This window comes from Phyllostomus hastatus, unplaced genomic scaffold (assembly GCF_019186645.2).
Source record: "Phyllostomus hastatus isolate PE091 unplaced genomic scaffold, TTU_PhHast_1.1 phas_contig_30, whole genome shotgun sequence".
In the NCBI taxonomy this organism is placed as follows: Eukaryota; Metazoa; Chordata; class Mammalia; order Chiroptera; family Phyllostomidae; genus Phyllostomus; species Phyllostomus hastatus.
In genome coordinates this window covers 9,740,649-9,812,579 of record NW_025333841.1, presented here as the reverse complement: position 1 = coordinate 9,812,579, position 71,931 = coordinate 9,740,649, and the positions used below count along the sequence as shown (strand labels likewise).

The 71,931-nt window shown below is 40.9% G+C and overlaps 3 protein-coding genes, 1 long non-coding RNA gene and 1 other non-coding gene across 6 annotated transcripts in view; 4 read left to right on the top strand and 1 right to left on the bottom strand.

Annotated features, from left to right (window-relative positions):
- LOC123819072 (zinc finger protein 449-like) overlaps window positions 1-57 on the bottom strand; it is an 8,320-nt gene extending 8,263 nt beyond the window's left edge. Inside the window, 1 exon segment of the mRNA XM_045839371.1 lies at window positions 1-57. This exon segment is cut by the window's left edge and continues 297 nt beyond it. Coding sequence (XP_045695327.1) covers window positions 1-57 — 57 coding nt within the window.
- Window positions 58-5,523: 5,466 nt separating this feature from the next.
- On the top strand, window positions 5,524-5,629 carry LOC123819147. The gene has a single exon (XR_006785785.1). It is a non-coding gene; the product is annotated as a U6 spliceosomal RNA (small nuclear RNA).
- Window positions 5,630-30,362: 24,733 nt separating this feature from the next.
- Window positions 30,363-47,501, top strand: ZNF449 (zinc finger protein 449). Of its 2 annotated transcripts, none has more exons than XM_045839459.1 (5): window positions 30,363-30,393; window positions 32,450-32,914; window positions 34,626-34,830; window positions 44,302-44,415; window positions 44,605-47,501. In XM_045839459.1, exons 2-5 carry the CDS (start codon window positions 32,561-32,563, stop codon window positions 45,504-45,506), a joined length of 1,575 nt encoding a protein of 524 aa, XP_045695415.1. In that variant the 5' UTR covers window positions 30,363-30,393; window positions 32,450-32,560; the 3' UTR covers window positions 45,507-47,501. The 2 variants fall into 2 exon arrangements, with proteins under 2 accessions (XP_045695415.1, XP_045695414.1); XM_045839458.1 differs by having other exon boundaries at window positions 30,372-30,897.
- Window positions 47,502-66,409: 18,908 nt separating this feature from the next.
- Window positions 66,410-67,002, top strand: LOC123819090 (small integral membrane protein 10-like protein 2A). Its single transcript, XM_045839393.1, has one exon. The coding sequence runs from the start codon at window positions 66,541-66,543 to the stop codon at window positions 66,775-66,777; it is 237 nt and encodes a 78-aa protein (XP_045695349.1). The 5' UTR covers window positions 66,410-66,540; the 3' UTR covers window positions 66,778-67,002.
- Window positions 67,003-67,025: 23 nt separating this feature from the next.
- LOC123819089 lies at window positions 67,026-70,058 on the top strand. Its single transcript, XR_006785774.1, has 3 exons — window positions 67,026-67,158; window positions 68,050-68,211; window positions 68,863-70,058. It is a non-coding gene; the product is annotated as an uncharacterized LOC123819089 (long non-coding RNA).
- The last annotated feature ends 1,873 nt before the right edge of the window (window positions 70,059-71,931 follow it).

Genomic DNA, 71,931 nt, shown 5'->3' with positions numbered 1-71,931 from the left:
AAGCAGGGAGCCTAGATTCAAGGAGACCTGGACTGCACTATTGAAGGCAGTAGCCATTGCCCTCTTCCAGCAGTGTCCAATTTATCTGGCACCTGAAGTCTCAGATTCAAATTTATTTCTTCATGAATTTCTTCCCAGGAGGCACCTACAGCTGAGAAGAAGGAGAATGAGAAAGGAGAAGCAACAGTGGTTACCAGAGGGCATCCTTATTTCCCTTAATTGCTTGCCTTTCAGCAAAGCCCCAAAGTAGCAGACTATAATCTTTAGGATAGTTTTTAGAAACAGATGAGAATGTTAAAAAGGACTTCTTTAAGAAGAAAAAAAGTGAAAGAGGATCATAGTTATAAAGAAAAGATAGGCCCTGGCTGGCATAGCTCAGTGGATTGAGTACAGGCTGCGAACCAAAGTATTGCAGGTTCGATTCCCAGCCAGGGTGCACGCCTGGGTTGCAGGCCACGGCCCCCAGCAACTGCACATTGATGTTTCTCTCTTTCTCCCCCCTTCTCTCTCTAAAAAAAATATAAATAAATCTTTAAAATTTAAAAAAAGAAAAAATAGCAATAAATGCATATGTATCAATGATCAGTTCAAATGTAAATGGCTTAAATGTTCCAATCAAAAGACATAGGGTAGCTGAATTGATGAGAAAGCAAGACCCATATGCATCCTGTCTACAGGAGACCTACCTCAGACAGAAAAACACACACAGACTGAAAGTAAAGGGATGGAAAAATATTTTATGCAAATAAAAAACAATGGGGAAGCAATACTTATATCTGAGAATATAGAGTTTAAAACAAAGGCTGTAATAAGAAACAAAGAAGGACACTACATAATACTAAAAGGACCAATCCAACAACAGGACACAACCCTTGTAAACATTTACACACTCATCATTGAAGCACCTAAATATATAAAGCAATCTTGATGGATATAAAGGGAGAGATCAACACTAATACTGTCATAGTAGAGGATTTTTACAGCCTATTGATCCCAATGGATACATCTTCCAGACAGAAAATCAACAAGGAAACAGTGGCCATAAAGGACACACTAGACTAGATGGATTTAACTGATATTATCAAGCATTTTATCCCAAAGCAGAAGAATATACATCCTTCTCAAGCGCACATGGAACATATCCTATGATAGGACATGTGTTAGGGAACACAACAAGTCTTAATAAATTAAAGAAGGTGAAAATAATGTGAAGCATCTTCTCTGATCACAATGCTATGAAACCAGAAATCACTTTAAAGAAAAAAACTGAAAACACTCAAACACATGGAAGCTCAATAACATGTCAGCAAACAATGAATGGTTTAACAATGTGATCAAGCAGAAATCAAAAGATTGAGACAAATGGGAACACAACAACCCTAAACCTGTAAGACACACTGAGAGCAGGCCTAAAACAGAAATTTGTAGTTTTATAGGCCTACCTCAAGAAATAAGAAAAATCTCAAACTATCTAATCTTACACCTAAAGGAACTAGAAAAAGAACAACCACCAAAGCCCAAAGAGAGTAGAAGAAAGAAAATAATAAAAATCAAAGTGGAAATAATGAAATAAAGTCTAAAAAAACATACAGAAGACCAATGAAACCAAGAGCTGGGTCTATGAAAAGATAAGCAAGATTAACAAACCAGACTCATTAAGAAACAGAGAGGACCCAAATACATAAAGTCAGAAATGAAAGAGGACAAGTAAAAACTGAAACCACAGAAACACAAAGAAGTATAAAAAATATTATACGCAACTAAATGCCAACAAATTGGACAATCTGGAAGAAATAGATAATTTTCCTGGAAACATACATATCTTCCAAAACCCAGTCAAGAGGAAACAAAATCTGAAGAGACTGATTGCAACTGATGTAATTGAATCACTAATCAGAAAACTTGCAACAAACAAAAGTCCCTGACTGGATAGCTCCACAGGTGTATTTTACCAAGCATTCAAAGAAGAATCCCTTCTCAAACTATTCCAAAAAAATTTCAGGAGGAAGAAAGCCTTCCAAGCTCATTTTATGAGGCCAGCATTATCCTAATTCCAAAACCAGATGAAGGGACTACACAGAAAGAAAATGTGGGCCAATATCCTTGATGAACATAGATCCAAAAGCTCTCAAAAATATTAGCAAACTGAATCCAGCAACATATAAAACAGCTTATATACCATGATCAGTTAGGATTTATTCCTGGAGTGCAAGGCTGGTACAATATCTTTAAATCCCTTAGTGTGATACAACACATAAAAGCGAAGTATAAAACCATATGATCATATGAATAGATACAGATAAGTACAAAAATCCAGCACCCAGTAACAATAAAAAGTCTCAGCAAAGTGGGAATAGAGGGAACATATCTTAACATAATAATGACTATATGTGACAAACCCACAGCTAACATCATACTCAGTGGGAGAAAACGAAAACATTTCTCTTAAGATCAGGAACAAGACAGGGATGTCCATTTTCCCCACTCTTATTCAACATAGTACAGGAAGTCTTAGCCACAGCAACCAGACCAGAAGAAATAAAAAGGCATCCAAATTGGAAATTAAGGAGTAAAACTGTCATTATTTGCAGATGACATGCTACTGTATATAGAGAACCTTAAAAATTTCAACCCCCAAATTACCAGAACTGATAAATGAATTCAATAAAGCAGCAGAATACAAAATAAATGTCCAGAAATCGGTTGCATTTTGTACACCAATAATGAATTATCAGAAAGTGAAACTAAGGAAACAATCCCATTTAAAATTGCATTGAACAGCCCTGACCCATGTGGCTCAGATGGTTGGGCATTACCGGTTTGAGGCCCTGCAGTGGGTGTGCCTGGGTTGTGGGCTTGGTCCCCAGTTGGGGGGGGGGTGTGCAAAAGGCAGCCGATCCATGTTTCTCTCACACAGGAATGTTCCTCTCCCTCCCTCCCCCCTCTCTAAAAAAACAAACAAAAAATATCTTTAACATTGAAGCAAATGACATAAAATATATAGAAATAAATTTCACCAAGGAGGCAAAAGGCCTGTACTCAGAAAATTGTAAGACACTGAAGAAAGAAATTGAAAAGGATATAAATAGTTGGAAATATGCCTGTGCTCATGGAGAAGGGAAACTGATATTGTTACTTTGTCCATACATTCCAAGGCATCTATAGATTCAATGTGATTCCTATTGAAATATCAATGCTGCATTTCACAGAACTACAACAAATAATCCAAAATTTTATATGAAACCACAAGAGACCCCAAATAACCACAGCAATCTGGGGAAAGAAGAACAAAGTAGAGATACCACATTAACTCATGTCAAACTATAATTCCCAGCTATACTGATTAAATAAGTATAGGACTGGCATAAAAATAGACAGATCACTGGAGTAAAATGGAGAGCCCCGAAAGAAACCCACACCTATATGCTCAGTTAATATTTGACAAAGGAGGCAAGAACATACAATGAGGCAAATACAGTCTATTCAATACTTGTGTTTGGAAAATTAGACCTACAGATACATGCAAAAAAGATGAAGCTAGACCACTTTCTTACACCATATACAAAAATGAACTCCAAATGGATTAAAAACTTAAATGTAAGACTCGACACTATAAAATCCCTAAAAGAAAACATCGACAGTAAAATGCCTGACATTTCTCTTAGCAATATTTTTTCTAATATATTTCCTCAGACAGGGGAAACCAAAGAAAAAGTAAACAAATAGGACTACCAAACTAAAAAGTTTTTACATAGCCAAGAAAACCATCAACAAAATGAAAAGACAGCCTTGGCTGTTGTGGCTAATTGGCTGGTATGTTGTCCCATAGACCAGAATGTCACAGGTTTGATTCCTAGTCACGGCACATACCCAGGTTGCAGATTCGATCCCCTATGGGGGCACATATGAGAAGGCAACCAATTTATATTTCTCTCTCTCTCTCTTTCTCTCTCTCTCAATGAGAAAAAATGTCCTCAGGGGAGGATAAAAAATAATAATAAAGCAAAAGACAATCTACTGAATGGGGAAAGATATTCTCCAATGATGCTTTCAATAAGGGGTTAGTATCCAAAATCTATTTAAAAAAAACCTCATACTGCTCAACACCAAAAAACTCCAAATCATCCAATTAAAAAATGTGTGGAAGTCCTGAATAGACACTTCTGCAAAGATGATATAAAGATGGTCAATAGACATATGTAAAGCTGCTTAATATCACTAATCATCAGAGAAACACAAACTGAAATCTCAATAAGATATCACCTCACACATGTCAGAATGGCTATCATCAATAAATCAACAAACAAGAAATGTTGGCAAATATGTGGAGAAAAGTGCACCCTCGTGCACCCTTGGTGCAAACACAGATTGGTGCAGACACTGTAGAAAACAATATGGAGGTTTCTAAAAATTAAATATGGTACTGCCTTATGACCCAGCAATTCCACTTCTGGGTATATATCAGAAGAATCCCAAAACACTAATGTGAAAGACTATATGCACCCTTTGTTCATTGCAGCATTATTTACAATCACCCATATATGGAAGCAACCCAAGTGCCCATCAATAGAAGAGTGGAAAAAAACTGGTGCTACATATATACAACAGAATATTACCTGGCCATAAAAAAAGAATTTAGCTTACCATTTATAACAGCACTGTGGGACCTAAAGGGTACTATGCCAAGTGAAATAAGTCAGAGAAAGACAAATACCATATGACTTCATTTATATGTGGAATCTCAAGAATAATATAAACAAACACAGAAAGTACAAACAGACTCATAGATGCAGAGAACAGACTGATGTTTGCCAGATGGGAGGGGTGTTGTGGGGCTGGGTGAAAAAGGTGAAAGGATTGAGAAGTGCAGATTAGTAACTAGAAAATAATCATGGGGATGTAAAGTACAGCATAAAAAAATACTGTCAATGCCCTGGCTGAGTGGATGAATTGGTTGAAGCATCATCAATCAAACCAAAGGACTGCTGATTTGATTTCTGGTGGGGGCACATGCCTAGGTTGTGAGTTTGACCCTTGATTGTAGCATGTACAGGAGTCAACCAATCGATGTTTGTGAGTGTGTGTGTGTGTCTCTCTTCCTAGCTCCAAAATCAATAAACATGTCCTTAGATGAGAATATAAACAAAAGAAGGACATTCAATAATATTGTAATAACTATATATGGTGCTAGGTGGGCACTGAGAATATAGAGGGAACACTTGATAAAGACTATGATTGTTTAACTGCTATGCTATACACCTGAAAGTAATGCAAAATATTATTGAATGTAAACTGTGAAAAAGAAAGAAAGAAAATGAAGATATGTTCAACATGTAAATCCAAGTAATGTAAATAAAAATGTTGTTGGCAAAAGAAAGGATTTGTTTGGATGTAAACTTTAGACATATTGTTTAAAAATCACTCACATTGCCTAAAATAAACATACTTATATTTAGAAAAAGTTTCACTTGCTGTGAGACATCTTAGAAAATAAAGTAACAACAACATAAAAGAATCTGATGAGTGCTCACTTCAGCAGCACGTACACTAAATTGGAATGATTCAGAGAAGATTAGCATGGCCCCTGGGCAAGGATGACCTGAAAATTCATGAAGCATTCCATATTTTTAATAAATATGTATGGTGTCAGGTGGGTATAAGACTTACTGAGGGTGATCACTTTGTAAGTTATATAAGTGTATGATCACTACATTGTACACCTGAAACTAATATAATATTGTATGTGAACTATAACTATTGAGTAATAAAATATTTTCAACATAAAAAAGAATCTGATGAAAGCAATGGACTCACTTCCTAGAAAAACAGATGTACATTTTCAATTCTGCATCCAAGTTCCAAAAAGTTTATAAAATGTCCAAACCCATCTACCAACCCTGTAAAACTGTGATGTCCAATGTTAGGAACTAGAGGCATGTGGACATTTACATTGAAATGTATTAAGATAAAAATTCAGCTCCTAACTACATTGCAAGTGCTTGACAACCATGAGTGCATAGAGGAGAGCATATAGCTCTCTCTAGAATTTCACTGAGCAAGGTCAAAAATACCTGCCATTAGGAGAACTCTCCATAGGTGTGTAGGCTTGTATCTCCACTCCCAAACTAACAATTTTCTTGTGAGTCTGAATATAAGTAGGCAAGAAATACTATACTAGTGAGTACCCCTGGAAGTTCATCTAGCTCTGAGTAACCCTCAGTCACCTTCAATCACTAGCATCTTAGTGAAAGCTATGCCCTGCAAAGGCAACAGCTCAACAAACCCCCATTCTTCTCCACTCCAAGTATGTGTAGTTCAGCCAACATCTCCAAGATCCTCATCCTGCAATGGCAGTCCAAGTGGCTTTCTCATGACCAAAAACACACTGCACAGGGCAGGCCATCAAGAATCTGGCCTGCATTAATAACGAAGGACAGTTATCATGCTCAGTACTCCACCAGCCAGGTGCTGTTACAGGCCTCCTACATATATTAGTTCATTTGGCCCTCACCCAATCAATGTTAGGAGGGGGTACTAGTATTATGCCCTAACTACAGATGAGGGCACTGAGGCTTGAGGCTTAGGAGGACAGAATAACAGGTCCCATGACCCATAGCAAATGCCAGAGGGAAATGGTGGTGAAGTTAGGAACCAGACTCCTGCTATGCTCATGTCTAAAAACATCCAAATGTTCTTAGTTCAGTCTCTGAGGTCACATAGGCAGTCACATTCATATCTCCACAGGTGTGAAGGCCGGTACCTGCCCGTGTGCTATGGGTCCTCTCTCTCTGCATTTGCCCACACAGCTCACCTACCTAAGTCTTCTTTCCTGGACGGGACCAAGAAAAAAATATACTCAGGACTCTTTTCCTGCCCAGTCATCAAGAAACGACACTCTGTTCCCACTTCACCCCCGGGCTAGTTTCCTAAATGGCACCCACTGCCTCGCTCTGTAACATCCTCTTCATAAAGTTGCCTCTGGCATATCCAATTGCACGGAAAGCGAACGGCAGTGTGCCTGGCACAGAGACAGCTCTGCTACAAGAACTCGTTCCTAGAAAGCGTCTACTCCCCCGTCTAGGCACGTAAGGGTCGTTGGGGGGGGGGCATCCAGGAACCCTGCCGATTTAGGCCGGGGTCCCACCTTCCATGTGCTCCAGCCTCACAGTTGGGCGGCGCTCCCCTGACTGACCCAAACCTTACCTCAGGTCTCCCACGGAACTGATCCTCCGGGGTTCCCTCCACTGGCTTTTCGGGATGAGAACTTCACTTCTCCTCAGGGGTAATTGCTTCTCCCCAGACCCTCCCGAATGAACACGCCCCTCACAGAGCCGGTGGATAAGAGGCATTCGCAAAGAGGCAACCAGGGTCTTGAAAAGAGGCCAGGAAGAGAAATGTGTCCCTAAAGACAAGTCCCTAAATGTCTAAAAGACGATTTAAAATTGGACCCTAGGAGGGAGCGCGAGGCTCCAGTGCGCCCCCTACTGGTGAAGAGGTCCCGCTTCCCAGAGATCCGCTTCCCGGAGGGCTGCTGTCAGCCCCTGGTATCCCCCTCGAAAACCCTGTGAGGTCGCAAGGAGCGGGGGAGGGGACCCAGGCGGGAAAGGGGGCCCATTACCCTTTGTTCCCTACCGGCGCGACCAGTGGAAGGAATTGCGGGATGCGCAGCCTTCGCTCCTAGTCGCTCTGGAACCACGTGGATCAGAGTTGGACGTGAACGGCTACTATGGCTCCTGAGTGGGAAGGAAGCCTGCCGCTCCGTCCATTTTCGTCCCCCTTCAAAGCACGGGGTCTGGTCCCCCGCTCATAATTTACAGTTCCCGTTTAAGGAGGAGGGCAGGGTGCCCGCTGCTCTTTCCATATCACCGGACCATGAAGGGCTGGCATCCCGGTGCCCACAGCCCCTTCATTTCCCGGCTCCCGTTTAGGGTCGGGGGTGTGGTTCCCGCCAATCTTCCATTTTCGCGGAGTGTGAAGGGACTATAACCCTGCGCCCGCTACCCCTTCACATCCCGGCTCGGGGGCGTGGTTCCCGCCTCGCCTTCCATTTTTGCGGAGCATGAAGAGACTGTAACTCTGTGTCTGCCGCTCCTTTATTTCCCCCTCCCGTCAAAAATCTATACCCTCCGTGGCGGGTGAGTTTCATGCTGGAGCTTGCTAAAAACTCTGATTTCTGTGCCACACCTGAAACTCCGAGGTGCTGACCCTTGCGTGGGATCCAATGAGGGCACTTTTAAGAAGTGTTCCTGGGATTTCACTGGTCCCTTGTTATAACGTTTCCGTTTTGACTCATTTGGAGTTCTTGCCTTATGAAACGAAGGAGACCTCAAACTCAACACAAACAACGCACTAAATAGAATTATTATATTATCAAAATAGCTCAAAAATTAGTTACCATATGAACCAGCAATTTCACTCCCTAGTACAGGCACAGGACAACTCAAACCATATGTCCACACAAGCAACTGTACGTGTATTCATAAAAGTCTTCTTTAGAGGAAAAAACACGTACGTCCATCCATTGACTACTGAATAAACGAAGTGGTCTGTCTGTGCAATGGAGGGGTATTTAGCCATATAAAAGTATGAAGTAGTGGTGCCTTCTACACCATGGATAGTTTGTGAAAACATTTTGCTACCCGAAGGAAGCCAGTCACAAAGCTGTATTTGTTGTATGACTCCATGTGTAGGAAAAACACAGATTATGCAAACCCAGAGAACCAAAACTGAGATTGGTGGTTGCCAAGGCTGCTGGTGCTGAGGATAATGATGATGATTGCTGATGGCTATCTCTATTTGGTGGGGGTGGGGGTGGGGGGATGTTGAAAAGTTGCTGGAATTTGTACTGATGTTGTTTGCAGTTGAATATACTTTATGAACATACTAAAAAGCCCTCAAATTTTACATTTGAGAGAGTAATATTCATGGTATATTAGTTTTGTCTCTAAATGAGTGAACACAGTCCCCTTCACCTTAATTGACCTTGATTCAAAAGGTATCGCTGGTATTTCAACATATCCTTTTAATTTTTTCATATCTTTTTAACATAATTTCAACATATCTTTTTAATTTTTTTCAGTTTATTTTTATTTAAGTACAGTCAGTATATAATCTTATTTTGGTTATATTAGTTTTGGGTGCACAGTATAGATATTCAACTTATTTATACCTTGCAATGTGATCACCCCACTAATTCTAGTAATCATCTGCCACTGTGTAATCTTGTCACAGTAGTATTGGCTGTACTACTCTACTCCTTGCAACTATTCCCCCACCCCTACCCTTCCCATTAACCATCCTTTTGGTCTGTGTTTCTACGAGTTTGTTTTTGTTTTTTTTGTTTTAGATTCCACATAAGGTACTGGTCTTTCTCTGCCTGAATTATTTCACTTAGTGTAACACACTCTAGGTCCATCTATGTTGTTGCAAATGGCAAGATTTCATCCTTTTCTATTGATGCATAATATTCCAGTGTGTGTGTGTATGTGTGCCTTCTTTATCCATTTATCTATTGATGAAAACCTACACTGCTTCCATACCATGAGTATTGTAAATAATGCTGCAATGAACATAGATTTTTGAGGAATCTCTGTACTGTTTTCTGTATAGGCTGAACCAGTGTGTGGTTCCACCAACAGTGCACAAGTGGTCCCTTTTCTTCACACCCTCTCCAACAGGTTATTTCTTGACCTTTTGATGATAGCCTTTCTAACGGGTGTGAAGTGGTATCTCATTGTGGTTTTGATTTGCATTTTTGTGATGATTGGTTATGTTGAGCATCTTTAAATACAGAAAAAAATTTTAAATATTTATTTATTTATTTATAGAGAGGGAAGGGAGGGAGAAATAGAGAGAGAGAAACATCAATGTGCAGTTGCTGGGGGTCATGGCCTGCAACCCAGGCATGTACCCTGCCTGGGAATCGAACCTGCGGCACTTTGGTTTGCAGCCCGCACTCAATCCACTGAACCAAGCTAGCCAGGGCTGAGCATCTTTACATATGTCTATTGACCATCTGAGTACCTTCTTTGGAGATAGGTATGTTTGTGCCCTCTGCCCAGTGTTCTATTGGATTGTTCTTTTTTTGTTATTGAATTGTGAGAGTTTCTTATATATTTTGAATATCAATCCTTCATCAGATATGTTGTTAGCAAATATATCCTCCCACTGAGTAAGGTTTTTTTTAAGATTTTATTTATTTATTTTTAGAGAGGGAAGGAAGGGAGAAAGAGAGAGAGAGAGAGAGAGAGAGAAACATCAATGTGCGGTTGCTGGGGGCCATGGCCTGCAACCCAGGTATGTGCCCTGACTGGGAATTGAACTTGCGACACTTTGGTTCGCAGCCTGCGCTCAATCCACTCAGCTATGCCAGCCAGGGCTCAGGTTTTGTTTTTCTTGTTTTTTTTTTCTTTGTCTTGTTGAAGGTTCTCTTCACAGGGCAGAAGCCTCTAAGTTTGACGATGTCCCACTTATTTATGTTTGCTTCTGTTTTTCTTACTGAGGGGACTTATCAAATGAGATATTACTCAGAGTGACCTGACTGGTGTGGCTCTGTGAATTGGGTGTTGTCCGGCAAAGCCAAGGGTTGCTGGTTCGATTCCAGGTCAGGGCACATACCTGCATTTCAAGTTCAATCCCTCTCTCCCTCCCTTACCGTCCTGCTAAAGATAAATAAATAAAATCTTTTTTAAAAAAGTTATTATTCAGAATGATGTCAAAAAGTTACAGAATGATGTTACTTCCTGTAATTTCTTCTGGGAGAACTATATTCTCAGAGTTTACCTTTAAGCCTGTAACTGAATTTGAGTTCATTTTTGCATATGGTGTAAGAGGTTAGTCTATTATCTTTTTTTTTTTTGCATGTAGCTGTCCATTTTTCCCAACACCAGTCATTGAAGAAACTGTCATTGAATTCAGTTTATATTTTTACCTCCTTTGTCATAGATTAGTTGACCAAATAAGCTAGAGTTTATTTCAGGGCCCTCTATTCTGTTCCATTGATCTCTGGGTCTGTTTTTGTGCTATTACCATGTATTTAGATTATTGTAGCTTTGTACTATAGTTTGAGATCAGGGAATGTTATAACTCCCACTGTATTCTTCCTTGTCAAGGGTGCTTTAGCTAGTCAGGGTCTTTTTCTTGGCTCCATACAAATTTTAGGATTATTTGGTTTAGGTCTGAGAAGAATACCATTGGTATTTTGACAGGAATTTCCTTGAATCTGTAAAGTAGTTTGGTAGTACGATCATTTCAACAGTAGTAATCGTTCTAATCCATATCCTTCCATTTTCATGTGCCCTCTTTAATTTCTTTCTTCAGTGTCTTACAGTTTTTAGAGTACAGGTCTTTCGCCTCCTTGGTTAAGTTTATTCCTAGGTATTTTACTCTTTTTGATGCAATTGTCAACATATCCTGCTTTAACTGAAAACTTCCTCTTTCTTCCTGATCATCCAACAGCAACTTATAGGTGCTTTAGACCCTTCTCAGAAGACTTGCCTGACCTGTTAATAGAAAGTCTGCAGCTCCAGCAGCCCGCAGTTTTCTGCATGTAACTTTTGTTTGGCCCCATCATTGCTCCATATATTTGTTCATGTCAGACATCATAGGTTGACTGTAAGTCAGCTACCTTCAGGGTCTTTATAGTGGCTGTGTGCCCTGGTGAGAGCCCAGTACATGTCTTTCTGGTTCCACCTGAGAATTTCACACATCTGCGATTTGTGCATTGATACCCTTAGGGGTTCATCACTTTTCAGGAAATATACTCGGCTGGGTACAATGACCAAAGTCTAGTGAACGCAGAATTGAGGCAATTGGGGAAAAAGAAACAAAAACAAAAAGATCACGTCCTCAGTGAAATCTAAAACACCTGTGCCTACTGAACAGTAGGTACATTTACCCAACCAAAACTCATGGAAATCTTGATTCCTAGCCAGTCACTCATGGGGCTTTTGCCCATCCAGGCATCAGAACTTTGTAACTGACCTGTAAGAGTGGGCAGCATGGCCCATTTTGAGAGTCATATATGAGCACAAAAAATGACATCCACAGTTCATGACTAGTAAAATAGCATTACTCTTCCATAGAGAGAATATGGTCTAAAGGTGATACAAATATGGCTCAGTCCCTGGCTGGTGTGGCTCAGTGGATTGAGGGCTGGCCTGTGACCAAAACGTCACTGGTTAGATTCCCAGTCAGGGCACAGGCCGGGGTTGTAGGCCAGGTCCCTGACTGGGGACATGCAAAAGGCAACCGATTGATGTTTCTCTCCCTCTCTTTGTCCCTCCCTTCCATTCTCTGCCCCAGCTGATGGGGCTCAGTGGATTGAGTGTTGGCCTGTGAACCAAAGGGTCACATGTTCGATTCCCAGTCAGAGCACATGCCTGGGTTGGAGGGTCAGGTCTCCAGTGAGGTTGCATGAGAGGCAACCACAGATTGATGTTTCTCTCCCTCTCTTTCTTCATCTCTTCCCCTTTCTCTAAACATAAATAAATAAAACCTTTTACAAAAAGAAAATGGCTCAGGAACTTGATTAATCTGGGTTTGAATTCTTGCTCTCATCAAGGGACTCAATCTATTAAACTCAAGTTTCTGACTGCAATATGGGCATGATCACCTTTTCTTTATAGGAGAACCACAGAGGTGTTAGGAAGAGAACGTATGCCATGTAAACAGTGTCTGGCATAAGCACTCATGAAATATTTGTTGAAATATAAAAAAATATGTGTAATATTTTCTGTTGTCATGCTGGTTCAGTGATTTGGGGGTGGGAGGAGGGAGACCACAGGTGAGGAGGATTTAAGTGAGGTATGACAGAGTATCGAGGGGTTTTTATGTTCAGGTTAGTTCTGGGTGAAATATCTGGCCCATGCTCTAACTGCAGCAGTGGCAGCCTGTGGGATGCCACCAGTATCCAACCTGTCTACTGGAATCCCTGGTAGTAAAGTGGAATAAAATGCTCAAGGCTCTTCAGCAAAGACCATAGCTACACTGATCTTCAGTTGAAGGAAAGCCCTCCAAAGATCCCACATATAGCCATTAAAGTTGCTTTAATGCTTTTTCCCCTTGACACCTTTATCATAGGCTCCCTTCTGAAGATGAGCAAGGTGGTGGTGATGGAGGTGGCAAATGGGTGGTTTCCTGCCCCTACTTCCAAATTTTACCACCTGGGCATTCCCTACTATACATCAAAGGCAACCAGAGTTACTCCTGATATTCCAGACTTTGATGACTTGCACCCATTTTAGCCCTAAGAGAAAAGTCACACATGGGACCATTCAGCTTTAAGACACTTAGCAGAAACAATGGCTGCTGGCTAAAGAATTTTGCATATAGCCTACATTTAACAAACAACAGGCAGACTGTATGAGTCTCTTCTTAGCTAATTTAAGCTCAGTTAACATTTTCTGAGGGGGCTGAGCTTACAGTTAGGTAAGTAAGATGCTCTATTTTTCACCTTCTAGGAAATGCTACTTCCCGGCCCTGGCAAATGTTCCTGACAGATTTTTCAACTTGAATGTGTGTGTGTGTGTGGGTGTGTGTGGGTGTGTGTGTAGCAATGTTATTCTAAGGGAAAGCCAGAGGGTATGCAGCAGTGGGGAAATGTTGCTGCTACCCCTCTTTTTAGTGTTGGGCATGTCTTTTAAATATTCCTCATTGTCAGTTTGTTCTTGTAGCAAATGGAAGAATGTAATATGTCAAATTTCTTTATTACTAAGTAATTTATATTGAAAATACCTAAGTACCCTATCCCTGCCACCAGTCTCTAACTTTGTGTACTAGTGGAAGACTGGCAAAATCAAATATCAGTGTGAGTGCATCTGCAATGATTTTTACTTGCTTCCTGCTTGATAGTAATCAGGAATTTTTCAATCCATAGACTGAGTTTTTAATATGTATGTAAATTCTCTGTTTTCCTTGTACAACTCTGATTATGTTCACCAATATGTTGGCCAGTATACCATTTGAGTCATTCTGTACTCTGTCAATCAAGATATTCTGTGTACCCTTCCTTTAGGGACTATACTTTTGTGTGTATCTTAAGGAAAAATATTGAAAAGTGTTTATTATTTAGAGAATATAAGCTTGTTATTAGCAACTTGTATTATGAAGCTTGTTATTAGCAACTTGTATTATGATGCCACTATGCTGAAGATGGCAAGTCTCAGCATGCATCTGTAGAGCACTAGACTGTCACTGTGTGATTCTGACAAAAAAAAAGTGATTTCTGTTCAAAAGCACTTAAATGGTCAAAATCTAATCAAACAAATAAAAACTCCCACAACATCCCTAATCTGAATGATTCATGAAAAGTGCAGAAAGTTTAAACCATGATGAGCAAATGATGCCAATTAACAGATGAAGAAAAAGACCTCCTTGAAAACATCACCATTTTAAACCACCCTTACAATAATTTGTTTACAAAAAATGTATTGATGGATGCCCAAATCATTGGGTGAAATATTGTGGAAAAATAAGACATTTACAGTCTCAGACTACTTATTTATTATGAAGAGGAAATTCTCCATTAATTACAGTGGAGAAAACTTGAGGCACTTTAATGTTTAACTTCAGTCTAATAATGAAGAAAATTCAGGCAAATTAAATTAGAGGCATTCTGCTTGTAATGAACTTTTCAAAAACATCACTATTTTGTAAGAAAAAAACTGGAAATGTGTGAATATGTTCTGGATGAAATTAGACTATGGAGACATGACAAGTAAATGTATAATCTTTGATTAGAAACAAGGTACAAAGGATGATCTTGGGACAGTTTGGGGATTTTGTGGACTGACTGTAGAATTATAACTGTAAAAAGTATGTCTATGAGAGAGAGAAAGAATCAGAAAGAAATAGAGACCCAGAATGGGAGAGGATCAAATACAGTAAAGTTGAAACAATTCCTTAATCCAAGTAAATTGTATATGGGTGTTCATTGTACTATTATCTCTACTTTTCTAAAAGTTGGAGGGAAAATCAGGGTATGCAGAAAGCAGGTGTGGGTAACTGAGAAATAAGCACATCCCAAATTTCCTGTTTAGCTTTGGGCCACCTTGGGGCTGTACACTGAGCGGTGAGCTCTGAAGGATGACTTATGCTTTTTTCAAAATATAAACAGTCTCATAGATACAAAGAATAGACCAACAGTTATTAGATGAAAGGGGGGTTGGGGGACTGGATGAGAAAAGTAAAAGGGCTAAACAAAAATAGACAACACAGACTCAAACAATAGGTGATAACCAGAGGGAAGGAGTTGGGGGATGTAGAAGAGGGTAAAGGGGGATAAATGGTGACAGAAAGAGAAGGAGACTCTACACCTGAAACCTATATAACTTTATTAACTAATAAATTCAATAAAATCTTTAAAAAATGGTGTCTCCAGCATCCTGGGACAGTTATCAGAATATATATCTGGTAAATGTGCAAGAAAGGGTATTTTTTTTCCTAGGATATGCTCCCATGGAGCAAATGTAGAGTAAGGGGACAAACAAACAACGTGGTGTTCCCAGGCATCTGTTCCAAGACCTTCAGGTTTCCGGAAGAACCAGATGACTGAAACTACTTTAACATAAATGCCACCGTGGAGCTTGAGTGTGTTTGGCTGAAGATTGTTCCCTGGCAATGCCCTTGAGCCTCACCTGCCTACTTAAGCAAGGAAGAGCAAAGCTTTCAAGGCTGTGTTTGCTGTCCTTCTTTCTCCTGCCATTGGTCCTAGAGGATCCATGAAACCCTATGTTGGCGAGGGACTGATGCTTCTCATGGACCCCTCCAGTAGGGGATTGGATTTTCTGTTTCTACCCCTTACCCTTGATGTGATGGATTACATTACTCACTCTTCAAATGAAGAACAAGACTTGCATACCTGATTGTTCTCGGTAACTATGAAGCAAAAAATTCCTGGAGTTCTTTACCCTATTGTTAGCAACCTTAGATAAGAACTTTTATTGTTGCCATAGGCTGTATCAGATGATTGGGTAATTGGCAATAGCCAAAGAATCTGCAATAATTTCAGATTCAAAAGGCTGTTGACAAGGGCATCCAGTGCTAAGACAACTGCCTGAAATTCAATCAGTTGTACAGATCTTTGAGTTCCATTCTTTTTAGAAACTTCTTTGTCAAGTTGCATCACATATAATGGTGGTGATAAGCTGTACAAATTCCCTTTGTTTCTCAATCAGTTGATCTCAGTGGCCTCCCCAGTAAGTCAAGCATTCCAGGTAATGGATGACTTACTGAGCACAATGGCATGTGGTTAAAAAAAATAAAAGAGTAGAAAAAGCCACTCTCTCCTGCAGGTGGGATATGCCAGAGGTGCCAGGTTTCGCCCTATCATGTAGTGAGGAGATCTTGCTGTCTTTGCTAGTCTTCTGGGCTACTCCTTCCATGACCCAAGGCATATGATAGCTGGGTATGGAAAGTCAGAGGCTTAGGGCCTATTTACAGGGGAGCCCAGTATGTGGCCACCAATTGCCACTCTTACAGCATATTGCATGAGGCCAAGTGTTTCTTCAGAAAATCATGGGTGACTTATGATGATCATAGGTGGTCCAGAGACTGCCAGGGGTAGGAAAGATGGTTTCTAAAGCTTCTATAGTGAAAGGGTCTCTGGGGAGGCATTAGTAAGAGTGTCCATTGTACTGTATTTGGGGGGGGGGCATTCAAGTTGGGCTTATTTGAAAGTATCATTATAAATTGGTTTAAGTACAATTTTTAAATAAGGAACATGTCTCCAGAATCCCCTAAAACATGTTAATTTTTTAATGTTGAGGGTACTGACAGTGTTAGTCAATAGTTGTGTCAGAGTCAGAGGAGGAAATGTGATCACAGAAACAGAGTTTAGAGTGATGGGAACTGGGAGCTGATGAATGTGGGCAGCCTATAAAAGCTGGACAAGGCAAGATAATGGATTCTTCCCTAGAATGCCAAAAGAAATACATCCTGCCAACCAATTTTTGTCTTCAGATTTTTATAACTATGAGATAATACATTTGTGTTATTTTAAGATACTATGCTTGTGGTGATTTGTTACAGCACTAATAGAAAACTAATACAGGGGACTTAATGAGTGGACCTTGACACCAAGATAGAGGAAATCCACCATGAAGGCTCATTTATTGTTTTCCAAGTTTAAGAACAGGCCAAATTAGACTGTTAAATGGAAACACAGTTGGAATGATTACCACTTCTAACAATAGATCATACATACTTAATTTCAATTATTGAAGGGCCTGTTTTAATTTATATTAGACTTCATAAACCATTTTAGAGAGGGCAGAGGGGCTTTTTATGGGGTTCCATCTTTTCAAGATAATCGTAAGTGCCAAAGACTTAATTTTATGTATTTTATTCAGTGGGTCAGAGTGTCCATGCCAATTTAAGATTTTTTAGGGCCATGGGCACTATGACTATGGGAAATTTAGGCAAGGCAAAATCTCAGTGTTTAGGATGAGTTATACTTATATACTCTCTATTTTATGTTTGATGTGTGCCTTCAGAGTGCAAAGGGTATTTTGTTTAAATTTAATGGGATCCCCAGGTACAACTGTACTTTGAGTCCCAGTCCTGAAAAAGGCATGAAGGTTTACCAGTTGGTGCATTTTAGCAGAATGTTAAATTTAATCCCAAAATCAGAGGCATAAAATCCAATCAAAATCCTTTTATCCTTTTGTTGTACTGATGATTCCCAACTTATGATCAGAATTTTTTTACTTTATGATTGTGCAAAAGTGGTACATGTTCAGTAGAAATCATACTTCTAATTTTGAATGTTTATATTTTCCTGGGCTAATGATGTGTGGTACAACACTCTCTTGATGCTGAGCAGTGGCAGTGAACCTCAGTTTCTAATCAGGCACATAATCACATGTGTAAACAACCAATACTCTACAGTATACTGTGTTGCCAGTGTTTTGGGATATTGTGTTTGGGTTTCCCTATCCCATCATGTCTACAAAAAGCCCAGCTGTGTCTCCTGATTCTAGTGAGAAGAAGACAAGGGCAATTAGTAATTGCCCTACTGTAGACTAATATAAGTGTACTGAGCATGTTTAAGGCAGGCTATGCTAAGCTATAATTTTTGGTAGTTTGTGTGTATTAAATGTATTTTCGACTTACCATATTTTAAACTTATGATTGGTTTGTCACAACAGAAGTTACTCCATTTTAAGTCAAGGATCATCTGTATATATTATCCTAGTAAATGTCGGGTTTCCAACTGGGTCGAATTACAGATCTTTTAGTTTTTATTTCTTCTCCTTGTACCCAGGTTTGTTTGTTTGTTTGTTTTGTATGTTTGTTTCTTTGTTTTAGGTGGGTAGTACATAAACTTCAGGGTCCTGTCTACCCTGTTCATATAAATTTTTCTTCAAGAGAGTCTCAAATCACTATCATCAGAGGTAGGGACCTCCCCCATGGCAATGATTTGTTTACTAAGCTTAAGGGTCCTGGGCTCAAGTCAGGTTTGAATTAACCCTTAGTTTTGCCGCAAGGATACAATGTGTGTTTTTCCCTAATAATCCCTAGGATCAAGGACTCTATTGCAACAGAGGCATAGGCAGTTGCAATAGCAAATGCCCTGTAGACAGAGGCTGAAGTTTGGTGTTTCTGTAGGCTATGGAATGTCAAGGTCTTTTATCTACATTGGGGTAATGACTACATGAGTATTTTATTTTATTTTTAGAGAGAAGGAAAGGGAGGGGGAAAGAGAGGGAGAAAAACATCCATTGGCCACCTCTCGTATGAGCCCCAACAAGGAACAAAACCTGCAACCCAGCCATGTGCCCTGAACAGGAGTCAAACTAGTGACCCCTTGTTTTGAGGGACAATGCCCATCCAACTGAACCACTCTGGTCAGGGCTGGGTCTTCTTGATCAGGCTGAATGCAGTGAGTGAGAAGTGCTGGAATAGACAGAAGATATTACCTTTGTTTGGGTACCATCTGCCTATCTGTTCCCTAGACACTCAGCTATCTTGGCCTCAAACTTTTTCTTTGGATTGAATAAAATCTCTCCACTTAAAAATCCTGTGGGAGGAATTACCAAAATGTCCTAAGAGAGTTCATTATGTTTCAAAAATTCCACTGGGCAGTGATCAGCAACTCTGGCTTCAAGATCAAATCGCACAGAGAAAATCACAAAGGAACTCAGTCCCAGGCAGGATTTTCTACTCTTTCTCAATCTCTAGATTCAACCTTGGCCATGAATCTTAAATCACTGCTTTTTTTAAAAATGCCAATTAACATAAATGTCATTTATGTTGTAGAAAATATGCATGTGAGCAATCATACTTCTCATGTCATATTACTTAGCACTATATATAGTTAACATTAAAATGTTATCCATGTGGCTATTGTGTAGAAGTAGGACATGGATTTTTACAGGATGTGACAGGACTAATGGTTAGGAAAGGGCTTTGTGGCTTTTATAGTGCTGTTCTCCGAGGAAGTGAAACATCTATTATGAGATATGACTTGCTCCCACACTCTCTGCCCCACTCAGTCTCACATAACAACTGAGGAAACTGAGTCACAGATACTTGTAAGAGGGACCCAGACCACACATTACCTTTTCTTGAGTGGCAGGGAGGGTTCAGACATCCAGGTTTCTTTCTATCCCATATAGAAGTGTGTAAAACCAGAACAAACAGAAGGTCAAGAATGGTTTCTTTTCTTCCCACAAGGATCAAGAGGAGGAATCCTGAAGCAGTGGAAGGCTGGGGCTCTAAAGCCAGACAAAGGGGTTCACATTCTTGTTTTGCCAAATGCTAGCTATGTAACCTTGGGTCAGTTACATAGCTTTCTTGTGCCTGTCCATCAAAACTGTTAGAGGCCAAATTAGCTATTGTATGTAAAGCCCTTGGAGAAGAGCCTGTCAGACAGACACACTAAGCAGAAGTCTGGTGTTGCTGGTGTTGTGATTCTCATTACCATATTCCTGGTAAAACTGGGAGGCCTAGAGAGCCCAAGACTGGATAATGGGTGTCCTCACCCCTTCTTTCCCTCCTGAAAGAGAAACTTTTAAAGACACAGACAAGGTAAAGAATCTTCCCTGGCTATGTCTGCTCTTTTGCTCTGAACTCTAGTTCCATGTTGGCTCACTGTTTGTTTGGTTTTGGATTTTTGGTGCCTTTCTTCTGAGCTCCAGTGTTCTTCCCTTAGGGAAAACAGCTGAGCAAATGAATGAGGGTCAACCTCCTTTGGTCTTTAGGTCTCTCCTTGTCTCAAATCTATGTTTCTGAGGACTCCTGTTTGAAAGAATTTTACAGAATTGGCTTATACACATTTTTACATTCTTGTTTACATTCTTGTTATAGGGGGTACAAGTAAGGATTGCATTTGTAAACATCTACTGAAAATCCTTCTCCCTGCTCCTTTCCTACATACCATCATCTTACCTTTGTATACCAGAACTACCACTAATAATTTGTTATAAATTTTTCATATCTTATTCTTTGCATTTACTTTTATCCATATGGATGACTCTCTGAAAAAAAAAGAGAAATGGGTTGATAAGACACCCACTGTTCTTCTAGGTTCTTTCTTCAACTACCATTTCTTAAAGATTCTTTCCATGTCAGTACATAGAAGATCCCTTCATTCTTTTTAATAGCTGCATTTTATTTCGTATCATTGATATACTATAATTTCTTTACCTACAGACATTGGAAAATTGCCTGTGTCTTGTTAAGTGAATATCTCTTTAGAATAACAAAGTTGATTACCCAGATATTTTACAAAAAGTAAGATTGTATACAAGTTAAATATATAACAGAAGATATTATATAATCCTCTAAAAATAAAATATGAAATTAAAGAAATACTATGGCCAGTTCACTCTGGCCACAAAACTCATGTGAATATCATTTTTTAAAATAGTGGTAAATGCCCTGGCTGGCATAGCTCAGTGGATTGAGCGCGGGCTGCGAACCAAAGTGTCGCAGGTTTGATTCCCAGTCAGGGTACATGCCTGGGTTGCAGGCCATAACCCCCAGCAACCGCACACTGATGTTTCTCTCTCTCTCTCTCTATCTCCCTCCCTTCCCTCTCTAAAAATAAATAAATAAATAAATAAAATCTAAAAAAATAGTGGTAAATATTCATGAAACTTTTTGTCTTCCCTGTTTTGACACTAAAAATACCATTTCTTGCTATATAGGAGAATTAATTATTGTTATTTTTACCAGTTTTTCCAAAAATGAATCTATACATTCAGTGCAAGCACAGTCATGACTCTCAACAAGATTTTGTCATGAATGAGCTGATTATTCAGTAAACTGAAGAGAACACAAGTGAGAGTACCCATGTTAGCGAGCTTTCCATACAATATATAAAAATCTACACTACAGATATAGCAATGAAAACAGGAATCAAAAATATGTAAGAAACACAGATCCTAGACACAGTCCCATGTGCATGACAAGATGACAGAAATTATAAGGTTGGCATTTCGATCTGACAATGTCCCAAAGCAATCTTTTATGACTGGTGCTGGAAACAAATGTGTGTGTGGTGGGAAGGGGCTGGAGGAAGTGGCCCCTGGGTCTACTGGATTAACTGGGGTTCACCATATTTTTCAGGCTTTCTAGTTTGTGTCTCTTCTGCAGCCATCTGTGGTGTTGAACAGTCATGGATAAAGGCCAGGCTGAAATCACTCCCAGCAAGCCCTCACTGATCCTCAGGACAAGTGCAGATAAACACATAAAACTCAATGTGGCCTCCAGAAACACGGTGAGCTATTTATTCTTTAGGCAACTGGGGATTCAGAGAAATGATGGCGATCTGTCAAATTGGTGTGGATGTTGACGTAAACCACATTAGTTTGCAAAAATTCATGTGACTTACCCACTTATGCTTGCTTATGATTTTTGAAAATGCAAAAAAATATGGTTTACAATAACAAATTCTTCCCTTTTTCAGCTGTTAAAATAAAACTGCATTTTCACTCCTTTTGATTTGATGTGTTTTTATGCCATAGAGCTTTCTTGATTTACACTGAAGGGGAGTCTGTTCATTCTCATGTTCTAAGCAGCAGCTCTTGGACACTAAGGATGGTGACATCATGCTGCATGTCACTGTTCTTCCACCTTTGGTGTGAAAAAAAGCAAGGGAATAGTGATGTAGTAATATATCACTCCAGGACCCAAGACTCTTCTCCCTAGGCATTTTGGAGAGACAACCACTGTGATCATTGTAAAACCTAGTTGCTTAATCTGGTGAGAAAACCTTAGAACAGGCCATGAACTGGGTGGAAATCTTAGGACACCGTTTTTTTATTACTCTGATACTCATGAGAATATCATTTAGAAACCACAGCTGTGTATTTTTACTGATTCTACTTAATATAAAAAATGAGAACACAGTCATTTTAATGTGAGATTATTACACCTTCAGGGCCTTCTAAAGGTAATTGTTTTTCTCATTGCCCCAAAGAATTGGAACTCGCAGGTCCCTTTATTTGTGCCATGTGAACTAAACCCATTCAGGCCACATTTGACAGAAGAGAACTCATTTGACTGAAGAGAAGCTGGCCCATGAGTCACCAAGACTAGTAGTGCAAGGGCTTCTGGAAAAAAAAAAGTTCCCCAAAAGAATTGCTGGAAAAGGCAGATACTTACTCAAGAAATTAGAAATGGGAATTAAGTGGGAAACTGGGCATTCAGAAGTGAGAGTTAAGCTGAAGGGAGGACAGGGAGAGCTAAGAGGTAGAAGCAGTGGAAGATGTGGGCAAGCAAAATGACCAGTGAGATTATGTGGGTTTTTTTTTGAAATTTTAAAAACAATTTTTAAATTTTTATTTCTATTTTTAAAACCATTTCTTTTTAAAATTATTTTTATTGTTGTTTGAATACAGTTGTCTCCATTTTCCCACCACCACTTTCCCCCACCCCATCCACCCCCACCTCCCACCCTCCATCCTTTCCCCCTTTGGCATTGTCCGTGTGTCCTTTGTACATGTTCCTGGACTACTTTCCTTTCTCTTCTTTCCCTGGTTATTTCTCTCCCCTCACCCCTCTGGTTACTGTCAGTTTGTTCCTTATTTCAATGTTTCTGGTTATAATTTGCTTGCTTGTTTGTTTTGTTGGTTAGGTTCCACTTATAGGTGAGATCATATGGTATTTGTCTTTCACCACCTGGCATATTTCACTTAGCATAACACTCTCCAGTTTCATCCATGCTGTTGTGAAGGGTAGGAGCTCCTTCTTTCTTTCTGCTGGGTAGTATTCCACTGTGTAAATGCACCAGTTTTTTGATCCACTGATGGGCAACTAGATTGCTTCCAGGACTTGGTGATTGTAAATTGTGCTGCTATGAACATTGGGGTGCATAAGTTCTTTTGAATTAGCGTTTCAGGATTCTTAGGGTATAATCCCAGCAATCCACCATTCTTCTGTTGAAGGAGATTCTTCATCTTCAATGAGGGAAGTGTCATGAGCAGCAAAAAATGATTTTGAAAAAGAAAAAATTTGGTTCACATCCTTAAATATTTTTCCACTGCAACTTCCTATGGTGGTTAAGTAGGTCTGGGTGTGTAAGGCATAGTAGATTCAAAACCAAAATTCTTCCACAAGGTGAAAAACTGTTAAGGATGGTTCTATATTTAAGGACCAATCAAAAAAAAGAGCTTTGCCATGTCTACTTTTCCCTGATAAAAAAAGGGAAATAAGATTGGTGGGGACAAGGACCACAAAGTATAGTGATGATAAAGCAGACCTTAGGGAGTTGGGCTCTTCTGTCCTTCCCTGGGATTATGTCTCAGAGGAGTGCTGGTCCAGGAACTCTCTCCTTCACCATTGAACTTGAGAATGCCCCCCAACACCCAGAGACAATTTGCTTCTGGGAGGCACGAGCAAAAGAAATCAGGCCATAGGTGCTAGGCCCATAAAATATTCCCTAGCCCTTCATGTCAGAACTCCTGCCTCTAGCAGTTCCCAACACAGGAAAGCATAAATGATTTCCTTCTTCCAGAACTTAGCAGAATCCCTTCCCCACCACTAGGTGGCCAGGCCTGGGAAAGATCCTTTCAGCCCCTCAAGCAGTGTCAGCAGGGAAGACTTGCTAAAAAAACAAGCATAGCAATATAGCACCACATAATCTCTGAAAATCATATTGTTATCACAACCATAGTCCACAACAGTAGGCCAGGCCTTGCATGCCAAACCTAAAAAGGGGGACTTCCTGCTAAAGATAAAAAAAGAATCTAGTGTCTCCTAATAATACCCAAAATGTCCAGGATTTAATAAAAATCATACAAAGAACAAAGAAGTTTACAACTTAAATGAGAAAGGACAACAGACTGACACTAACACTGAGATAATTCAGATATCAAAATTCTCTGAAAAAGATTTTAAAGCAGTCATCAAAAAATAATTCACGCGGGCTGCGAATCAAGGTATCGCAGGTTCGATTCCCAGCCAGGGTACATGCCACGGTTGCAGGCCATGGCCCCCAGCAACTGCACATTGATGTTTCTCTCTCTCTCTCTCTCCCTCCCTTCCCTCTCTAAAAATAAATAAATAAATCTTCAAAAAAATAATTCAAAAAACAATTACAAAATCTCTTGGAAGAAACTTAAAATCTCATAAAACAAATAGAATTTATTTAAAAATAACTGCATGAGAATTATTTAACTAAAAAATACAGTAACCATAAGGTGGCCACAGGGTAAAGATTTCTGAAAACTAAACTCAGATGATCATCTTGCCAGTGGCTAAAGTACAATGCAAATTAAGTTCCAAACTTCACAGACTGTCTTCTGTTAAAATAAGGACACGGATTGGAAAGAAATGGGATCCTGAATATTGGAATGGGGTCATATGGTCAGATCGAAATAAAGCTGGGGACAGCGAACCCCTGAATTCTTAGTCTTCTCTACCAATAGAAGCAGCCCTTCCACCCCTGTCTGAAGAGGTTAACCCTGCTGTGCCTGAAAATCTTTAATAGCTTCCCCTGAGGTAGTTCACTTCCAAAACACTACTGATCATCTTCAGAATCTATCTCTTAACACCTGTCTTTGCTTCTTGACCGGTAACTAGCCTTGAGTTTCTGAAAGTTCCAAAAAGTGAAGTACAAAGTGTGACCCATGAGGAGGCACACTATTCACCAAAAGAAGTGTCTGACTTTTCCAATTTATACAGACATAAATCTGAGGAATTTGTGTGGAAATGAATATTAAGAGTATGGAATAACAGTGTGAAGAACATAAAGTTGTATCAGGCTAAATATATGGAAATGGGCCCACTAAACAGAGATTCCAGACTCAAACATGCTGCTCAGGAGGTCAGAAAAGGTGCTATCATTTTTGTTGGTTTGTTGGTTGGTTGGCTGAAACATGGAACAAAAGGTGGTCTACACTAAATGAATTTGAAATGCTAGAGTGGCCTTGGTATACTGTATCTGGAAGTTTAGGGAGATTGAAATGTAAAAGTGGATTTATCATGGAAGACCTATTCACCCACCCTGAGAGAACATATCTTTCATGACTGTGAGAAATACACTTGTGAGGGAAACCCCAAAAACTTTGAAGAGCTCTGTGCTCACTCTTCTCTATAGGTCAGAAATTACAGTGATAACTACTGCCACTGAACCAGTATCCTTAAATGGAATGGAGGTAACTGGATGCCAGGGTGCAGAGGCCAAGTGAGAGCACTCAATAGACAAAAGACAAGGTAGGCATAGTTACTGTAATGGACAGCAGAGTCAAAGAAGTAATGAGAACAGTCTGCATTACAGAGAATTATGGTGTTGGCTAGTTGATCATGGTGTCCCTTGAAGAGAAATAGATGGGAAGTCTACCAAATTCATACTTGACCTGTATAAGTGAATAGTTCTAGGTCAAGTCCACTGAAATCTAATTTGAATAAAAATGGAGATTAATGGTCCCCAATCAATTCCAAGACTTGAGCCAGTTTACAGACTTAGAACCCCTTGAATGAAGGGCAGACCAGGTCACCTAAAAAAGGACTCCCTCTATACTGCCAAAAATATACATGTATACTGTTAATATTTTTGCCAAGCTTCCCCAAAGGGACCTATGGTATTTTACCAGGCTGATTGTGCAAATGGGAAAAAGAAATAATCTGACTTTTCAGGGAATATTGGACACTGCTTCTGAATTGATACTAATTCCAGGACACCCAAAACACTACTGTGGTCCACCCAACAGAGTGGGTGTTTATGTAGGTCAGGTGATCCACGGAGTTTTAGGTCAGCTCCATCTCACAGTGGGTCCATTAAGTATCCAAACTCATCCAATGGTTATTTCCCCAGTTCCAGAATGTATAATTGGAATGGATATGCTCAGTAACTGGCAGAATCCCAAGATTGGTTCTCTGATCTTTGGAGTAAGAGATATTAAGGTGAGAAGGGCCAAGTGGAAACCACTAGAACTTCTTCTACCTAAGAAAACAGTAAACCAAGAGCAACACCACACTCCTGGAGGAATTTCAGAGACTAGTGATGCCATCTAGAACCTGAAACATGCAGAGATGATGATTCCCACTACATCCTCATTCAACTTGCCTATTTAGCCTGTGTAGAAAACCAGATGGATCTTGGAGGATAATAGTAGTTTATTATAAACTTAACCAGATGGTGATTCTAATTGCAGCTACTATTCTACATATGCGTTCATTATTTGAGCAAATTAACACAGGCCTTGGTACCTGTTATGCAGCTACTGGTCTGGTAAATATAATACTCTTTTCTCAGTAAGTGTTATTATAACCACCAGAAGCAGTTTGCTTTCAGCTGGAAAGGCCAGAAATACATCTTTACTTTCCTACCTCAGGGATATTTGAATTCCCAGTCTTATGTCATAGTTTAATTTTTAGAGATCTTGATCAATTTTCCCTTCCACAACACATCACAAAATTCTATTACATTGATGATGAGAAGCTGAGTGGACCTATTGAGCAAGAAATAGCAACTACTATACACTTCAGGGTTTCCCTAAATGTCCCTGAGCTTCAGCTTGAAGCTCAGTAATTTTCATGCAGTTTCCTGAGGCACAGATCTCTCCAAATGCACTTCTGTTCCCAGCCCATTGTTTGTAACCTAGGGCCAACTTGCCATCACTCATAATCACAACAGGGACCAGTAGAAAGGTAAATATTATTACAGAAATCTGAAAGTAAACCTTCAACAGGAAAACAATCCATTTCTTTGAACCCAACAAGATAAAAGAATGATTTAAACTAGGAGTTTTTTATGACATGTCCATGATCAGAAATGTGTGTATGTGATTGTGGAAGGTGTGGAGAGAGGGTCCTTGCCAGTGCGCAGTTTACCCTGTAGATCTTCTGATGTACTTTACTTCCCCTTTTACTCCCCACCTTTTCTAGATACTCCTATTCCTCATTTCTGGATAAACTAACTTGGGTGATTCTGGGAGCACTGCCTCAAAGCCTCAGTACAAAACTGTTTTCTAAGTTCACCATTAAATGAAACCTAGCTGTTCAAAGGAGACCAGACTGCTAACCCTAATATAAAAACACCTAACAGTTTTAAGCACTAACTAGGTGCCAGCAGTGTGATCACAACATATATGTTACTGTCCCTTTAATCATCAAAACAATCCCAGAAGCCATTTTGCCAGGGGAAAAATTGAGGCCCAAGGAAGAAGAGTAACTTGCCAAAAGTCACAAAGTTAGCGGGCAGCCAGCAGAGCCAGGATTTGAACCCCTTTGATCTAAGTCCACAGCCAACACTAGCTGTTGCAGTAGCCACACTGCCTCCCTGTGGAAACAGGCGCCCTTCACTATTCACTCTGTGCTCTTGGCGGGAAATCTGGGGGATGGAGTTCCAGGCTACACTACAAAAGGTCACTTGGCCAGGTAAGGTCTACTCAGGCCAATCAAGACAATCCAAATGGGGAAGTAAGACTGTGATGCCACAGTCTTTGGAGCCAACCAACCACAGGTGAAACCTCTCTCTCTCTCTCACTCCCCTTTCCCTCAGTCTCACAAGCTCTCTCTGCCTGTACTCTCAGAGTCACAGCTTCTGGGCAGCTCTGCACACTGCTGTGGACTTCCTGGGACAGGGTGGTAAGGAACTGCTCCAACACCAGCAGCTCCAGGATCTGCTTCATGGAGTGCATGTCAGACCAAAGTCACCCACCCATGGCGAAACTCCAGAAGCCACCAAAAGGTTTCTGCAGGGACCAATGGCAGAATTCACAGAAGTGTAGGTGTGAGATCACACTGGGCCTTTGGTCAAGCAGGGACTGCTCCTGACTCCAGGTACAAGGATGCCTTCAGTTTCACAATCAGCCCTTTTTGCTCCTAGGAGCCTGGGCCACACACCATCGTCAGACTTCTGGATTACTTTGGCCCTGAAACCAACAGTGACTGCTGGCAAAGGTGCCCCAGCACCTCTTGCAACAATAAACAGCATATGCAGGAGTCAGCATGCTGGAGGCTCCATGTCCCAGCCCATAAACAAAATTCAAGCCCCAGCAGAGCATAGGCACAAGACAGTCAGGAAAGAGGAAACTCTGGAGGTGTCCCAGAGCTAAGATCAAGGACATCAATACAGGACAGAGACCTTGTTCTAAGACCAGTTGTTTCTGCTTTCTGGAAAAGCGCTGGATCATGGTGACTCATGAATGCACCTGTGCAGAAGGTGCTACATGACCCCAGCTTCATTATAATAGCATTATAATAAATTAACATTGTGCAGTCCCCTTCTCCAGTGGCCAACCAAGGAAAATTATGGGGGACCACATGTGCAATAGCTTTAAAGTAATACAACTACTTGTACATGTGCAGTAAAAGCCTGCCAAAATTAGTCAGGAAAGATCTGCCCTATAAGAATAGAATCCCTCCAACTCCTGAAATCAATCTCTCCTCAGAGCTGGCATGCCCCCATGTTCTGTGGAGTTTACTATTGCTTAATAAAACTGCTCTTTATTTTTGCTACAAACTCTGTGTGTTCAGTTCAATTCTTTGTCTGTAATCACCAAGAACCTGGTTACCTTTGCCCACCTGTGACAGAGCTGTCTCCAATACCTCGGCTTCTGTGGGTTCAGGAAGATGGTGCACCTGCCCCATTGAGTTGCTTCCATGAGGGCCTGAGGAAGGTACGATGGCAGGAAGCTCTGTTCTCTCTGTCTTGAACCCATGCAGGACTAGATCCTGCACTAAAGGATAGGAAGTACCAGCACTAAAGTTTGGTATCCAAAAACCAACAGTACTAGCCCCAAACCAAGGTGATGACAACTTTACCAAATGACAACATAGCATCTAGCTGCCCTACAAGTCACTAATCACCCAGGTAGGAAAATCTTACTCCAGGGGCAGGACCAGAGAGGGAATAATTGGAAAACAATAAGGGTGGGGTATCAGACAAACCCCTAAACCTGAGAACCTTCTGATGGTGGATGAAGGGTGAGAGAAGTATGTGCAGTACACAAGTGGAAGCTCAGGTCTTTAAGAGAAGAAAATACAAAGGTATCTCAAGGCCATCATGAGCTGTGAGCCAAAGACCAGAATCACAAAGAAAGCTTATTAAAATGCGAATTCTAGAGCTATTGGGAGACCCTGCTACCTCAGAGTGTTGGGATGGACGACCAGATTTTTAAACAAGTTCTCCCTAGAAATCCTTCCTACATAAAGAGCTTTGAGAATCACTGGTGACGTAATAACAGATTCACAGGTTAGTGTGGACCCCAAGAAGGAATTTATCTGCTGATAGACTCCCCATTTGGATCAACTCAGGGCCCCAATTTTATAAATAATAAGAGCTTAGCAGCCATTTGCAGACAGGAGCTTCCCCAGGGTAGTTCAGGCTGAACTTGGCTTCCCACGCTATGCCGAGTTTATTTATGCCATCTGAATCAAGCACTACAGGGAGACACCCTGGCTTCCTCTTTCCATCATTGGATTGAAACCTGCCCTGTTCAATCAGAATTGCATGTTTGGATCCTTCATTTACATAAAACAGACCTAACTGAGAAACTGAGCAAGAATTTTCACTATAAAAGAGCCTCCCCTTTGTCTCAGTGGAACAAAATTTAAGTTGCAACTTAAATCTACGTATCCTGGGCTGCAGTTCCTTTTTGGGGCAAATAAGATCCTTTTATTCTTCATTACAGTTTAAATTTTATTTTTTACATCTCAAACCGCTCCGGGTACTCTAGAGCTGACGGGAGAGAAGTCCTGGCAAGGATCAAGAATATTACAGGCCCCATGCAATCGCTGGGATTTAGAAGACTCTGTGACCGGAAATAGAATCCCTTCTAAAGAAAAGTCCCAAACCCTCTCACGTCAGCAACCTAATACCCGATCCCAGGGGCGGGGGTGGTTCGCTGAGGCATGCCGGGAGTTGTAGTCAGCTGCGTGGCCCCGCTCCTGCGCAGTAGGCACTGCACCGAGTGAGCTGGAAGAGCTGTAGGCACCCAGGCGGTGAGTCCCTGGGCGTCCGGAGGGCGTGGCAGTCCCTGGGGTTCGGGGAGTGGGGCTCCCATCACTCGTTTAGGCTGCGAGAACTGGTCGCCTGCAGGCCTGACCGGGCGGTTGGCCCGTGTCCCGCTCCGGTCCCCGCCACAGCTCCTTTCGACCTGGCTGGGCCTTCCCAGGGGGTCCTCCGGGGCTGGCGTCGCCCCTCCAGGAAGCGAGGCATCTTCGTCCGGGAAAGAGCTAGGGCCGCACCCTTGCCACCGGCATTCGATTTTAAAACCGCCTTTAGACATTTAGGGACTTGTCCCTAGGGACACCTTTTCCCTCGTGCCCTCTTTTCACGACGCCCGTTGCCTCTTTTCCAACGCCTCTTTATCCACGGGCCCTGTGAGGGCGCGCTCATTCGGGAGGGTCTAGGGAGAAGCCATTACCCCTGAGGAGAAGTGAAGTTCTCATCCCGAAAAGCCAGTGGAGGGAACCCCGGAGGATCAGTTCCGTGGGAGACCTGAGGTAAGGTTTGGGTCAGTCAGGGGAGCGCCGCCCAACTGTGAGGCTGGAGCACATGGAAGGTGGGACCCCGGCCTAAATCGGCAGGGTTCCTGGATGCCCCCCAACGACCCTTACGTGCCTAGACGGGGGGAGTAGACGCTTTCTAGGAACGAGTTCTTGTAGCAGAGCTGTCTCTGTGCCAGGCACACTGCCGTTCGCTTTCCGTGCAATTGGATATGCCAGAGGCAACTTTATGAAGAGGATGTTACAGAGCGAGGCAGTGGGTGCCATTTAGGAAACTAGCCCGGGGTGAAGTGGGAACAGAGTGTCGTTTCTTGATGACTGGGCAGGAAAAGAGTCCTGAGTATATTTTTTTCTTGGTCCCGTCCAGGAAAGAAGACTTAGGTAGGTGAGCTGTGTGGGCAAATGCAGAGAGAGAGGACCCATAGCACACGGGCAGGTACCGGCCTTCACACCTGTGGAGATATGAATGTGACTGCCTATGTGACCTCAGAGACTGAACTAAGAACATTTGGATGTTTTTAGACATGAGCATAGCAGGAGTCTGGTTCCTAACTTCACCACCATTTCCCTCTGGCATTTGCTATGGGTCATGGGACCTGTTATTCTGTCCTCCTAAGCCTCAAGCCTCAGTGCCCTCATCTGTAGTTAGGGCATAATACTAGTACCCCCTCCTAACATTGATTGGGTGAGGGCCAAATGAACTAATATATGTAGGAGGCCTGTAACAGCACCTGGCTGGTGGAGTGCTGAGCATGATAACTGTCCTTCGTTATTAATGCAGGCCAGATTCTTGATGGCCTGCCCTGTGCAGTGTGTTTTTGTCATGAGAAAGCCACTTGGACTGCCATTGCAGGATGAGGATCTTGGAGATGTTGGCTGAACTACACATACTTGGAGTGGAGAAGAATGGGGGTTTGTTGAGTTGTTGCCTTTGCAGGGCATAGCTCTCGCTAAGATGCCAGTGATTGAAGGTGACTGAGGGTTACTCAGAGCTAGATGAACTATCAGGGTTGTTTCACCAGTATTTTAAGTATTGCTCCCCAGTATTCCTCTGTGGCTCACCTATGTTCAGAAACAAAAGAAAATTGTTATTAGACTGGGAGTGGGATACAGGCCTTCAGAGCTATAGGAGTTAATTTAAGGGAAAGGATTCTTAGCCTTGGGTACAAGGAATTCAAGAACAGAGCTGTCTGATAGAACTTTTTGCAACAGTGTCTACTAAGCACTTGAAATGTGAATGTATGAATGAGAAACTAAATTTTTATATTTACATAATTTAAATTTAAACTGCCCGTGGTACTGTCGACTACCATACTGGACAGAACAGTCCTAGAGGGTCCATGGATGGTCTTGAAGACTTTGTGAGTTTTTTGAAACTGGATTTATATGTGTATTTTTCTAGGAAGTGAATCCATGGCTTTCATCAGGTTCTCAAAACCACTGAAAAGATTACAATCTGCTGCTTTAGGGCTTTGGTGAAAAGTAAGCAATTAAGGATACCCTCTGGTAACCACTTCTGTTTCTCCTTTCTCATTTGCCCTGTCCTCAGCTGTAGGTCCTCCACCCAAGAAATACAAAAAAAAAAAAAAACCAAACAAACAAACAAATTGGAGTCTGAAACTTCAGGCCCAGATAAATTGGACACTGCTGGAAGTGGGCAATGGCTGTTGCCCTGGGTTGTGCAATCCAGGCCTCCTTGAATCAGGGCTCGGTGTTTCAAGAGTATGATACCGACTCTGAAGTGTTCCGTCAGCGCTTCAGGCAGTTCCAGTACAAAGAAGCTGCTGGGCCTCATGAAGCTTTCAACAAACTCTGGGAGCTTTGCTGTCAATGGCTGAAGCCAAAGATGCGTTCTAAAGAACAAATCTTGGAGCTTCTAGTGTTGGAGCAATTCCTAACAATTCTGCCTACAGAGATAGAGACCTGGGTGAGGGAACATTGCCCAGAGAATAGAGAAAGAGTTGTGTCACTGATAGAAGACTTACAGAGAGAACTTGAGATACCAGAGCCACAGGTGAGAAAAGAGTTTGGGACCTGGGTAATTAACCAAAAGGACTGGCAGACACATCTGGTACTGGATTAGACATTTTGTGTTTTTATCCCAAGATTTCCCTGCAGTGATTTTCCTATTTCCATTTTGTTGGAATCAGCATGTGGGTCGGTGATTGTCGATTATTAAATTCAACTCCTCGAGTATTTGGTAATATCCCCTTTGCTATCCTAAGATGAAAGTTTTTGAGAGTATAATCTGCTTATATACACAAAATCAAAACCATCAATATAATAAGTACTGTATGGTCTGTGGACCAAAAGCAGACCAAAGCCTGTTTTTATATATCCCATGACCTAATAATGGTTATTACCTTTTTAAAGTGCTACTTAAAAAAAAAAGAATAGGCAAAAAAACAAGACAACTCAGAAAGCCTAAAATCTTACTCTCTGGCTATTTCTAAAACGGTCTGCCATCTGTAAGTCAGGGTTTAGAAGTAATATAAAAAAAGGAATATAGTGTATTAGAAACTAAGAAGCATTTCAGCATATACATGTGTGGACTTGAGTGCAGACACAGCTGGAACACTAAGAGCAATGTTGCTACTGGTCATGTATTTTCCACAGTGGCAAACAACTCTTGGTGAATCTGAACAATTAGTAGTTTAGTCTTTCTTTGATTTCCCAAGTAGTGCTTCCCTAGAAAAGTCAAGTCAAGCTAAAATTTGCAAAAATATTTTGTGATTATAAGACCAACCAAGGTGAGGCTCTTGACAGGTTCTTTTACCTATGTGAATACTTGAAGGGGACACTCCAAATTTGGTAGGAACCTGGAGAAACTCTGCACTGTTCATTATCTGTACTCCCATCTCTGCCCACTCAATTCTGATAGCCAGCACCTGCCATTATACCCAAAACACCTCCTGGGGGTGGTGGCCCTGCCCTCTGTTCAGAAGCACTGAGTAAAACCTGTTTGAAGCTGCCATAGCTGAGCACAGGGCAGCATCTCTGGAGAAGGGAGAAAGTAGTTCTAGTTGGGCATTAGGGGCACTGGAGTCTTGTGTGTTGATGGGACTCTGCAGTTAGCCTGCATGAGCAGGACTCTTCCAAAGTTTGCTGCCTCTAGAATGGAATGTGTTTATGATTTCCCTTCTTTTGTGTGTCTCCTTGTTTGGCTTACTACATGAGATGTTGTCTTCATGTAGTGTAATCCTGCATTGCCAGCATGGTAGGCACCAGCCAAGCATGGCACTTGAGCACTAGAAATGTGGCTAGACCAAATTGGTATATGCTGTAAGTATAAAATGCACACCACATTCCAGAAGATGTAGGCTGAACAATAAAGCAGGTGAAATATCTTATTAATAATTCTTTATATTGGTTACATTATTAAATTATATTTTCGATATACTATATTTTGTTGTATATAATGTGCACTTTTTTGCCCAAATTTTTGAGAGAACAATAAGGATGTGCATTATATGTGGGTATAATAATTACCTACCATGGGTATAATAATCCCATGTATAATGTGCACAAAAACTGTAGGTGTGCATTATACATGGCAGAATATGGTATTGGGTTAAAGAATGTATATTAAGATTGACTTTACCTATTTCTGTTACTTTTCATATTACCACTGGAAAATTTAAAATGACTTGGGTAGCTTGCAGTATATTGCTACTGGGCACTACTGGTCTGGAATTTGGAGTTATTGGTTCTGGCATTTTCCGCAGATTGATAGGCAGGAAATGCTCTTGGAAGACCTGGCAGCAGTCGGAATGACAGACATACCACCAAACATCCATGTGGAGGTACCCCCACTCCAAGCAATGGGACCTGTCCCTGAGGCCCCAGTGGCAGAAGCGTGGATCCCACAGGCAGGGTTGCAAGAACTGAGCTATGGTGCTGCTGGGGAAGGCCAGCCCTTTCTGGACCCCGGTAGGCAAGGGTTTTATTTACTTTTCTTGATTTCTTTTTTTAGAGCTCAGGAGCTCTCCAGGGTTGTGGTTGGTTGGAAACACTGAATGCCACATGAAAATGGATCACTATGGTAAAGAGTAGGAGGAGGAAACGTCTCTCTGTGAATAGCCAGCCACAAAGCACGTTACATCACTCATGATTCAAAACTCCTTAAGCTAATGACCCCACTGAAGAAGTCTGTATTTCTCTTTTCATTTTTTTTGGTGAAATATACATAATCCTAGATTAACTTCTTAACTATTTTTGCATATACACTTCAGTGGTAATGAATATATTCATAATGTTGTGAAACTATCACTGCCACCCATGTCCACAGCTATTGTCATCTTATAAAACTGAAGCTTTACACCCATTTAAACAACTGCCCATTTCCACCTCACCCCCTCAACCACTGAACCACCATTCAGCTTTCTATGAATTTGATTATTCTATGTGCCTTGTATAAATGGAATCATACACTATTTGTCTTTTTTGACTGTCTCATTTCACTTAGCATAATGTCCTCAAGTTTCATCCATGTTGTACCACATGTCAGAATTTCTATTCTTTTAAAAGCTGAATAATATTCCATTGTGTATGTATACTGTATTTCCTTTATTTGTTTTTTATAAATGTATACTTGGGTTGCTTCTACATATTAGCCATCATGCATAATGCTTCTCTGAATATGGGTGTACAAATATCTCTTTGAGACCCTGCCTTTACTTCTTTTGGGTATATAACCAGAAGTGGAATTGCTTGATCATATGGTTTTTCTATTTTTAATTTTTTGAGGAACCACCATACTGTTTTCCACTGTGGATGTACCATTTTATATTCCCACCAACGATGAACAAACTTTCCACTTTTTCCACATTCTTGCTAACTCTTGTTATTTTCTGGTTTTTTTTTTCTTTCTTTTTTTGATAGTAGCATTCCTACTGGGTATCAGGTGGTATCTGATTATAGTTTTGATTTGCATTTTCTAAATAATGATGTTGAACATCTTTTCATGTGATTGTTGACCATTTGTATATCTTCTCTCTTTTTCTAGTCTGATGAACACATTTTGTTTAGTTTTCATTGTTTTTTTAAAATTTTTATTGAATTTATTGGGGTGACATTGGTTAATAAAATTATATAGATTTCAAGTGTAGAATTCTATAATACATCATCTGTGTATTGCATTTTGTGTTCACCACTGAAGTAAAGTCTCCTTCCATCACCATTTATGGCATTTATGTGCCCTTTTCCTTCCAACCAACCCCAACCCACCTTTTTCTCTGGTCATCACTATACTGTTATCTATGTCCATGGGTTTTTAGGGGGAGTTTTGCTTAAGAATGTCTATTCAAGTCCTTTGCACATTTTTAATTGGGTTGTTTGGTTTTCTTTGTTGAATTTTAAAGCTCTCTATATACTATGCATATTAACCTATTATCAGATACATGATTTTGCTAATACTCTTTGCATTCTGTGGGTTGACTTTTTACTCTGTTGATAATTGTCTTTTGAAGGTCAGATTTTTAAAATTTTCATGAAATACTATGTCTACTTTTTCTTTTATTGATTATCCTTTTCTTGTCATTGCTAAATCCAATGTCATTAAGCTTTTTCCTATATTCTTCTAAGAGATTTATACTTTTAGGTCTTTGATTCAGATTAAGTTAACTTTTATGTATGGTGTTAGGTAAAGGTTCAACTTCATTTTTTTTTGTATGTGCATATTTAGTTTTTCCAGCACTATTTCTTGAAAAAAACTGTCTTTTCTCCATTGAATGATCTTGGTATCTTTGTTAAAAGTCATTTGACAGCCCTGACCAGTGTGGCTCAGTTGGCTGGGCATCCTTCTGCAATGTGAAAGGTTGCTGGTTCGATCCCTGTTCAGGGCACATGCCTGGGTGGCAGGCTGGTCCCTGGTTACCCCTGCGAGAGGCAATAGATGAGTTGATGTTTCTCTCTCTCTCTCTCCTTCCCTTCCCCTCTCTCTAAAAATAAATAAATATTTTTTAAAAAGTCATTTGACAATATATTTAAAGGTTTCCTTCTAGGTTCTGTATTCTATTCCATTGGTCTGTATGTCTGTCTGTCTTTATGCCAGTACCAAACTATTTTCATTGATGTAACTTTGTAGTAAATTTTTGAAATCAGGAAGTTTGAGCCCTCTAGCTTTGTTCTTTTCAAGAGTGTTTTGTCTATTTGAGGTCCCTGGAGATTCCGTATGCATTTTTAAATGGGTTTTTCTTTATCTGCAAAACATGTCATTGGCATTCTGATAGAGATTATATTGACTGTGTAGATCACTTTGGGTAGTATTAACATATGTTTTTGAAGATTTATTTATTTTTAGAGAGTGGGGAAGGGAGGGAGAAAAAGAGGGAAAGAAATATTGAATGGAGAGAGACACATCGATCGGTTGCCTCTTGCAAGTACCCCAACTAACAACTGAACCCACAATCCAGGGATGTGCCCTGACCAGAAATTGAACAAGCAACCTTTTGCTTTGTGGGACCACACCCAACCAACTGAGCCATACCAATCAGGGCAGTATTAACATCTTAACACTATTAAGTCTTCTAATCCATGAACATGGACTGTATTCCTATTTATACCTTCTTTAATTTCTTTTACCAATGTTTTGTAATTTCTATTGTATATCTTTTCACCTACTTTTTAAGTTAGTTCCTAAGTGTTTTGTTCTTTTTGATGCTGTTATAAATGGAATTCTTTTCATCGTTCATTGTTAGTGTATAGAAATGGAACTGATTTTTGCATGTTCATTTTGTATCCTGGTATTTTGTTGACTTCATTTATTAGTTATAACAGTTTTTTTTAATGGAATCTTTAGGTTTTCATTAGAGCACATTATCTACTAATAGAGATCATTTTACTTCTTTCTTTCCATTGTGAACACCTTTTATTTCTTTTTCTTGCCTAACGGCTCTGGCTACAACTTTCGCTACTGGGTTGAATAGAAATGGCCAAAGTGGGCACCCTTACCTTCTTCCTGGTCTTAAAGAAAAAGCTTTCAGTCTTTCACAATTAAGTATGATGTTCCCTATATTTTTTTCATATATGGATGGCTTTTGTTATGTGGAGGTAATGTCCTTCTGTTCCTATTTTGTTGAGTGTTCTTATCATGAGAGGATGTTGAATTTTGTCAAGTGCTTTTTCTACATCGAGATGATCATGTGTTTTTTATTCTTCATTCTGTTAATGTGGTGTATTACATTGATTCACTTTCATATGTTGAAACACCTTTGTATTCCAGAACAAACACCACTTGGTTGTGTTGTATAATCCTTTTTATTAAATCATTTTTTATTTTTAAATTATACTTGACATACAATATTATATTAATTTTAGGTGTGCAACCCAGTGATTAGACATTATATAACTTACTAAGTGATCATCCTGAAAAATCTCATACCCATCTAACACCATATATAGCTATTTCAATATTATTGACTGTATTCCTTATGCTGTATTTTACATTCCCATGACTATTCTATAAGAATCAATTTGTACCTCTTAATCCCTTCACCTTTTTTACCAATCCCTCCAACACCCCTCCTTTCTGGCAACTGTCAAAATATTCTCTGTATCTATGATTCTGTTTCCGTTCTGCTGCTTTGTTTATTTTGGTTTTTAGATTCAGTTATTGATAGATATGAATTTTTTGCTATTTTATTGTTCATATTTTATATCTTTTTTTTCTTCTTAAGACCCTTCAACATTTCATGTAATACTGATTTTGTGGTGATGAACTTTAGCTTTTTCTTTTTGGGGAGGCTCTTTATGTGTCCTTCAATTCTAAATGATAGTTTTGCTGGGAAGAGTAATCTTAGTTGGAGGTCCTGGCTATTCATCACTTCAAATAGTTCTTGCCATTCTTTTCTGGCTTGCAAAGTTTCTGTTGAGTTTCTGTTCAGCTCCCTTGTAGTTAACTGCTTTTTTTTTTTTTTGGTGCTTTTAAGATTCTCTTTATCTTTAACCTTTTGCATTTTAATTATGATTCATCTTGATGTGGGCCTCTTTGTGGACATCTTATTTGGTCCTCTCTGTGCTTCCTGGACTTGTATGTCTGTTTCCTTCACAAAGTTAGGGAAGTTTTCTGTCCTTATTTTTTCAAATAGGTTTTCGATTTCTTGCTCTCTCTCTTCTCCTACTGGCACCCCATGATGCCTGGGGCCACCAAGCACAAGCTATAGAACAATCTGAAGATGGCTGCTACTTGTGCTGGGCTTAGAGGTGCCCAGCAGCAGCCAAGCTGTGAACAAAGGCTGGCTGCCACTAATGCTGGGCCTGGGGCCACTTAGCAAGAGGTATGGGGCACACAGAGGTCATATGCTTCTTGTTTAAGAGATTTTAGGAAAGTCCAAAGCATGAGGCAGGAGAGGCCAGTTGTATGAAAAAGCCACTGGAAATGGCTTGGGTGGGCATGCAAATTGGGTGGGGTGTGGTCTTAGGGAATCACCAGGTGGGGTGAACAGTATGAGCCAGTTTGATGGAGACTCAGATATGTCACCTGCCTGCCAGCTCTGTGAGGAGAGGTTTCAGAAAAGGAACAATGGCCTCTACCTGCGATTTTTTAAAAAAGATTTTATTTATTTATTTTTAGAGAGAGTGGAAGGGAAGAGAAAGTGGGAGAGAAACATCAATGCATGGTTGCCTCTCACATGCCGCCAACTGGAAACCTGGCCTACAACCCAAGCATGTGCCCTGACTGGGAATCAAACCCACAACCCTTTGTTTCACAGGCCAGTGCTCAGTCCACTGAGCCACAGCAGCCAGGGCTTATCTCTAGTTATTTTTCTAATTTCCCATGTGATTCCTTCTTTGATTCATTGGTTGTTTAAAAGTACGTTATTTATTTTTCACAAATTTGCCAATTTTCCCATTTTCTTTCTGCTATTAGTTTCTAACTTTATCCTGTTATGGACTAAGTAAATATGTTTTATGACATATATCTTTTTAAATCACTCGAGAATAATTTGTAACCTAACATATGATCTATGTCCTGGATATATATTACAGATAGAGAGGGACTTCTATCACTTTGCTCTTTGTTTTCTATATGCCTTATAGCTTTTTTTGTCCCTTATTTTATACATTATTGCTTTGGGCTTAGTTTGGGGGCTGATTTTTTTTGTAGTGTAATGCTTAAATTCCTTTGTCATTTCTTTTTGCATTTATTCTATGGCTATTTTCTTTGTGGTTACCATGGGGATTACATTTAACATACTGAAGTTATAACACTCTAATTTGAATTTATAACATCTTAATTACAACAACATCTAGAAATCCCACTCTTTTACAGCTCTATCCTCACTCCTTTCAGTTGTTGATGTCACAACATTACATCTTTATACATTATGTGCCCCAATACATAAACTAATAATTATTTTTTTACCTTAAACATCTTTCTTTTATTAGAGCAACTCTATTACTATAAGTAAAATCAAGCTGGTTCTCATTCAGATCTACTGTGTCTATGAAACAAGGTTTAGTCATGCATTAAATGAAGGTTTCAAATAACACTATGCTGGGAATTTGTTACATGTTAAACACCAATAATTTTCCCTCAATATGTTTTATTGGCATAACAGTTATGCAATAATAAAATACAGTAAAATTTTATAATGCTTTATTTATACCAATAGCTCCCACAGCACAGTTCTTTAAATGAGAGCATAAAATTAATAAAGAGAAGGAATGTGTGCAAGTGGCACATAAAAGGCATGAAGTCTGGAAAAAATAAAGCAATAAGGTGTGCCACATCTAATTCCTTTGGCAAAATTATAGTACTAGCATATTAAATGTAGCTGTGGAAAATTAATTTTCAATACTTTGGAACCAGCTATGTACATGGAACAAAGCTAGTCTGGAGGACAGAAAACAATAAACAGCCCAACAAGAGACTTGGATTGCTTTTTCACAGAGAACAGATAGAAGTTGCTGAAATAAGATGATTTGAAGCCTTCTCTGCTCAAACGAAAACAGACCCCTGAAGGGTGTCCCCAAAGATGATTTCCTAGGGGCCTGGAAGGCTTTGGGAAATTTCCAAGATCTCAAAGAGAAACTAATCATCATTGAGGACACAATTAGAGAAGAATCATCAATTCATAAGAGGTTGAAAGCAAAGTCACTATAGAAAGGCACATTTAGAAAATGTCTTAATGAGGAATTAGTAAAAGTCTTAACATAGGGAGAAGAAGATGAATATGGAGAGAGAAGTGAGTCAAAGAGAAATGTCACGATTACACCTGGATTTATATTATTTTATTTTTTAAAGATTTTATTTATTTATTTTTAGAGAGAGGGGAAGAAAAGGAGAAAGGGAGAGAAACATCAGTGTGTGGTTACCTCTCATGTGCCTGCCTACAGGGACCTGGCCTGCAACCCAGGCATGTGCCCTGACTGGGCATCAAACTGGTGACCCTTTGGTTCACAGGCCAGTGCTCAATCCACTGAGCCACACCAGCCAGGGCATCCAATTAGTTTTTAAATAATATTCAGATAAATACCCAGGAGAGAAATTGCTAGTCTATCTCTTCACTTTCAGTCTATTTGTATCTTTTAATCTAAAGTGTGTCTCACATAGATAGAATATAGATAGAATTTTTAATCCAGTTTGGAAATCTCTGCCTTTTGATTGAGTTGTTTAATCCATATACAGTTAATCTTGTTTTGATATAAGGTGTTTTGAAATTTAAATTTCTAGCAAATTACCTTGGCTAGTGTTATTTTAATAATGCTAATATGTAAACATCATCCTGTATTTAGATCTCAAATCATCAGTTTCCAACCCATACTTTACTGCATACCAATATTCTTTGCCAGAGCTGAGTAAGGCAACAAAGAGGTATGGAAAGAGGATTTGAGCCACAGGGTCTCTCAATGAAGAGAGGGGTGGTATGATGTAAGGGGAGAAGGAGTATTAAAAACTTCTAGTTCTACTTAGATTTACAGTGAGAAACACTTTGATGGACATTTGAGTTAATTTCAAGAGAATCCACTTCTAGACTTCTGCTGAAACAAACATAAAGACTGCTTTTGCTGGTTGCCATCCTAATTTCCATTTTAATTTGAAATTCTCAACAGATTATTCTAGTAAACAGTTTCATAACTGCTACTTTTATCTCTCTCTCTTCATTTGATGCCCAGCAGTAGCATTTCTGCTTTAATATGCCAAAACTTTTAAAATATATTTTATTGATTATGCTATTACACTTGTCCTGTTTTTTCTCCCCCCCTTTATTCCCTTCCACCCTACACTCCCCCACTAGTATTCCCCCCCTTAGTTCATGTCTATGGGTCAACATATAAGTTCTTTGGCTTCTTCCTTTCCTATACTATTCTTAACCTACCCCTCTCTATTTTGTGCCTACCTTTATGCTTCTTATTCCCTATAGCTTTTCCCCCATTCTCCTGCCTCCCCCTCCCTGCTGATAATCCCCCATGTGATCTCCATTTCTGTGATTCTGTTCCTGTTCTACTTGTTTGCTTAGTTTGTTTTTGTTTTTGTTTTTTAGGTTCAGTTGTTGAAAGTTGTGAGTTTGTTTTCATTTTACTGTTCATACTTTTAATCATGTTTTTCTTAGATAAGCCCCTTTAACATTTCATATAATAAGAGCTTAGTGATGATGAACTCCTTTAACTTGGCCTTATCTGGGAAGCTCTTTGTCGGCCCTTCCATTCTAAATGATAGCTTTGCTGGAAAGAGTAATCTTGGATGTAGGTCCTTGCCTTTCATGACTTTAAATACTTCCTTCCAGCCCCTTCTTGCCTGCAAAGTTTCTTTTGAGAAATCAGGTGACAGTCTTATGGGAACTCTTGTAGGTAATCGTCTCCTTTTCTCTTGCTGCTTTGAAAATTGTCTGCTTATTTTTCATCTTGGCTAATGTAATTGTGATGTGCCTTGGTGTATGCTTCTTTGGGTACAGCTTCTTTGGGACTCGATGAACTTCCTGGACTTCCTAGAAGTCTATTTCCTAGCCATATTGGGGAAATTCTCCTTCATTATTTTTTCAAAAAAGTATTCAATTTCTTGCTCTTTCTCTTCTCCTTCTGGCACCCCTATGATTCAGATGTCGGAACTTTTAAAGTTGTTCTGGAGGTTCCTGAGCCTCTCCTCATTTTTTGAATTCTTCTTTCTTCATTTTGTTCTGGTTGAATGTCTGTTTCTTCCTTGTGGTCCAGATTGTTGATTTGAGTCCAGTTTCCTTTCTGTCACTGTTGGTTCCCTGTATATTTTTCTCTTTCACTTTGTATAGCTTTCACTTTTTCTTCTATTGTGTCTATGTTCCATAGACATAAACCACGCTCAACTGTTTCTGTGGGCATCCTGATTACCAGTGTTTTGAACTCTGCATCTGATAGGTTGGCTGTCTCTTCATCTCTTAGTTCTATTTTTGGAGCATTGATGTGTTTTTTCATTTGGGCCATATATTTATTTTTTTGTCTCCGCACACCTGTTATGTTGTAAGGGGCAGAACCTTAGGTATTTGCCTAAGCATAGGTGTTCTCCCACTGTATGTGGGTGAGAGGTCCAAGAGGGAACAATGCCACTTGCTCGTCTCTTGGCCAGCTTTCAGTCACTTCCCCTGCTACCCACAAGCAAATTGGGCCCTTCTAGTGCTGATTGCCAGGTAGGTGGGTTTGTGTACGTTCTAGGACTTTGTGAGTCTTTCCATCAAATTCTCCTGTGAGGCTGGGAATTTCTCCCACTGCCCAATGCCTGCAGGTTTTTAACAGCCAGAGTTTTGGGGGATTTATTCCCCTGTGCTGGAACCCTAGGTTGGGTAATCTGTCTTGCTTCCCAGTTGTTCCTCCTGGTTTATCCAAATGCAAATGTGGAACTACTCGGTTCTCCAGTCACCACGTTGTGGTCAGTCCTCTCTGCCCCAGCTGCCCATCTCCATCCCTCTTACCAGTCTGGATGAATGTTTCTTTAACTCCTTGGTTGTGGGACTTCCATACAATTTGTTTTTCTGACAGTTCTGGTTATTTTTTGTTTTTAAATTTGTTGTCCTTATTTTCGTTGTGTGAGGAGGCAAGGTGTATCTACCTACAACTCTATCTTGGCTGGAAGTCCTAATATGCCAAAACTTTATGAAGATTTACTTCATATTTTACCTCTAACCTAATTAAATCTATTATCAAAATAGGTAAAGAAGTAATTTAGTGCAGTGATTTCAGCACAGGATTGATTCCTTCTTCTTCCATAGACTAGAGGAGAGTAGTTTTTAATTGAGCACAAAAGGATGTTCTCTCATTTCTGTTTTTTTCTTATCTTATAAGAAACTCTTGTAAGAGATTCCAAATGAAGTAATAGTAATTGAGGTGGAAGTGCATATTAAGTGGCCATGTGTCCAAGATAAAAGCCTGAACTCTGGAAAAGCCATTGATAACCCAATCAATTACGCTTCTCATCTTTCTAATGGCCAGGATATCCAATACCAAAGCTTGATATGAGCTTTCCATTGGAGCATAGAGAAGAGGCATGGGTGAAGGAACTACAAGATTCCAAAGAAATTAAACAATTACTTGAATCCAAGATAGGTAAGTAATTATTCATTGATACTAGAGAAGAAAGAAAAGAAAAATCCAACCTTAATCAGGTTAAAGAGTTTGGGATTATACTTAGGGATTTCTATATCCATACTGGTGGTTTAATATAACTCTTCACCTTTTCTCATGTTCTTTTCTCTGGGACATAATGACATCTGCACTTTCTGTTTCTTCTCTCAGGTTTTGAGATCGGAATAGAAAATGAAGAAGATCTTTCAAAACAGAAAAAACTGGAAAATATGTACCCATTTCTTGTTACTTTAGAGGGTAATGCTCTCCATGGTCCCAGTTTACAAAAAGACTATGTACAGTTAGAAAATCAATGGGAAAAACCCCCAGAGGATTTACAGACAGATTTGACAAAACTTGTAGATCATCAGAATTCCTCAGGAGAGAAACCTGAGAGTTCTAGCTTGGAAGAACCTCTCACTGGCTTGGAAGAACCTCTCAACCCTAAAACCCATAAGAAAAAGAGTACAGGAGACAAACCTCACCGATGTTCTCAGTGTGGAAAATGTTTTGCCCGGAAGTCACAACTTACAGGGCATCAGAGAATTCATTCAGGAGAGGAACCTCATAAATGCCCTGAATGTGGAAAAAGATTCCTTCGTAGTTCAGACCTTTATAGACACCAACGACTTCATACAGGGGAGAGACCCTATGAATGCACTGTATGTAAAAAGCGATTCACTCGCCGCTCACACCTTATAGGGCACCAGAGAACCCATTCCGAAGAAGAGACATATAAATGCCTTGAGTGTGGGAAAAGCTTTTGTCATGGATCAAGTCTGAAAAGACATCTGAAGACTCATTCAGGTGAAAAACCTCATAGATGTCACAATTGTGGAAAAAGTTTTAGTAGACTGACAGCTCTTACTTTGCACCAGAGAACTCACACTGAAGAGAGACCTTTTAAATGTAATTATTGTGGGAAAAGCTTTAGACAGAGACCAAGTCTTGTTATTCATTTAAGAATTCATACAGGGGAGAAGCCATACAAATGTAGTCATTGTTCTAAAAGCTTCAGACAGAGAGCAGGCCTTATTATGCACCAAGTCACTCACTTTAGAGGACTTCTTTAAGAATTATTAAAGGAAACAGGTCATGCAGAAATTAGCACTAACTCAAAAAAAACATCTTAACCTGAAGCAATCTGTTTGTCTTGGAAGAATCTTTTTTGTTTGAGCTTATAAGAACAGCTTTTTTTCTTTTACTATCTTAACCCACCTTCCAAGGCATGTGAATTCTAGAGTGTCTCCCTACTCTTACAACTTCTCTAGATATGACATGTTTTATCTTTACAACTCTTATTTTTCAATGACAATGAAAATTTTTGTGTCCCAAGCCAACTGTAAAGCATATAGAGTAGAGTCAGTATAATGGATAACCATGTCTATCTGACATATCTATTATAGCAGCACCATAATTATTCTGCTGTCTTTATTAAAGGTGGTTATATACCACTTCTATTTGTGTCCCAAGTGGTAAGAAAGGAAACAGTGTATTTTGTTAAATAATAAAAATGTGTCAGGGGCACGTGGATAAAGAGGATTTAATTTGCCTTGTAAAAACTGAGCTATTTCCATTGAAAATTTTCATGTTAAAGAAATTAAGATTTTAACCTTTATTGTGAATTTTGCAAAGTTTGCTAGTCTGCTTATTTGGCTGTCTGGGGTGATGCTGCTTGGAGCTATTAATTTAATGATTTATTTATGTCGAAGAATCCATTCGACAGTTGAAGTCATACAAGTAGAATGTAATTCAATGTAGATTACTAAGGAGCCAGTGTCCATTGCTTTTTACTCTCCTTTGGTATTCAACTATATGTTTCTCAGTGCTTTTTAAATTTTACTCATTCTTTAATTTGGTGTCTCCCTAAGTGTGTGTTATAGAACTCTTAATTCTATAAGATATTCTACAAATAAGTTTTGGAATCCCTTCCGGCTCTTTCTGCTTTCTAGATTCACAGTGCACGTCAGCATATAAGAATCTCTGACAGGTCCTTCAGTAAAGACAGAGAAAGCACCTCTCTTGGCTTAATGTTTTACAGACCTGTTTGACCCCAGAACCTTCTTTCATGTACACCCAAGTAACAACCCACAGAGCTAGTATTCTGCAAATATTCCTTGGAACACATTACCTTTAATATATATTTCTATAGTTATCAATATAGTCTTATTGTTCCCAAGCCTAGTTATCTTCATTCATTTGAAGGGTGTTATGAAAAATTATTCACACATATATGTTTTTTATGTAATACACACATGAACATACACGCACATTTTAAGGAGGTGAGGGTCACTAATTCAGATACTTTATATGTTGCTCAGTGGTTCTCAACCTCTTTTTACTTATAATCACATACCACACATTTCTACTTATATAAATGTTCTCATATAATCATAGTAATGACTCAAATTCCTGTAGCAAGGGAAGAACTCTTTTTGTCAATTAAAGTTGTTAATACATGAAAATATTTGTTCAGCCTAGTTCCTTGTTATAAAATACAGGAAATAGGACATTCAAATATTTGACCTTTATGAAGATACCAGTCTTCCTTTCCTTAAACTAGAATTAGGGAAAGTATATGCTTTCTGTTCCACTGAAGTTCTTAGAAGTCATACTTAATATAAGTATTTTGGGAGTATCTACTTTGTGCCTAACTAGTCCTGTTCTAGGCTTAATGGAAACTAGTAAAGAAACTAATTCATGGGTCAGATTCATAAAGAGTTTATAATATCTTTAGTTAAACAAGAGTTGGGAAACAAATGAACAGTGCAAGAGAGATTGTATTAAGTGCCAAATCATATCAAGTGCTAGAGCCAGGATGTGTCTTTTAATTCTTGTCATCCAGGACCCTGTATGATGCTGCTATAAGTGTGGGGTTAAAATTCAGATCCTAGTAGCAATAAAATGTAACATGGGAGGAGTCTGAATGTAGAGATGAAAAACACTGAATGTAATGGCTTCTCTTTTTCTCTCTTGTGGAATTTCATTCCAACCAGAACAGTGCCTTAAAATGGATGTGCCCAACTGCTCTGTATCTATGCAATATTTTAAATAAAGTGGAAATATATATGCTCTTTCTGCTTCAATCACATTAACTAATTGTTTGCACAACTTAGAGCTGCTTCCATGAGCAGTGGCAACAGGCACCACAATTGACTCCTGTCCCACACCCTAACCTAAGCTGGAATCACTTTACTCTCTGCAACCATGGTGCTGGATTTATGCATCATTTTTAGCATTTAATACAGTCAGTTCTATCCAGCAGGGTTAGTTGCAGTCATAATATGAGCTATATCCTCCCGTTCATCTATGTCATAAACACACATGCCTGGGTTTTACAGGTAGAGAACATCCATTATTTATTTGTTTCAGTGTGCTGTGTATAATAATCATACACATAATGTATAGCACTGAATCAAGAAATATGTAAAGTAGTTCTTAGAGATTATAAAACAAACATTGTGTGGATGTGCCTAATTATACTTCAAAAAAATAAGGGCAAAATGCAATACCTACCTTGTAAGTACTATTAAGATAAAATGAAATATATTTTGTTCAGCTCTACACAGTGTAAGCTTTCAATAGAAATCCAGCATATTGTAATATTGTATTTTAATTCTTTGTTGTTTAAGTGATAAAAGCACTTAAGGCTATGGATTTTTCTCTAAATATGGCTTTGGTCACATTCCATACTATATGTATTTTATATATTTTTTATATATATTTTATATATATATATAATATAGAGAGAGAGGGAGAGAGAGAATAGAAAGTGACTCACATGGTTGGTTATAAAAAATTGAGAGTTCCCATAATGTACCGTTTTCAAGCTGGAGAAAAAGGAAAGCTGATGATATACTTCAGTCTCAAATCTGAAGACCTGAGAACCAGGAGATCTGATGGTATAACTCAGCCAAAGGCCTGAGACCTGTGGGGATGGGGAGGGTATAAATCACGAAGTCCAAAAGTCAGAGAACTAGGAGTTCTGATGTCAAAGGGAAACAAAAGATGAGGGTCCCAACATGAAGTGAGTGAGGGAACTCACCCTGTGCCGCCTTGTTCCATTCTGGCTCTCAAGGGACTGGATGATGCCCCCCACATACACATTCATGAGGATAGATCTCTATACTCAATTCTTCCAGAGGCACCCTCAAAGACACCCAGAAATGTTTTTCCAGCTATCTGGGCTTCTTTTAGCCCAGCCAAGTTTGTAAATAGAATTAGTCATCACAGCATTATTACTGAAAACTTCAAAATTGTTTGTTATTACAGTTTTCATTCGTACTACCTCTGACCCAAGAGCTGTACCATATTGTTGTTTTCCACTTAATTTTTGGTTTTGCTGCATTGTGATTAGAAAATGAGGTTCATTCTATTTTTTATTTTAAAGTTCATTTAGTTTTTAAAAAGAAATTTGTTAAAATTTGGTAAGTATCCCTAAAGACCCAGAAATATAAGGAAATAAGGATTCTATTTGTAAGGCACAAATGTAGAATATAGTGTTGGGCCTCACAATTCAGTTAATGTCTTTTAGGAGTCTCCTTGGTGCTTTTGAAGGGGCAGTGACCCAGAATAGATTGCCCTGCTCCCCATCCAAATGTTTGCATTCTTGTATTCACCATTCCCTTCTTCAGAGTTTTTTTTTTTTACCCATTTATGGATGTTTTATAGCAATTATTAATAGCTTCTAAGCTATCAAAGTTGGCAGTAAAAGCAGGAGGCTAAAGGACCTAGGAGAGACCCAGCTTCTCCATATCAAGCTGAGGAAGCTCTCCCTTGGGATTCCATAGTGGTCTTTCCTGAAAGCAGAGAGAATCTGCCATGGGGCACTTTGAGATTTCTGCAGCAGTGGTCCTGAATCAGCAGGATTTGTTTCCTAGTGAGCTGAGGAGATTGTCTAGGCTAAAGTCAAGGTAATCAAGGAACATACAGGTGAATCAGCTCCCAAGAGGCTGTCAGGTGGGGGAGGAGAGACATTACACTCTGCCCTGTTGGCACCTGCAGTCTTCCTTGACTTTCTGAAGAGAAACATTCTGGCACCTCTAGGAAACTGCATGATCTCTTTTTTTTTTAAGATTTTATTTATTTATTTTTAGAGAGGGAAGGGAGGGAGGTAGAGAGAGAGAGAAACATCAATGTGCAGTTGCTGGGGGCCATGGCCTGCAACCGTGGCATGTACCCTGGCTGGGAATCGAACCTACGACACTTTGGTTCGCAGTCTGAGCTCAATCCACTGAGCTACACCATCCAGGGCTCGGAAACTGCATGATCTCTTCTTGAAACCCTATTTCATTTCTAGCTTAGTCATATGGGCTGAACATTCTTATAAAGAAGCAAACTCACACTTAAACCTTGGGCACTCCCTGCTTTTTTTCTAGTCCTCTGTGACAAATATAGAACAGATGGGAAATCAGCTCATCTTTTAGTTTCTCCTTAGTGTCAGTAATCTGCTTACTCAGCCCCTTGATTCTGGAATTGTAACTACTGGGATTGGGTGTGGTGGTCGATTATTACCAGCATGATAGGTTAGTCTCTATCCAGCATTGTGAGACAACACTTCTCAGAGTCTGGTGAGGCCCAAGTTTACATTTTTATCAGTCCAAAGGTATTAAAATATTATGTCTACTTCTTCTGAATGAGAGAAGCCCATCTCAATCTCCAAGAGACATGATACACTGATTTTCAATTTTATCTCCAGGGATTCCCTGGAAACTTGGTTCATGTATTAGAGGAGCACTTTACATTAAAGGTTATGTAACTACTGAGTCACTGAAGAGTTCCTCTAGATTTTGATTTGAAATAAACAGTATGAGTAGTCCATGTTGACTGTATGCAGCCTCTTCCTGTTGCACTCAGATCCTCTTTTCAACAGGACAATGACATATTCCATACATGATCTTTCCTTTCCTAGATACTCCTACCACCATCTTCACCTTTCAATATGGCCTGAATTTTTGAAGTGCTACGTTCTGAAGAGAAGAGTGTCCAGGATGAATAATACTCTAGACTTCATGTCAGACACTTTTATATCCCTTAAACTGCTCATTTCTTCACACTCCCTTTCAAAACAAAATACCTTTTCTCTCCAGTCTTATCAAAGCCCCTGCTCTGACTCCTACATAAACTGACCCAGATTTCATGCTTCTGGAGAAGTGAAAAGCATGAAATAGAGAAATTAAACCACCTTTCTAAAGGCAACTTTGGCCTTATCTTTCAACTGTTCCAGCTGCTAAGAACTATGGAAGTTGAATAAATCTCCCTGTCGTGTCTGTCCACAACGCCTTGCATGAGGGTGATGAATTCAAACCAAGATGCTCTCTCCACCTCAGCAATCTCCAGTTTCCATGTAGATCTCTTTCTTGATACACTGAGTTTTGAACAATAGAATCCCAAAGCTTTGGAGTCTGGTTTCCCCTTAAAGGGCATCATAATCGTAACTCTCACATCACTACATTCTGATTCACCTCTTTAAAGGCCCCTGAGTTTAAGAGCATCAACAAGCTATTGGATTAATATAGCTCTACCAATGTCCCATACATAAGGAAAGAGATCACCCATATTGGTAGAGGTGGGACTGAAACCTCATTTCTTCCATGTGATGCCAGAAAGCCTCAATACAAGTCATAGTAAAGGAGCATGTTGCTACAGGATTTAGCTGCCTAATATCTTTAGTATGGAGAAGTTGTTTTGCCCTCAAGGAAATGCTTCACTCTCCCACAATCTGGAGAGTGCTGGGCTTTCAGTTGCATTTACAGATGCCAATTAAGAATCAAAGTTCTCCAGCCTGGAAAAGAGTTAAGACACAGCATGAAGCTTACGTTGTCAAGTTTAAAAGTGAGTTAAGTATGAGGATGTTCGGTGGAGTAAGTTTAAGGTTTATTGTGAGACAACAAGAATGTTAATACCTGGAACTGTTAGTGGTCAGGGTGTTACAGAACTCATGGTTCACCACTTGGGGTGTTCTATTTAAGAATGAGACTTGGCTGTCGTTAGGTAGTTTTATTTACTTGCAAATAATCAAAGGAGATTGGGGATTCACATCCACAGCTCTGACTCTCCGAAGGGAGGTTTAGCCATTGCTCATCTACACTATTTGGTTAATTACATGTTGATTTCTTTTTCTGCAGTTGGTTAAACTCACCCAGTTGTGATTCCAGTCAAGTTCATTGGTTGCAGCTTCATCTGCAAACTACTGGACTACATTTTAGCATTTAGCAAGAATAGCATTTGGTAAGAATCTCCCAAACTTGAGACTCTTGTCCTATCTAACAGGAGAGAAGAAACATTAAGAAAAAGACTCAAATGATGTTAGTGCCCAGCGTGTGGCAACAGCATAAAACATGAGAGCTACAGGTCCTGGCTGGGCAGAGAAGTCAACTGTACAACTGAGGAGCCTGGGGGCCACATCGGGCCATGGGGCTGACTGCAATAGGATGCTGAGTGGTGGTGAAGCTCCCAAGGGGTGGTGGGCTCTTCATCTCTACCCCATCCCATCTATAATCAGTAGGGTGGTCTACTATAGAAATCATATCATGGAGGGTTATATGAAGAAGAAAAACAAGAAGGAGCAAAGCACTGATTATAAATGTCTTGATAATGAGAAAATGTGGCAGGAAAAAACATTAAGACAAATGACCATGGAAATAATTGAATCCCTGCAGGATGGAACAAACTCTGCTTTAGCTCAGGTTTCTGTAGGTACATTAGGTGCTAGAAATGGGTCCCTAATTGTAAGTCCAGTGTAGTTGCTTGCCATCAGGCCAAACCCTACATGTCCAGAGAGCAACTGAGGCACCACAAACATCAGCTATTCAGTTATCACAAATACAAATGTTCAGGAAGCAGCAATTGGAGACACATGAATCTGGAGAATCAGAAGGTATATTGAATCTCATAAAGTAGAGAAATTGTTTCGCGAAGACCCTTTATAAAAAAAAAAGTACTGAGTGAACTTTCCTCTGATGTGCCTGATGTTTGAAGAAGAAAAATCAGAGGAACCAGGAATGCCACCTAACATTGTTATCAAGGCAGTACCAACGAGTATATATCACACTAGCACAGGGCAATATAGTATGTATGGTGCAGTTCAATATGATACAGTGCTAGTCTTCTCAAGTTACAGTAAAGCAACACAAGCTTTGACATTAAAGTGTTCCATTTTAAAAATGTCATTAATACCCTACCTATGTACAATATTATAAATTAAAAAAGGCATTTTTTGTTAAAGTAAGAAAATTTTACTGTTAGCTGTCATATACTTCTGAAAAATAAAAATTTTGTTATTGAATATAGATGACAATTTGGGATAAAAATAAACAAGGAACAGTTTTTCCTACTTATATTTATATATTTATCTCTTATAAAAGTTTAAAACTTACTTTTGTTCTCTTTATGATGCATGTAAACATGATAAGACAGAAATGTCTATATTTGATTCTCATTGGCTTTTGTTACCAGAAGTTATGTCATACTTACCGATCAAAAGAAGTACATTTTTTATGTTTTAAATGTAATTCTGTTTTTACCACTCTTTACTAAGTTATATGTGATATAGTTTTTTTTCTAAAAAAAAAATGGGAAAATAACTTTTTACCGTAACAATCAGATCATTTTATTTAAAATATTAATTACCAAACAGAAACGGTTACATTTACTTTTTCAAATGACTTACATGAATTATATTAAGGTTCAGAGTGAGACAAGAAGCATAGATGACACTTGGAATAAGGTTAGGGATCAGTGTTTGACAACAAACACATAGATCTGACAGATGGGATAATTTTAGGCTCTAGCATGAAACAACACACTGGAGCTAAGTTAAGATTCGGTTTGAAACTACAAGCACAAAGACAACCACTTGTTCCATATGAGATAAAAACGGGAAATTTTCACTGGAAAAGGTTATAGTTCATTGTGAGACAATACTATGCATGAAGACTGCCAGCATAAGGATGTTCTCAGTGTGAGAAACAATCCTAAATACGAATGTTGGAATGAGGTTAAGGTTCACTGGGCAACACAAGCAATTAGATGGCTGCTCCAATAAGATTATGTTTCAGTTTAACATAAGAAGGAAAACGATGAATGCCAGAATTAATTTATTCATCAGTGTGAGACAGAAATTATTAATTAGGCTAACTGCTGAATCAGGTTAGTTTTGGTGTACAGCAGGGGTGTCAAACTCATTTTCACCAGGGGCCACATCAGCCTCACAGTTGCTTTCAAAGGGCTGAATGTAATTTTAGGACTGTATAAATGTAACTACTCCTTAACTAGGGGCAAGGAACTCTACATTCGGCTGCTGCCAGGTAGAAACAAGGTGCCAGGCCAGATAAAACAAGTGGAGAGCTGGATTTGGCCTGCAGGCTTTGTGTTTGCCACCTGTGGTGTGCAGCAAGCAGAAAGAAAATCATGAGGGAAATACAAGCTCTGTCCAGAATATATCCAGCCATGTAATATGAAAAATAGAGACATTTATTAAAGAAGATACAAGATACGAGAAACACTGTACATAGGAAAACAACACCTCAGTCCCCTTCAAAGTGGGCACCTTGGGACCTCACATAATTCTCCCAATTGCCATCAGCTGCCCCATCTTATTTTCCTGAATCTCATTAATGGTCTGAAATCTCTTCCTTTCCAAAGGTGATTTTAGTTTTCGGGAAAGCCATAAGTCTCAGGGTGCCAAATCTGGGCTGTAGGGGGGCTGAGTCACCTGGGTGATTTGATGTTTGCCAAACAACTGCATGAGACGTAATACATAGGCAGACACATTGTCATGAAGAAGCTGCAGATTGCCAGTTGCCCATAGCTCCAGCCTTCTGAATCATGTGGATAGTTCCCTCAGAAGAATGTTCAAGCTTACCACAAAATTTGGTGCAGATTCATTGCTGTACTGGCTTAGTCATTTCTAAAGTATATTTTATTGATTATGCCACTACAGTGTCCCATCTTGCCCCTTTTATTCCCCTCCACCCTGCACCCCCCACCGGCTTCACCACCACCTCTTAGTTCATGTCTATGGGTCATACATATAAGTTCCCATACTATTCTTAACCTCCCCCTGTCTATTTTGTACCTACCATTTATGCTACTTATTCCCTGTACCTTTTCCCCTATTCCCCCTTCCACCTCCCCACTGATAACCTCCATGTGATCTCCATTTCTGTGATTCTGTTCCTGTTCTAGTTGTTTGCTTAGTTTTTGGTTTTTTTTAGGTCCAGTTTTTGATAGTTATGAGTTTGTTGTCATTTTACTGTTCATAGTTTTGATCATCTTCTTTTTCTTAGATAATTCCTTTTACCATTTCATATAATAAGGTCTTGGTGATGATGAACTTCTTTAACTTGACCCTATCTGGGAAGCACTTTATCTGCCCTTCCATTCTAAATGATAGCTTTGCTGGATAGAGTCATCTTGGATGTAGGTCCTTGCCTTTCATGACTTTGAATACTTCCTTCCAGCCCCTTCTTGTCTGTAAGATTTCTTTTGAGAAATCAGCTGATTGTCTTATGGGAACTCCTTTGTAGGTAATTGTCTCCTTTTCTCTTGCTGCTTTGAAGATTGTCTCCTTATCTTTAATCTTGGCTAATGTAATTGTGATGTGCCTTGGTGTATGCTTCTTTGGGTCTAACTTCTTTGGGACTTTGAGCTTCCTGGACTTCCTGGAAGTCTATTTCCTTTGACAGATTGGGGAAGTTCTCTGCCATTATTTTTTCAAATAAGTTTTCAGTTTCTTGCTCTTCCTCTTCTTCTGACACCCCTATGATTCAGATGTTGGAACATTTAAAGCTGTCCCAGAGGTTCCTAAGACTGGCCTCATTTTTTTTTTAATTCTTTCTTCATTCTGTCCTGGTTGAATATTTCTTTCTTCCTTCTGTTCCAAATCACTGATTTGAATGCCAGTTTCCTTCCTTGCACTGTTGGTTCCCTGTACATTTTCCCTTATTTCACTTTTCATAGCCTTTATCTTTTCCTCTATTTTGCAACCATACTCAACCATTTCTCTGAGCATCCTGATTACCAATGTTTTGAAACTTTCATTTGATAGGTTGGTTATCTCTTCATTGCTTCATTGTATTTTTCTGGAACCTCGATCTGTTCTTTTATTTGGTTGATTTTTTTTTTCATCTCAGTGCACCTGTTATGTAGTAAGGAACGGAGGCTTAGGTATTTGCGAGGGTGGGGCAACCCAAGTCACTGGTTTGTGGAGCTGTATGTAGAAGGGTCTGAGAAGAACAATGCCATTTGCTGGGCTCTGGGCCAGCTTTCAGTCACTTCTTCCACTACCCACAAGCAAATTGGGCCTTTCCGGTGTTGATTGCCAGGTGGGTGGGTTTGTGTATGTTCTAGGACTCTGTGGGTCTCTCCAAAGAACTCTCCTGTGAGGTTGGGAGTTTCTCCTGCTGCCTCAACCCCCAAAGGTTTTTTTTAAGTCAGAGGTTTTGAGGCTTTATTTCCCAGCACTGGAACCCTGGGTTGTGTGGTCTGTCTCACTCCCCAGTTTTTCCTCCTAGTTTATCTGCATACAAATGTGCCACCACCCACACTACCAGATACTGCCTTGTTGTGCATCCTCTCCACCATAGCTGCCAGTCTCTGCCCCTCCTACTACTCTGGATGAATGTTTCTTTAACTCCTTGGTTGTCAGACTTCCTTACAATTCAATTTTCTGGCAGTTCTAGTTGTTTTTTGATTTGTTGTTGTCCTTCTTGTGGTTGTTCAAGGAGGCACAGTGTATCTATCTATTCCTCCATGTTAGCTGAAAGTCCCTCACTCAGTCATTTTGAATGAAATGGCCACACAGTACACACAATCACTCAATGATATCTACCGCCCCCACTGACTAGTACAGTGAAGTCATCATTGTTCATGCATATACATTCCAGGCCACTCTCCTTGGCTTCCAGATTATATCACTGTTGTGCAAACTGTTCTCATTATATTAACAATGGCTGGACTTTTTCTCATGGACCTCATAAGTTTAAGATTCACTGTGACATAACAATCATAAACAATAAACATGACTACTGGAATAAGGTGAAGACTTAGAGTGTGACAACTAGTTAGAAGGTACCTGTAGAAATAGGATAATGTTCAGTGTAGCAAAACAACCAAGAAAATGACCGATGGATTATGGTTAAGGATAAGAGTGAGACAGTAGTGTGATGATGACCACTGGAATAAAGTTAATGTAAGACAATAATCATGATGATGACTGCTGAAATAAGATCAATGTTCAGTGTCAGATAATAACTATGAGGATGACCACTGGAGTGGGTTTCTTTCTGTGTATGACAAGCATGATGATGAATGCTGAAAGAGGCAATTACTGAGTTTGAGACAAGAGGCACAAATATGACTACTTCAAATAATTACAGTGTAGTGTGAGAACAAGAATGAAGATGACCATCGCAATAAAGTTAAGAAATATAATCTCTCCCTGGCTGGTGTGGCTCAGTTGGTTGGAGCATTGTCCTGTAACCAAAAAGTTGCAGATTCAATTCCCAGTCAGGGCACATAACTAGGTTGTGGTGTGGGTTTGATCCCAAATCTGGGCACACATGATCTGTGGTCCAAGTGTATACATGAGGCAATTGATCGATGCTTCTTTCTTCTTTCTCATATCAATATTTCTCCCTCCCTCTCTCTCTCTCTCTCTCTCTCTCCCCCTCTCCCTCTCTCCATCTCTCAAAGCAATGAAAACATGTCCTCAAGGGAGGAGGGGAAGAAATATGGTCTCTATTGAGCAAGTCAGTAGTGCCCAGGAGTAACCTCACCACTGCTGGTAATTCTTATCTCTAGATACCCAGTGAAGGGGTTTCAACACCATCTTTAATGAAGGCACAAGGGACAAGGGGGGGGGGGGCTACCCTCTGTCAATTTTCCTCACCTCACATTACATAGAGAAGCACTTACTTCTCTGGCTGGTCTTGACAATTAGTTTCTGGCTCCACTCTCTTCATGTTACAAGTCCATGGCTGATCGGTACTGGACTTTTTTTCACCAACAGGTCCTGAAATAGATGACTGTTGTACATGTTATAAACATATAATTTTATATTTCTCCATGCTACATGCCCTACAAGGCTGGCATGTATGCCTTCTGGCTGGAAGTTAGGTTTGGCCACTGATAAGAAACTTCATGAAATCCAAGGTGAGAGGAGAGAGGCCAAGGTGTTTACTCTTTACCACAACCCTGACTTGTCAATGTGTCTCTGACAATGGCTGTATCCCTCCACAATTGTAGCTCCTTGTGGGTGACCCTTTCCTCCATGAATCTATACTAACAGAAAGTAGATCAGTGGTTGCTTAGGTGTGGAAGGCAGGAAAGGATGGAAGGAAGAAATTACAAAGGGGCATGAGGAGACCTGAGGGTGATGGATTTATTCACTTAATTGCACTGTGGTTTCAAGGGGGTATACCTATGTCAAAACTTATTAAATTATACACTATAAATATGAACCACATATTGTATGCCATTATTATATGTATCAGTAGAGAAGTCTAAAAAATGAAATGAACATTGTCTCTTCTCTCATGTCATACACACAATTTTTTTTAAAGCTGGAGCAGGAAAGTTCTCTCTCTGTATGTAGACACTTCCTGCAGCTCCACTTTCTGACTCTCTGGCATTATGAATGAGAAGCCACCATTTTAACCTATTAGGGGAAAACTGCAAGTTATTTTGAAATGGACAAAAGATCAAAATGCAAAACAAACTAAGATTTCTAAAATAAAGCATAGGAGAAGTTTTAACTTTGGGACAGGCACAGATTTCTTACACAAAACCAAAAACTACGAACCACAAAGAAAATACTCATAGACTTCATCAAAATTAAAAACTTCTAGTCTTTGAAATTTACATGCAGAAAATTATAAGGCAAGACATAGACTGGGAGAAAATATTTGCAAAACATATATCTCACAGAGGCTTGGTATCTAAAATATATAAAGACCTCTTATAATTGTTGGGGAAAGGAAGAATTCCCTCCACCCTTTCCCTTCTTTAGTTCTTTTAGCTGGACTAGTAATAAAATTATGAAATTAGAATAACAGATGGAAAGTCAATTGAATACATGTGTACAGGAAAATCACAATATGATTCTCAGGACACAAAATGAAGTTCAAATCAATGATGGAACCAGGAAATTGTTTATATGTTTTAGACAAACAATAGACTTGTGTAAAATTGACAGGCCCAGAAAAGACAGTGCTCATTAGAAAGGAATCTAAGCAAGGTTTGAGTATTCATTAATGAGGAATTTAAACATAGACATTCTCAAGTGAAGGAAATCTAAGAGAATCGGTTGCCAGCAGACCTACCCTTAAAGAATGGCTAAAGGGAATTCCCTAACCAGAAAGGAAATTATAACATAAGGAGGATGGAACTTCAGGAAGGAAGACAAACTGATGGAGTGAGTAAAAGTTGGGGTAAATAGAATAATCATCTCCTCACATGAGTTTTTAAGATCATGTCCTATGGTTAAAGCAAAAACTATAACATCATTTGATGTGGGTTCAATGTAGATAGAGGAAATACTTAAGCTATTCATGTTACAGAACAGAGTGGGGGAGCTGAATGATATAAAAGACCCCCCTTTTTCTCCAGGGGTTCCTCCCCACCTATTGGGTTCATTTTGCCTGCCGTCTCTTAATACCAGAGGTCAGTGAAAAGGAAAGGAATTTATTATTTATTTGAAAAAACACAAACTAAAGTTCCCCACAAATGCACACAGTCCTCCCCAGCACCCTCCATGTGGCAAAAGGGAGCACTTCCAAAGCCTCATGGTCCTGACTCTCACCCAAGCCTCATGGTCGCAACCAAGACACCAAAGCTGTGTGGTCCTAAACAGATGCGTGATCCCAAAAAGAGAGATGCCCAATGGCTGCCGTGCCTCCGTTTAAATCCCAGTGCCAATCTTCCTCTGCAGCCCCATTTCCGGCTTCTTTCACAATTGGCCACAGCTGCCCGCATTCTGGGCAGGTGTGGCCCTGTGGTGTGGAGGCAATTATCTCCAAGCTCTTCTGGACCCCATTACAAATCCCTATTTGGAGCTCCCCTCTTGGCTGCACCCTGTTATATTTATACAGGGTGGGACAAAAGTAGGTTTACAGTTGTGAGTACATGAAACACAGGGTTTATTCTTATATTATTATTTGTTAATTATTGTATTATTTCCCATATGAACAACTGTAAACCTATTTTTGCCCCTCTGTATTTAAAAAAGGGGATAAAGGGACCTAAATGGAAGTAAAGTTTCTCTACTTCACTCCAAGTGGTTTAAGTGCTGACACCAGTAAACTGTGATATGTACACATATGCATTACGTTTTAAAAACTATAAAATAAATAATAAAACTATAGAATAATATAAAATGATAAAAAGCTATACAAACAGCTATATTCAGAAACATTATAACTAGGTAAAAATGGAATTTCTAAAAAATGCTCAGGTATCCTATCAGAAGGTAAGATAAATGAAAACAGAACCCTGAATGAGTGGCTCACTTGGTTGGTGCATTGATCTGAACACCAAAAGGCTGCAGGTTTGATTCCCTGTCAGGGCATGTACCTAGATTGTGAGTTGGATTCCGGTTGGGGTAAGTAGGGGAGGCAAGCAATGGATGTTTCTCACATCGATGTTTCTCTCTCTCCCCTCTCCTCTTAGTCTCTCTCTAAAATTAAGAAATATATCCTTGGGTGAGGGTGGAAAAAGGAAAACAGAATAATGAGAAACAAAATGAACAAACAGGAAACAATAAAATGGCTGACTTATGCTCTAAGATATTAACAGTTACCTTAAATGTAAAGGTTAAAGAATAACAATTAAAACACAGAAATTGGCAGAGTAGATTTTTTTTTTAATTTATTCTTCTCATTTTTTAGAGAGGAAGAGAAACATCAATGTGTGGTTGCCTCCTGTGTGTCCCCCACGGGGACTTAGTCTGCAACCCAGACATGTGCCCTAGACTGGGATACAAACTGGTGACCTCTTGATTTGCAGGCCAGCCAGCACTCAACCACTGAACCATACCAGTCAGGGCTAACAGAGTAGATTTTTTAAAAATATATAATCATCTCTATGCTGCCTACAAGAACCCCACCTCAAATTCTTGTGTGATTTAAAAGTTTTTAAATCCTCACCCAAGGATATATTTATTGATTTTAGAGAGAAAGAAAGGGAGAGAAACAGAGAAACATTGATCAGCTGTCTCCTATATGGGAAATTTAATTTAACAATATCCCTGACCAATAATCAATCTCCAAGTGGTGCTAAGACACTGAAAATGACAGGAGCTTCATTGCTTCTCAAGGTTTTCCATTCACTAAGTTGGCCAAGGACAGTTTCTAAACCACGAAATAGTAACATAGTAGTTTAATCCCTCTCCAGCACAGTAGACCTTCAAGTATTTGAAGCAGACCTCATATCTCCTTTGTCAGTCTTTGTTCTCTACACTACAAACGCTTCAAACATTCATCACAAGGCATGGATCCAGTTCTTTTATCACCCACATTGCCTTCTGGAATCATTCCAGAAGGATGCTCTTTTTAGAGTCATAAAACAAATCTAGCTCTGGCTGGCGTAGCTCAGTGGATTGGGTGTGGGCTGTGAACCAAAGCATCGCAGGTTCGATTCCCAGTCAGGGCACATGCCTGGGTTGCAGGCCACAGCCCCCAGCAACTGCACATTGATGTTTCTCTCTCTCTCTATTTCTCCCTCCCTTCCCTCTCTAAAAGTAAATAAATAACATCTTTAAAAAAATCTAAAAATATCTAAAAGAATTGAAAGCACAGGAGTTTGGTTTCTGACCATAATGGGACCAAACTACAAATTAATAACAGAAAAATAACAACAAAATCTCCAAACATGGAACATAAGCAACACACTTCTAATGATAGAATTTCTACATAATAACAACAAGCATGTGGAAACTCAAACTAAGAACACAATATCATTTATAATTGCTTTAAAGAAAATGAATATTTAGGAATATATTTATTAAACATGTACAAAATCTGAATACATGAAATTATACAAGTTTTGATGAAATAAATTGAAGAGCTAAATAAAAATATGTAGTATGTTCATGGATTGGAAGACTAAACATAGAAATGATGTCAATTCTCTTCCAAATTAGTCTGTAAGTTTAATAGTATTTCTAGAAAGAATTCTGTACCCATATACAAACTTACTTGTATTCTAAAATTAAACAGACAAACACAAGCACTGGAATAGCTAAAGAAATGCTGAAAAACAAATAGTGGGAGAAATCATTCTACCCAATAATAACATATATTATATAACTACAGTAATCAAGACAGCATGGTATTGAAGAAAGCATAGACACATAAGTCAATGCAACAGAATACAGGACACCAAAATAGATCCTCAGAAATATGCTCAAATATGACAAAGATTAAAAAGAAATTCAAAGGAGGAAGGATAGCCTTTATAGAAATTGTGCTCTGGCAATTGGACATTCATAGTCAAACATCAAACCTGTACTTTAACCTCCAAACCTTACACAAAAACTAACTAAAAATGGACCACAGACTGATATAAAATTGATCTTTAAAATTTTTAGACAACATAGAAGAAACTGTAAGGGTTCATAAAAGGGTTCTCATTCACCAAAACCATGATTCATAAATAAATTGAACTTCATCAAAATTAAAAATTTTGCCCTGGCTGCTGTGGTTCAGTGGATTGAGCACCAGACTGTGAAGCAAAAGGTCACTAGTTCGATTCCCTGTCAGGCTACATGCTTGGGTTGCAATCCAGTACTCTAGTAGGAGGCACGTGAGGGGCAACTACACATTGATGTTTCCCTGTCTTTATCTTTCCCTTTCTCTCTCTCTAAAAATAAATAAATAAAATCTTTTAAAAAATTAAAAACTTTTGTTCTGAGAAATCCCTTGTTAACAAAATGAAAAGACAAGCTACAGACTGGGAATAAAATATTTGCAACCCAGATATCTGACAAAGGACTCATATCTAGAATATATAAAGAACTAACAAAACTTAACAAAAACAGTTCATTTAGAAAATGACAAAGACCTTTCACTGAAGAGGTTATAGATATAGAAAATAAGCACATACAAAGATTTTCACCATCATTATTATTATGGAAATACAAATTAAGACCACAATGAGATATCACTATATACCTGTCAGAATGGCTAAAAAAAGAAAAAGAAAAAGAGACACCAAATGATGATGAGAATGCAGAGAAACTGGATACATTCACAAATTGCTGATGGGAATGTAAAATATTACAGCCATTCTGGAAATCAGTTTGTGAGTCTCAAAAAATAAAACATATAATCCAGCAATCACACCCTAGGGCATTTATCTGAGATCAATGGAAATTTTTGTTCATACAATAACCTGTAAACCAGTATTTACAGCAGCTTTATTCCTAATAGTGAAAAACTGGAAACAAGCCTGATTTCCTTCATGGGTGAATGGTACACAAACTATAGAAAAACCATACCAGAGAATACTATTCAGCAATGACAATAAATGAACTATTAATATTTGACATTCCTAACAACTTGGATGACTCTCCAGAGAATGATGCTCAGTGAAAAAAGCCAATCCCAAAATGATACAGATTGTAGATTCCATTTATATAACATTCTTGAAAAGACAAAATTATAAAAATAGACAACAGGTTAGTGGTTGCCAGGCATTAAGAAAGGAGAACAGAATGGAAATGGGTGTGGTCAAAAAACGGCAACATGAGGGATCTGTATGGTGATGGAACTATTCTGTCTTTTAACAGTAGTGGCCAATACATAAACCTATGCATGTGATAAAATTGCATATAGCTGAATACAGACACCTGCACACACACACGAGAACAAGTAAATTGGGGAAATCTGAACAAAATAGATGGCTAATGTCAATATTCTGATTTTGATAGTATACTCTAGTTTTGAAAGATGCTACCATTGTGAGAAACTGGGTTAAAAAAATACATGGGATTTCTCTGTGCTTTTTCTTAAAAGCACATGTAAATCTACAATTATCTCAAGATAGAAAGCTTAATGAGAGATCAGTGGCAGTTCTATATACTAACAACGAACATGTGAAAACCAAAATTAGGCACAAACTACTTCGTACGGATACTCCAAAGACAAGGAAATAGATATAACTATAACAAAATATGTATGGGGTGGCTGAGTGAGAACAAAGTGATAGCCTAAAGGAGCTCTTTTCTGGTGATGGAATAATTTTGTATCTTGATTATAGTGATGGTTATGCAAATCCTGACATGGGAAAAAATTGCTAGAGCAATACATTATATACACACAAATTAATGCAGGTTAGAAAAATGGTGAATGCTAAATTAGGCCTGTGGTGTAGAAAATAATGTACCAATGTAAATTTCTGGGGTTTGATATTATACTGCATTTATAGAAAATGTCACCATTAAGGAAGCTGGGTGAAAGACACAAGGGCTTTGGGTTTTTTTGGTACTACTTTTGCAACTTCTTGTCTATAATTATCTCAAAATAGAATGGTAAAAATATATGAGATAAGTCCAAGGAGAGGTTTCAGAAATGATTGGAGGAAACAGGCTCTGCAAATGAATGAGGCTGGATCCAGTCTGGAACAAAAGGTTTCTATGTGGCTAAAATCTATATTTCTGTGGCCCTTTTTCAAATAATTATTTTTTCATTGTATTACACAAGTAATACTTATATACATATGGGTATATGTACATATACATAGTAAAAAATGTTATCGTCCTTTCTACTATCTTAACCAGAGGTAAACAATATTGAGTAATTTGATATATCTGCTGTGGTATTTTTTATGCATTCATACCTATACATGGTTATGTTGTTGATAAAATCATGATGTCACACAATAATCTAGTGTCTCTGAAAGTGGCTATTTTTTCATGACCATGTAGATATGATAATTGCTCAATCAGTATATGAATCTGCTGGGTTCCATAAACAGTTACATGGATACCATAGGGATGTTCACATGTGATGGTAAACAGACATTTTGAGAGGATCTTAATACTCAGGCCAGCCCTCCTTGTGAAAAGTGGGATGAGATATTTATAAATCTACTTCTTTTTTTTCCTTAAAGAATGACCTTCACAAGTTTTTTTTTCTTTTTTTTTAATATTTTATTTATTTATTTTTAGGGAGGGAATGGGAGAGAGAGAGAGAGAGAGAGAGAGAGAGAGAGAGAGAGAGAGAGAGAGAGAGAGAGAGATCAATGTGCGGTTGCTGGGGGTTATGGCCTGCAACCCAGGAATGTACCCTGGCTGGGAATCGAACCTGGGACACTTTGGTTCCCAGCCTGTGCTCAATCCACTGAGCTATGCCAGCCAGGGCTACAAGTTTTTTTAAAGATCTTATTTATTTATTTTTAGAGAGAGGGAAAAGGAGAGAGAAAGACAGGGAGAGAAACATCAATGTGTAGTTGACCCTCATGAGCCCCCTACTGGAGACCTGGCCTGGAACCCAGGCATGTGCCCTGACTGGGAATTGAACCTGCAACCCTTTGCTTCACAGTCTGGTGCTCAATCCACTGAGCCACACCAGCCAGGGCCATAGATCTACTTCTTGCAGACAGATTTTCAAGTCATAACTAGAATGAAGTGTGAGCATTTCAATAATCTTGAAAACATGATCAAGTTTGGGTTGGATTTGGTTTAGAAAAAAGATGAGATGAAACCATGATAGAGCTTTTAAGCCCATTGTTAAGTAAGAAATGTCCAAGCCTGAAAAAATTTTTATGAGTTTATGCAAGCCAAACTGACAATTGTTGGGAGGCAAAATTTCAACAGATTGAAAAAATGCTCTGGAAAATGGCAATTTTGCACCTTACATTATACAGTAAAATCAAAAGAGGAGGTGTGAGTGGGTTATTTGAAATCTTTTGGTGATAGATTAGGGAGGTGGGAGAAAGCAAAGCAGGGAAGCCTCTGGGATTAGACAAAAAGTAAAACAATAGACACATACTTCTTTTACTGGGTTGGGTACAGGATAGTTAACAGTCAACAGTTAACATGATAACAATAACAATTGCCTGTGCTTTGTGGGCTCTGGAAAAGGGCATGTTATCAGATATGTTATCCTATATGCAAAGAAAATAGGCTCAGTGAAGGTAAAGACTGATCTTTGTTAGAGAAAAATACTGCCCTAGGACATGACTCCTTGCCAGGATCTGCTTTTAGTTAGATTTTTTGTGTTGTTGTTCAGACCATCCTACATGGTTACTTTAGGGCTCTGAGTTTGTAAGGCCACCATGCAGGCCTCACCTGGACTTGTCAAGGTTAGTATGTGGCCCCTTTTTGTCCACACAACCAGCAAGAAAAAGGCCATAAAGGGCAAATGAGAGTCTGAGAAGACCTTCTGCAGTCTCCAGGGCAAAGACAGACTAAGAGGAGACCTTAGAAATCACTATGGGGTGAACAGTAAGGGCAGCGGGACAATTCACGAATAAAGAAAAATACATATGACTAGCAAATATACCAGAAAGGGTATTTTGTGGGTTTGGTGAAACTCCATAGTGGTACCAGAGAAATGCAAATTAAAGGAAGGTACAATGGATTGGGTGGCTGGGATTTTCTGTGGAGACAGTGGGTGATGGTGTGAATGGGCAGAGCATTGTGGGTGGGCTTTCTGTGCATCTGTGTACCAGTCCAGAACTTGCGCCATCCACTTTAGGGCTTTCTACAGAAGTAATCCCTGGAGAACACCGCCTTCCAAACAGCCTGGGCCCTGAGGCTCTGCTATTAGAAGCCTGGGCTTGCCGACTGGGCAGGTGCCTGTGTCTAGGCTCTATCAGCTGCAGCAGCTCTGTGTCCCCCACCCCCAAACGCTGGAAGAAGGTTGGCTACGGTAGGGGCGGAGCTACGCTGGTGGCGACCCATCAGGGAGCCAGAGAAGGGGTTAGGCTGTGCGTGGGCAGCAGAGGAGAGCCAGTGGCTGCTGCGGCACCAGATCTCAGCCTGAAGGAGATTAAGGGCGGGGCTGGGCAGGAGAGTGCCCAGGGCTGACTGGTCGCTCTAGGCCTCTCGTCCACCTCCAGCCGCTGGTGCTCCAGAGGGTGGCGAGGTCTGCATCTGCCAGGCCCATGGCGGCTTCCACAGCTCTGTCAGCAGTGGCAGCGGTGGCGACACTGTCGGGCCTGGCAGTACGACTGTCACGCTCTGCAGCGACCCGGGGCTCTTACTGCATCTTCTGCAAGGGGCTCACACGCACGCTTCTCACCTTCTTTGATCTGGCCTGGAGGCTGCGCATGAACTTCCCCTATTTCTACATCGTGGCCTCGGTGATGCTCAACGTCCGCCTGCAAGTGCGGATCGAGTGAGCGCCTGTGGCCACAGCAACCCACAGGAGGGTCCTGGGCCAGCCGGCCTGCCCGTGCGTCCACCCGCCCGCAGGGAGGACAGCGCAACCGCCCAGATCTCCCGGAGGCGGTACGGAAAGGAGGCGGGGCGGCCCAGACCTCTGGACCCTTGAGCTCTGCGAAAGGACGCTGGCCACTGAGCCACCTAAAGCCAGACCCAGGCGTAACCTGCGCGCACCCGTCGTGTCCAGTGCTGGATTGCACAAAAAACTCAGAATACGGGCCGTGACTTTGCGTTCAAGGACGTTACCGACCTGTTGCCTTATGTTGGCAAAAGGGGGAAACCAGAAAGAAGAAATGCTGCGGCAGCAGGGGCATGCTTTGACTGGCCTGACCATAAAGGTAGGCGGCCAGAGAGAGGTTGGACCTGCGGGCTGGAGGGAGGCGGTTGCTATAACATTTAGACTTCAAGGCCCCTTGAGGGTTGGGACAAAATATGGAACGGGCCCGAGGAAGCGAGACCAGAGAGCTGCGGAACCAGCAGAGGCAGGCAGGGCAGCCTCGAGATCTTCAGAGTCCCTTGTCGTGATTCCAAACTGGGGGTCAGGGGCAGATGTAGCTTAGACATCGCACCTGTCAGCAGTTCAGCCCATCTCCCATGGAGACCCCCAGTGTCCCCCTCCCACCCACGGCCAGGTTCCAGGTCCCCTTTCCCCAGAGGCACAGCAGGTGTCACCAGAGCCAGAGGAAATGGAGGAGAATGGGCTGGGGTGGCCCACGGGGAGGCCCTGGAGGAGAAAAGATGCTGCCACACTTCTCCACCCTCCTGGGCAGGCAGCCTGAACCCCCAGGGTTGTCCCCTTCTCAGCCCTCAGGCCCCAGGCTCTCTGCAGCTCCCTGCACTGTGTCTTCAGGGCCAGGGGATGCCGTCTGCCTCCCAAGAGGCTACTGCTGCCACTTTCGTTCTCCTCCTTCCTCTCCGAGGATGCAGTTGTGGAAGCCTGGAAAGGTGCCTTTCTCCCCAGCCCCCGTCCTCCACAGTTTTGCTCTTCTGCCACCTACAGCCCTCCCTGTGCCACAGAATGCCATCCTGTGGCACACACGACCTCCAGGAGTTCCCTGTGAACCCCAAGGATGTGGGAAATGGGGATTTCCTTGAGCAGAGGGCAGTTCTCAAGTGGGGGGGGCGGGGGAGAAGATGGAGAAAGGGCTTGGAGAGGAGGCAACACCAGGACAACCGAGGACCTCTTTGGGTAGGGAGGCAACTCTCAGGTTTCCAATTCTTTCTTTCAGGAATTGGTGTCTGTAGCTGGTGACTCGCCCCTTCTCTGGCCTCATCAAGAGTCGAGCCTCTGCCCACCAGCCAACCTTGGCCCTAGAACTTCCTGGTAGCAGCAGGGTGAAGGGGTTGGCTGAGGAGGAGATGAAGGGCCTTGCAGGCAGAGGCCCCAAGAGGTGGGGTAACCCAGGGGTGTGGTTGTGGCATGGAGAAGGACCATGTCACCTGGGCACTGAGATCTCCTACCAACACCATGAGGGAGTTCTACTCTCTCTACCTAATGACAGCGGAACCTGGGGTTCTGGGAGTGCATAGTTGCCCTTGTCACACAGATAAGAAGTGGTTAAGCTAAATCTTCCTTAGGCCTACACTGCCCCCACCCACTCCCCAGTCTCCTGGAGGACTTGGCATGGTGGGATGGGGCAGGGGAATCACAGGGCTCCCAGGGGATCTAGGGAGAGAGAGGTTCAGGGTTAGGAAAATGTGGGCAACCAGCTCTCCTTGGGGAGGTGCTGGAAGTGACTGGGAAGACCAGCAGGATAGTCTAAGCTGAGACGGGCAAAGAGAGATGAGTCCCAGGATCCCCTGGGCACCTGAGGTCTTCCCCCACAGAGCCAGGTCTTCCCACCCCCACCCCTCAACCCCCACCGCCCATCCCAGGCTTGGCCAAGGGCTCCTCAGCAGTTGGGCACAACCCTCTGGGCTTGGCTGGGAGAGGAGGGGGTGGCCCCTGGGGACAATATGTGACCAGGAAGGTAAAAAGACAAACTGGGGGGGGGGTGGGAGGGGACTGGCAACCACACAAGACCGCATCTCTCTGTCCCCAGGCTTGGCTTCCTGACACCCAGGATCACACGGGAGACACCTCTGGATGGGCTTGGAGTGGTCCTGGAGGCCCAGGTGTGCTACTGACAGGTGTTCCAGCATGGGCAGGAGCAGCCCAGAGGGGAGCCAGGAGAGACCACGGCCCTCACCACCCACCCCCAGTCCCACATCTGCTGTGACTGGTTGCTCTGGGCCCAAGTACTCAGAGATCGTGGGACCAAAAACCCACAGCAGTGGGGTCAGCCCCAGGCCCGGAGTGGCCCAATGCCACCGCATCTGCCCCACTCAACTGCCCAGCTGGAGTCTGGGTCCTGGGGGAATTACTCCTCCTGGCTCACCCCAGGGACTGGGGACTGAGGCTGGACCAAGGCTCCCACATGCCCCCAGCAGTTTCTCATGGACAGGGCCTGACGGCTTCCTTCCTTGTGCCAAGTCTCCTGCGAGTCCCTATTCCTGGTGACCCCTCCTCCATTCCAACCCTGTCCACCCAGGACCACTTGTGGGAGCCTGCCAGCCTGCTGGCTCCATGCATAGATCTCCCAGGACAGCCTCAGAGAAAGCAGAGCAACAGGGGTTGTAAAAGCTGGGAGGAGGACCAGGGGCCTTCCTGGGGATGATACACAGATGGGCTCCTTTCAAGCCCAGGTCTCACCTGGGTGAGGCCCTCTGGGTGAGTGGATCCCCAGCTGCATCCTCTTCCTGGGCCAGCTGGGGAGCAGGAAGGCCTGAGAAGGCTTGAGATGAGGGAGGCTGCTCCCTGAACGTGTGCTTGTGTCCCACAGGCAGAAATGTGTGTCAGAGCCTCCAGGGCCCCTGGCCTCACAGCCCTGCTGCCCTGCTGAGAAGCTCCACCCCATCTGGAGGCTCTGTGGCTCTTCCTTTGGCTGTCTCTGCCCTCAGACAATGGCTAGGGAGGGGCCAGGGACTGGTCCTTACCTGTGTCCCTGCCACTGCTTTTCTTGCCATTTTGGCCTTGAGTAGTGAGCTGCTTCTGCTTTCCCACCCCTCCCCAACCGCACCGGGCCCTGGCTGCTCGGCGGGTTTTCAGTGCACTTTATTTATTTGCAGTCTGTTTTCCAGGCCGCGGAACTTCTACAAAATCAGGGACACCAACCTGAATGACATGGCTTTCAATTTTCCGCGTGTGTTAACTCTGTACTGGTCAGAGAATGTTCTTCTTTCTGGTGTCAAATCTCATTGTCTCTGTAAGTTAAAAAAAAATGAAAGCCCTCATGTTCTATGAGGTAAGTAAAATGAGGAGCCTCCTGTTTCTGCTGTGGTGCCATAGCCTTAGAGGGCAGAGGGGCCACAGGTGAGATCATTACTTCAGCCCAGGATCGCTGGGAGGGGAGCACCCTCAGAGGGCTGTAAGTGGGTCGGGCCCCTTCAGGAGGGGCTTGGAGATGCCACTTGACCTGGACCACTGCCTCCCCCTGGCCCCGGGGGGAGAAGGCAGCAGCAGGGGCCTGGCCCCACAGGTGGCAATTGTCCCACTCACAACCTTTGTTTGAATAACCCAATACCTAGGTCTTGTCTTCATTCATTTTAGAGCCAGGTATTGGAAAGTGCTTAATTCACTTGAATCCCAAGGGTAGGCTCAGGGGAGTGAGGAGAAATAGTCTGCCCACACATCATTTCCTCTCACCAGAAGCCCCTCTGCAGCAGCAAGTGGTAAGGTCCCCCTCACCTCTCTGCTGGCCAGGTGGTGCAGAGTTTTGGAGAAGACCAACTGCAGGGACAGAAGCTTACCGTTTCCCCACCTTAGACCCTAACTGTGCCATTGGAGCTCCAGTCCCGGTGCCTCCCCAGAGAAGCCAGACCAGTGGTTCTGAGGCTGCTGTAGGGGTGAGGGTGGCGGGCGGGCGGGCGGGCAGAGGGTGAGTGAGGGAGGACTGGGGAAGACTTCAGTGGCCAGGGTAGAGCGAAACAGGACCACAGGCGCCAGGAGGGAGCTGTCCTGAGGATGCAGGATTGTGCTCACACTGAGGAGCAAAGCCTGGGTATGGGCCCTGGGCGTACTCCCCACTTGTCACCAAGAGCTCCCCGGGGATCAAAGCACCCTGGCAAAAGAGACCCAACATCTGCCACCACGGGAGGGATGGGCCCAAGTCCCTGCCAGTGCCCTGACCTTCCCTCCCCTTTGTCCCGATGGCCCTGGTCAGCCCCCTGATGGCCTCACGCCCACTGCAGGAATCATGTAGCCTGGCACAACTAAGATGGGAGAGAATCAGACCAGAGCTCCGAGGCCCTCTGATGAGGGAGGACCACCCTTCTGGCCTAGGGAGGAAGGCAGGCAGGCACGCCCCATTCTGGCTAAGACCTGCCCCCTGAGCCCAGCTCCTCCACCAACTACTGTGTGGCCAGGCCAGCCACGTGCACTCATGTACTTCCAGTAAGAAGCCTTTGGGATGGGGGCGGGGGTTGTGAGCATTCAAGGTGATGAGGTCTGGACAACATTTGCCCTCAGACCTTATCACTCTAAGGACAGAACACCAAATGAAGGGAACTGGCACGCAGTGGGACCCTGTGGAGCTCCAGGCAGTGCGCTGGTTGGTTTGCTGCCATCATCTCATTACAATCCCCAGCCACCTGTTGAAGGAAGTCAGTGGGAGGATGTGGCCACCAGTTAACCCTTGAGCTGGACCCGTAAAATCAGAGGCTTCTTACTCCCGCCCCTGTCCTTGGAATGTATGTTCCCCCCGCCATTCCCATGGCCAGAGCCTTTGCAAGGACAGAGCCTTGGGAGAGTAAGGTGCTGAGACCATCTGGACGGTCTAGTGATTGAACCCAGTCAAGGCCTCTACATGAACTTTGCGATTCTTGCAGCCACACAAGACAAGCCTTGCATGTAAGTTCCCTGGATTATTAAACCTGCCCCCCCACCCATCTGGACTGGTCTGCCTGTTTCCTCACTCTCTCCTTGCCCTCCCTGTTCGCTGATGTTGTCAGAGGCATAAAGGTTCGACTCTGTATCTTCTACTAGAAATAGTTTATCAGTATAGACAACCCCTCGTTGGCACGCTTAATGCACGGTTCTTTGGTTTGTTTTGTTGGAAACTGAAAGGGCTACT

Excerpts from the sequence above, each read along its gene's own strand:
- ZNF449 (XM_045839459.1), top strand. The coding sequence starts at position 32,561 with ATGGCTGTTGCCCTGGGTTGTGCAATCCAGGCCTCCTTGAATCAGGGC. Across the intron at positions 34,831-44,301 it reads CCAGCCCTTTCTGGACCCCG|GATATCCAATACCAAAGCTT; the intron begins GTAGGCAAGGGT and ends TCTAATGGCCAG. Across the intron at positions 44,416-44,604 it reads ATTACTTGAATCCAAGATAG|GTTTTGAGATCGGAATAGAA; the intron begins GTAAGTAATTAT and ends TTCTTCTCTCAG.
- LOC123819090 (XM_045839393.1), top strand. The coding sequence starts at position 66,541 with ATGGCGGCTTCCACAGCTCTGTCAGCAGTGGCAGCGGTGGCGACACTG.